This window comes from Ruditapes philippinarum, unplaced genomic scaffold, assembly GCF_026571515.1.
Source record: "Ruditapes philippinarum isolate M1 unplaced genomic scaffold, ASM2657151v2 ctg9998_1_1_1_1, whole genome shotgun sequence".
Classification (NCBI taxonomy): Eukaryota; Metazoa; Mollusca; class Bivalvia; order Venerida; family Veneridae; genus Ruditapes; species Ruditapes philippinarum.
Genome location: NW_026866464.1, coordinates 1 through 55,794, shown reverse-complemented (window position 1 = coordinate 55,794; position 55,794 = coordinate 1). Strand labels below are relative to the sequence as shown.

Below are 55,794 nucleotides of genomic sequence, written 5' to 3'. Positions count from 1 at the left end.
TTTAAAAAAAACCCATCTTCCTCTTTTTTTACTATTAAAAATGAGAAAGTCAACATGCTGTCCTACATACAGCACTTGTCAATTAAATTGTTAAATTATTTTATCACTATGCATTATGAAAAGGTTACTACATGTACCTGTAGGAATGAAGTTTTTATAATTTTTGTTTAGTAACTTTACTTACTTTTGTGTATGATATGATAAATGTTTGTATGAAGGCTGTATGCTAAATGTAAATTGCTTCGCTTATAGCATTTATTTATGGTTCAAGATTGACTTATTATACAAAGAAAGGTTTAAAAAAAAACATGAAAGAAGTTTGTTGTTACACCAAAATGACTACAGTCGACTCTCATTATCTCGAAGTCATCGGGACCGTCCAAAAAATATCGAGATAACGAAATGTCGAGATAAACATATAAGGGTTTGAATAAGGCAAAAACTTATTTTTACAAAAGACATGTACATACCTTATGTCAAATAAACTATGATATCCCCATGTCTTGTTTCGATAGGCCTAGTAAAATTTAACAAAGTAACAATAGCCGATGTTTACCAGCAGAAATGCGGGTGTCTGTGATAAAAACACATAGTGAGGTTTACTCAGTAAAACACCAATATAGTGAAAACTTTGTTTTCAGGGTGGTTGATCCGGATATCCTGCCGGGTTATTTATGGGGTCTCGAGATTGTTCGATCGCTGATTGATTGGTGGTGATGTTGTGAAACAATATTGCAATGATAGCGTTTCTATATTTTCACTATTTCATTTACATTTAAAGTCATAATGAATTGATACAGTGTTTGAATAATATAAGAACGTAAAATTCACTCATTTTGGACATAAGTCAATCAACACGCTAAAAAGATCAACTTTTATAAACCGCTAAACTTGTTACAAATATAATCATCATTATGACACGCGCTGTTGAGCAATTATCGTCTAGTTTATGTTTTTCACACGTCTGAAGGGAACAGACGAAAGAAAACTATTAGTCGAGATAAACAAAGGCTAATAGTGTGAAAATAACTGTTGGGGCTGAAATTTTACATCGAGATACTGAAAATATCGAAATAAAAATATATTGAGATAAACAAATATTTCCAATTCAGATAAAGAAGGAAGAAAATCGGGACTTTCAAAATTTCATCGAGATAACGAAATATCGAATAAAGCGATGTCGAGATAACGATAGTTGACTGTATAAAAAGAGGTCTCAATTATATAATAATGGATGTAAGAATTATATTGTTTGTTCTTATATATTTACAGTGTTTACATTATGTGAAGTTTTACTCTGCAGTAGAGGACTATATCAAAAATCTTTCCTCATCATAACATCGGCTATAGTGCTTTATGCTTTTCACAGGTAACCTATTATTTATTGTATTATAATATTGTGAACTTAAATAATCTTATTTATATTGATAAAAACGATTTGTTTTGTTGTATATGTTGTATATGATCTTTGAAGTGATCTTTTTTAGGTTATTCACATCAAAGAAGTTGTCTCCCTTGACAACAACTGTGAGTTCATCTGTACATGTAACAAAGGCTTTGGCTGTAATGATCTACTACATGATAGGAACAGAAGATGAGCTGACCATATATAGATGTGTAACTCTGTATGTACTGTCTGCTGTCATTGTCAGAATTATCTCCCTTGAGGGACAGTCTGACCACCAAGTGAAAGATGTAAGAAATTATATTAAATTACTGAGAACTACAAGTTTCAATACTGAAATCTCTTGAATTAACCATGGAAAATTCTATATTTAAAACACGGCAGATCCATAGTACAATTTTAATATGATATGAAATAATGAATATGATTTCTGTCAAGTTTACATGTGTATTAATTAATACATATTCATAACAAGCACTTTAACATTTCCTCTGTTTTTGTCATGTCAGTGTTTTTTAATACAATAAAAATGAATATAACTTTGAAATGCCATATTTTGTTGTGTCTTTTAAAGACACATAGAATGAAATAATTTGTCAATAAGGTAGCAAAATGTAAACAAAGTAGTATTTTGACTTTCATACAAAATACTAAATCACTATAAACTATACTCATTGCTAGATTGCAAAGGAAGCGAAAGATGTCTCAGCTATATGGAGACAATGAGTAACTTTTTTGAAACTATTACAGGACACCAAAAATGACAAGCTTATGAAAAATAGAAATTTATGCTTTAAGTAAATTGGAAATGTTTGTATTCATCTTTTACAGGTATTGTACAACATTATTGCTTTGTGTGTTGCCATAGTAATGAACAGCAATCCCATACTGCACTTGTTATGTGTATATGTATTGTGGGAGGAGCCAACCACAACTGATATATTAGGTATAGTATAACATCAGTTAGTTTTACATCAAGTAGGAGTTGTCAGATGAGGAGATGAAGTGGTTCAGTGATAAGTGCAAAACCAGGGCTGACTGTTAAAAACTTGAGGTCTCATGCAATGATGCTTCACACCTTGTAATTTAAAGAACAAGCTGTATTTTCTAGTAGAGAGTAATTACTGTATATATTCAGACATCCTCTTAAAAAAGGAATAAATTACTAGCAATCTGTTTGAAGGAGTGGCCCATTTGTGTTTCTGTTGGCAACTTTAAAGACAGGCATATCATATACACAGTGGTCAGATGATCCAGATTTAGATCATTGAGATTTCTGTAGATAGCTTATCAACATACAATTTGTTGCTTCATTATTGCATAATCATTCACTATCCCTCATAAACATAATATGACTGATGAATTATATTTTAAGGGCGTCTGTGGCCAAGTGGTTAAGGTCATTGACTTCAAACCACTTGCCTCTCGTCGCTGTTGGTTCGAGTTGCGCAAGTTTCAACGGATTCTACATGTGAGAAAGCTATACAGCTAGGTCACGGAATGTCAGTGGTTCTACTCAGGTGCCTGTGATAATGCACAGAGGTCCATCTGAGGTCTTCAGCCACCAGTGAAGCTTGAAAGTCTTCATTTGATTTCTACTGTGTTAGTGAGACCAAAAAATAACCAATTGTTTCAATATCATTGATTCCAACATGAAGTTAAATTTATCTCTGTTTTTTGAGTGTAGGCTTAAGTGTGATGGTCAGTGGTGTGAGTGTAGTAATAGTTGGATCTCTACAGCTACCTGAAAACTCTGTTCTGGCAGCTAGGCAGGTTGGTACTGTTTGTGCCAGCATGGGTGTCCTCATTCTTGTACTCCAGCCACAGGTAACCCCAGCTTGGTATGTAGCATTTAAATGTTTACTTATTACTCTCACCTCCACATTTCTAATCCAGTCATTGGTTAAACTTATATGTTTTATGCTTTTCTTTAAAGTAGACAAGTTGGAATTAGAGATTAGGTCATGTTTTTGATTTTACATGAAAATACTTATTTCATGTGTTTTTGGATTTTTTTATCCAGTATTGAAACATATACTGACAATAACATATACAATATCTTATATATTACATAAAGATATTTTACATTTTCAAGGGAAATAACTAATGGATTTGAAGAAGTAATTGCATTGTATAGTCTAAGTTTCATGCTTACGCACGTTCACCGACTTTACAGCTATTACCCCTGGTCATCGGGCTACTGGTATCTATCTATCAATCTCCCTGGGGAGTCTTTTAACTCCGCTTAGTGCAGCCGACACTTTGGCGCAACGGAATTATACCACCCTCACAGGTACCTATTTACACCTGGGTGAAGTGAAGCAATCGCAGGTAAATTTCTTGCTCAAAAAATTAGCAGTGCCCCTGGTGGGGTTCGAACCCGGGACCTCTCGATCCCTAAGCGCGCGTCCTACCACCAGACTACTGCTCCTGTGAAGCAATTTATTTAATTTATTATTTTGTTTTATTATAGGATGACCATACTGCAGTGGGGTGATTTAGCTAGTGTGGTTTTAGTGGCTTGGGTGTTGTTGTCTAAAAGACAGTTCTCCTTGCATGAGCTATACACACTGGCAGCTACAGCTGGGATATGTCCTGGTATCCGAATGTCCATGCTGGTACGTTATACATGATGTATATAAACTGATGTTTGACATTTTTAGATGAAAAATATTAGTGATCATAAGTGGAATTTAATGTAAGAGGTTCAATGTGATTGAATTTCTAAATAAAGCTTTTTTTATAATGTGAAGTTGTAGATTTCAAACTTTAAAACAACAAACAATGGCATTTCCTGTATTTAGAGAGCTGTAATTACAGCTGTAATTTGCATTTTAGCAGAAAGAGAATGATATGATACTCATCCCTGCGTCGCAGTTGCTGTCATACTTTGGTTATGTTTTTACTTGCAAGTTGGTATCCCCAAAACTACTGAGAGAGTGGGTTTAAACTTCACAGAATTATTCTGTTATTGATTATCAAACATGATAGGCACAGGTCCCATAACTCTGAGTTACCTTTTTACAGAGTTATGTCTCTTTTCTTACTGTCACACACTGAAAATAATCAGAGAGAACTCTTTACAGTTTTATACATGGTTCTACCTTGTCTTATTCGTATTTATATTGCTATAGTGATATATAAGTTACAAACTAAAAAGATTGCATCTCTTGATTGCAAGAATATTTTAATGAGCCACATTGTTGTTGTGACTGAGAAAACCAAACATTTTACTAGAAAAGTGTAAATAGTATGAGACTTTACAACAATGTGGTATATTCTCTTGTTCTGCTATTTTTATGACGGAAGTGAGTAGCTGTACAGGGTCATACTGCTAGCCAAAAGTATTACCCATTTTTAAGTCACATAGTAGTACTAGCCTGTATGGCTAACCACTTCCTGTTAAGAAAGCAAGGTGAATTTTTCATACAAAGTAATATTTTTTCTCCAAGTTATCGTATCTGAAATATATGAACTATTTTTGGTTTCAGCTGTATACATACACCGAGGAGAGCCATGTTTGGGCTGCGATTGGTCGAGGATTTCTCTTTATCCCAGCATGCATCTGTATAATATCCTTACTGTTCATTTTCCTAAAAATAGATACAGCGCAAAAGGAACTGGAGAAAAATTTGTTGACATTGTAAGTAGATTACACAAAATAGTTTAAATTTCATATTGATTTTGTCAAGTTAACCTAACACTTTGTAATATGAGAATTTGCTGTAAGTATTTATTTCTCTCCATTTGATTTTAATATGCATTTTGTGACTGCAATAAAATTAAGATGCAGCATCATGAAAAGGTTGTACATGTAATTCTAAATGATCTCATAATGCCATTGTAAAGCTCTTCAATCTCTCTCTGCTACCCACCATCCACTACAGGTTTTAAACCCATAACCAGCAAATGATAGAATCCAAAATGATAAGTCTTTACCATTTGTGCAGTCTGACCAGATTATACTATTGGTAGCTAAATTGTTGTACTTTGATATGAATATACCCTAAACATTGAATGAATTGTTTCAAATTCTAAGCAGCTAAAAATAACATACCTAACTCAAACAAGCTATGTGGATAATTTTCTGGAATAACTTTCTTTTTTGTTTGAAATTGAAAGTAGTTGAACCTTTAGTTTAAATATGAATAAAATTATTTTTATTCTACTTATCATTTGATTTTTTCCTCCCACAGATGCTGCAGCCTTGGGATACTTTCCATAATGTTGCTATTTTTAGACATGGGTCTCCGTGACAAGAATGAGGCTTTTATGTCACTTCCTGCTTGGAAACTTTCCTTAGTTACAACGGGACTAGTCAGTTTATCATTGAAAATCCTCTCTACTACACAGGTATTGTCTGTTGTTTACAAAGTAAGAGAATAATGTTAGAAATACTACAGTCTTTATTATAATTACCATCCATATAAGTAAATATTATAATTATTTGAAGAAAAAAAAATACAATGTGATGATGAATTTTCCTATGTGCTTGTGTAACATTTTATCGATAAATAAAGATCAGTCCTGAGTAAAATTTAAGAATGTGCATTTGAGATTTAAAGACATTCAGAATGTTTGTTTCTTTATTTGTTGCTTAGTTCCAAGTCCATGCATAGGTTTATTCAGGTGAATATGCAATAATGTTAACTAATTTATAAGGCCTACATGGCCAAGGTGGTTAGTGTTAAATAAAGACTGATGTGGAACCACTTTCCAGTCACAAATTTCATTCAAATTTGAATTTTTTTATGGGAGGAAGCTTTTCAGCAACTAGTAACCTATTAAAATTAGTTGCCTCGTACACAGATTCAATTTAAGCAGTGATTAATAGTTGGTTGGTTCATAGAATCTGTGTTTACCAGTTAAAGCCAAATATGTCTATATGGCCATATGAGTGTAAGTATTACCTAAAACCTATTCATGTGAAATATATATGATCATTATATAAACTATATTCCTTTTTATATCTGATCAGGATCTGTTGATACCACTTGTAGAAGAGAAAAAAGAGAAGGAAGTGCCTCGTCTTCCATTTATAGGAAATATATCCAGTATTCTAACATTCCTGCTAGCCTGTATACAGGCCCCTGTTCATGGTATTTTATATGACATTTGGGTATGTATGTCCTGTATTTTCTTTAAAATTTAAACAAATCATTTGTTGTAAATTGAAGTATCTGAATATATACATGTATATGTATATTATTACTTGTATGAATAATTACAGGTTATAGCGCCTAGTATAAATAGTTTAAAGCTTATATAATGCAGGCAACTTTTTCACAGCTGTATTTAAACTGTCAAAAATTCTTACAATGAAATAATGATACAGCACAATTCCTTTATTTGAGGTAAACTGAGCATTGCTTCATAAATTTTAAACAACAATGTAAATAGATAATATAGCCTCTTTGATTATCCAATGAAAATTGACGATGCAAATATGCAGTATTGTAAGATAAAATGATGTTGAATTCAATAACATTAATCCTTTTCCTGTTTGTGAATATTTATTTAATTTTTGTCAGAAACTTAACAAGTATTTATTAAAGTCTATGTTTTCTTTATGCTTGAAATACTAAATCAAGAATTTTTGTTGAAACATTAAATTGTATTATATCCATAATCTCATGGATAACTTAAATGGACTTGTTAGCACAACAGTAAAGTGGTATTAGGGGGAATAGGAGACTTTGTACTTTAATATTATCTCTCATGAACAGACCAAATCAAACCAAGATTATATTGTTGTTTTCATTGCTTTCAAGGAAGCACCCCTTTCAAGATTTTAATGCCCCCCACAGAGTGGGAGCATATAGCGTTGCACTTGTCCGTCCGAGTGTCCGTCCATCCGTACGTCTGTCTGTACGTCCCGAAATCTTGTGAACCCAACTCCTCTTAAACCGGATGGCAGATTTTGCTTAAACTTCCAGGGATGAACAACCTTAATGTGTAGATGGTAGTAAAGGAAGGAATTTTTGCTACGACCAAATTTAACAGAATTATGGCCCTTTGTTGATTTTTTCACTATATACTATGTAGAAATTTTGTGAACACAACTCCTCTTAAACCGGATGGCAGATTTTGCTTAAACTTCAAGGGATGAACAACCTTTATGTGTAGATGGTAGTAAAGGAAGGAATTTTTGCTGTGACCAAATTTAACAGAATTATGTCCCTTTTTTGATTTTTAGTTTTCAACTTGTGGCACATGTAGTCCAAAAAATATTTGACTTAGAGTCATAAGATTGACAGAACAGTGGAGTGTGGGGGCATCCGTGTCCTATGGACACATTTCTAGTTTTCAACAATTTCCATTTTGAATTTCCATTTTGAAGCAGTCTGGTAACAATTTAATGGGATATTTGGATAAAGATTAGGAAAACTGATAGCCAACAGTGTAAAGCCTGGTCATACTTAATGTATATTTAGACAGACCTGGCATTATCATGATTGCAAAGCATTGCAGTCTCAGTTCCAATATTGTATTGGTAAACAATTTCACAATGTTGTTGTTGTTGTTTAATTTCAGTGTTGCGGTGCATCATTGATCCTGTTGTGTTTACAGAAAGATAGAAGACTTTTATACAATATAAAACAAGAAAACCAAATAGTGCCAACTATATTCACATGCATTACAATTTTATATATTTCAAGTATAGTACACAGTGATTTATGGACTTTGGGAGGATTGTCTTTTGTGCGTTCAATTGTTGAAATATTGTCTCTACTGTCAGTTTTACCAATGTTTTATGTACTGTGGGGAATATTATGGCAAGCGAACCTTGTTTTATCAGAGCAAACTGTGGTGTTCTTGTTACCACTAAATGCTGTGTATCTGTTATACGGAAGTTCATATACAAGTCAGGCATTAGCTGTTGTAGGACTATATGCAGGAATTTGGATGATGATGATGAAATTGCCGCTTCGTCCATACAAGACGGATGAGTACTGATGATCTTGACACAAAATGAGAGAGAAAAATCTGTCAGAGATTACAGTGTTAAAGTGTGAAAAAAGTATTTTTTAAAGGTGATGGATGGTTAACAACAATGCTGTAGAATCAATGCTTTTGTTATATCATAATGTTAATAGAAGATTGATTCAGGAAATAGTTTAAAGTGTTAACAGTGTGATATAAAAAGAGATGAGAAAAAGTAATGATACGTTTGGCAGTGTTAGAGTGATTTATAATGTTAAAGATTTACTCGAAGAAAATTGACATTAAATGACTATATGGGTAAACAGTGAAGGAAATAGTGCTATCAAGAGAATAGATCTGCCATATGTTCTGCTTGAATCGACACAAAGTTTTTCTAAGCTGTCGTTGTCAACAATTATTTCAGTGCTTCGAAAATAAACTGTTTTAAAAGGAATGCCTCAACTTTCGCTAGATTTTTATATTATTATAATTATAACATACAGTAGGCATTTTCAGGAATCAAAACAGTCATGCAACTTACGCATGGAAAAGTAAAAAAACAATAAAAGAACTTGTGTATGAAAATTTATAATTGAAAATGATGTAAAATATTTTATTAATAAAGTTCCAATTTTACTATCATTGTACAATTCTTTATCATGTGACAAAAATGATTGAAATAAATTCTTTTATGAAAAAAATTTTTTAAAAATTTAAAATTTTGTTCATAGTAAAAAATTAAATACAAAAACCGACAAAAAACAAAAAATGTTTAGTTGTTAGCAAAAAAACCAATTTGGCCTTTTTTTTTTATGCCAAGCCTGAAAAATTTGGAATTTTTGACGAAATCCTCGGGGAATGTGGTCCCAAATATTTGCTTTTTCTGTATCCTTTTTAAAAATTGTTTTTTGTCATATCTACTGATAGTCAACTGCCACAATCGGCTTCAAAATCAAAATTTCTACAACAAATTTCCATAAAGTGAACAATTTATGACTAAATTTATTAGTTTTACAACAATGTGTAATATACATTTAGAATGCTATCCATTAACCATCAGTTCTAGATTTAGAATAAAAATGTTGCAAAAGTGCTACGCTTTTATATAACCTTTTAATTAAATTTCTATCTGATCAAACAATGAGTTAGCCATACATATAGCGTTGTTACCAGTATGTTATATTATATATTTAGTCATGCTAAGAAGTCTTTGTTACGAAAACAGCTTTAAACATCCGAAATTGTTGCATATTTGCTGTCCTAAAATCAGAGATTGATTAAGAAAATCGTTTTTCGATACTTTCTGTACATAGCTCTCGGGAATTCTGTACATAGCTCTGGTGAATTCACCTAATGGAGTGTAATAGCGAACTCGATGTTTTCGGCCTTTTTAAAATTAAAATGAAATAAAATAGTTATTTCTTTATAAGAAAATAATTAAATATCATTGTATGAATAATTCGATACAAATAAATAAAGTAAATACACAAGTTTACGCAGAAAATAACCTTATTTATTATGGAAGATTCGACTACGTCTGTATTAATTTTATTGATTTTCATTATAAACAATTTTTTTTTGAAAAATTTCCTATTGATATTTAAGAAATAATGATAATTTTCAAATACATAAATTTTTCTCACCTTAAACGGTAGAATAATGATAGAAAAATAGAAATATCATGTAGTTGTGTTGTGTACTTCATTCGGCGTAATTCCCCAGAGCTAAATCCGTAATGTACCAGTAAACAGTGTTTAGCTAGGTTTTCCGAGTGGTAACTTAAAACGCTTAGACCTAGGAACTTCAAACTTGGTATGATGATTGCTCATGACCAGTAAATGATCCCTATTGACTTTGTGGTCAAGTGATCAAAGGTCAAGGTCGCATTGACCTTGTAGGTAAAAAGGGTTTCAGAGTGATAACTAAAGAACGCTTATGCCTAGGAATTTGAAACTTAGTATGATGATTGTTCATGACCAGCAGATCACCCATTTTGATTTTAGGGTTAAGAGGTCAAAGGTCAAGGTCACATTTACCTTGTAGGTAAAAGCGGTTTCTGATCAATTATTAAAGAACGATTAGGCCTAGAAACTTCAAACTGGGTTTGATGATTGTTCATTAACATAAAATATTCCCTATTGATTTTAGATTCAAAGGTCAAGGTCACATTTACCTTGAAGGTAAAAACAGTTCCGATCAATTATTAAAGAACGCTTAGGCCTAGGAACTTCAAACTAAGTATGATGATTGTTCATGACCAGCAGATCACCCGTATTGATTTTAGGATTAAGAGGTCAAAGGTCAAGGTCACATTTACCTTGAAGGTAAAAATGGTTTCCTATCAATAACTAAAGAACGCTTAGGCCTAGGAACGATCTTCAAACTTGGTTTGATGATTGTCCATGACCAGCAGATGACCCCTATTGATATTGGGGTCAAAGGTCAAGGTCACATTAATGTTGTAGATAAAAAGGGTTTCCGATCAATTATTAAAGAACGCTTAGGCCTAGGAACTTCAAACTTGATATTATGATTTTTCATGACCAGCTGATGACCCCTATTGATATGTGATCAAGGGGTCAAAGATTAAGGTTGCATTGACCTTGTAGGTAAAATCGGTTTCCTATCAATAACTTGACAAGCTATGGGCTTTTGGTCCTCAAATTTTGAAAGTGCATTGGTCTTGGCCAGTAGATGACCCCTAATGGTTTTGGGGGTCAGGGAACGAAGGTCAAGGTTGCATTCACCTTGTATTTCAAAACAGTTTTCTATCATTAACTGGACAACCAGTGGACCCTTGACTGTCAAGCTTTACAAATGCATTGCTTTTGTTCAGAAGATGACCTACATGTTGTTGTTTTTTTGCGTTTAGGGGTCAGAGGTCAACATCACAATGACCTTATAGGTAACAACGCTTTCTGATCAATATCCCAACTCATAGACCCTTTACCTTCAAACTTCACAGGTGTATTGGTCTTGGCCAGGAGATAACCTCTATTGATTAATGGGTGTAAATAACTCAACAACTCAAGTTGCCTTGGTTGATATTCTTTATTAAACTAAATTTGGTATACACATTTCATGGTCTTATGTTATATAACAACTTGGCTGTCATTAATGAGGCCTACATGATTCATAAAATTTATGCATATATTATTTGGTAAGATTTGAAATAACTATATCAGAAAATTGCTGCACACAACCTTTGCGGTCACAATTACCAAGTGACTAGTCATAAAAAGTACTAGTAATTTACCCTTATTGATATTTTGGTCACTAGGTCAAAAGTCAGTCATAATAACCTGATCACATGACTAATTGGCTGTCGATAGGGGGCATACATGTTTTACAAACATATCTTGTTGCTAAAGATCCTTCACCAAAATAGCTTTTGTCATTAGATATACAACATTTGATGGTCGTTTTAATATTTTTAGATAGCGGATTATTAATTGTTCCAGAAAAAAAATCATTATCCATTATATTCTTGCTTACTAACAGATTTAATGCATTTGTTTTAAAGAAATATTTGGTAGGAATATCCAAATGATATATTTGTATTGATCTGATTAATATTTGAAATACTTCTGGAAGATGTTCTCATTATAGACCAAGATTACTGTAACCGACTTTTCACGTGTGTCTATTTCTACATTATGAATGTAAAGATATAAATTAGTCTGGATCAGAATGTTTTCTGTGTGGCATGATTCACATTCCACTATACCTTTTTAATGAGAACTTTATATAAATCAATTTGATGCTGACAAATGCATTTTGTGTATAAGTTAATAGAAATACCACAGTATCAGACAAGTATATATTTGATTTGATTTATCAAGTCATGTCAGTTCTTTAAACAATAACATCTTTGCCTAGCAATATTATTTTTTCAATCGAGAAAGACATGTTCTGTAAGTCAAGTAGGCATTCTTTGCATTAATATATACATGTTTACTCTAGTGGAATGTAAGAATGCAAAAAAATATATTCCCTGTTATATTTAAGACAATTACTGAATAGTGATCACTGATGTTCCAACTCAAGTATTTTTCTAATAGGAATGTGAAAATATCGAATATATAATACAGAATTACGTACGCATGTCTTTTTCTTTACAGCTGTACGCCAAAATATCATTTAAGTCATAGGAGTTCAGCGCATCTCATTCTTTTGTCTGGGTAATTTAAATATTGAAACTAAATTTCTCACATTTGTTGTTGTTGTTAATGATTTTTTTGTTTGTTTATTTGTTTTTTTTTATACATGTATAACGTAATGTCGCTCATTAAGAAGATACACATGGAATTATTTTAACGCAGATAAAATTTACATTGACAAATCTAGAAAAATCTAATAGACTTTGACCTCCAAAATGAAACAGAAATATCTAATACATTTTAGCTGCTAATAAGTACCAAATCTGCTTTTCAAGAGAAAACTATCATTGTCACTGAAATCATTCAGCTCCTTCAAACTCATTGGAAGGAAAAATGCAATTGTCTGCTAATTGTTTCACATGCATGTATAAAGCAGCTTGCACTATTACAAGATACCAATTGCAGGTACATATGTACATGTATGTGCAAAACAACAGTGTATCAGTCTGGGGTAAATATGCATGCATTAACTGCCTTACACTCGTCTGTTCTATTTATCTCGGTCATAAGTTTTGTATATGACATCTGCTCAGCTGTACTTTTCTCGCTGCATGAAATATAATTATGTTCTGACAGTACAAATTCTTCGAGTACAATAGTCACTTGAAATTTATTTTGTAAACATTATTTTATTCATACATATTCACTTGTTCAAATACAGTCTACTTCACTTATAACGAGATCGGTTTTAACGAGGTACCGCTTACAACGTACATTTTACTGTGTCCCGGCCTTTTCCTTCTATTTTCCTTTCATTATATATCGTTTATAACGAGATCGGTATGTTTTAAAGTTATATCCATCCGTCTGTTCAGGTAAAAGATACATTACATCTCGTTTATCAGAAGCAGTTTAATATTTACAAATATGAGAAAGTGACTTCATGTGCAGATTTTAATAATTTAATTATTCGTCAAAATGTTATGATTAGCCGTACAGAAGAAACATGCTTGGTATATTACTTACGTAATAGTTAAACACTTGTAAGAAAAGAATGAAACGATTTAAAGAGCTATAAAAGGAGCGAGTTGGGAGAGATTGTAGCAGGCAAAGCAATTTTGTAACAAAATGATCATTGAAAAAGTCTAATTACCGGTGGACCCAAGTTTAAGCGATCACTAAATTTAACCGACACATTTAAAACAAAATCGAAAATATGCACCCCTGCTTCTCTTACGACGACATTGAAAATTTCATTGCAATAGACCTTCACAAGAAATAACAAATATCTAACTAATTATTAAATAAGAAATAACAAGTAACGATAAATGTCTTTTCAGAGCTTCCGTAAAAATGTTATGAAATTGAATACCAACGAAAATATTATTTTATTTCGAATATTATATGGTCTAGTCTTAAAATATATCTGACTCTTCCTAAAAGAAAAATGTACTGCAACAAACAAACAAGACAAAAAAGGTTAATCGGGAAATTTTATTGTTTTAATCTAATCTCTTCAATAACATAAAAATTACAAATCTTTTTACGCGTACTATTGCTAATTATTCTATATACCAACACTTAATCCATTTAAGGTCACTTTACATTGGAAAAATAACTTTTTTTCAAATTGTTGGCTTTATTTGCAAATCATTTTTCTAAACGTTTGCATGTGTTACATGTATAAGAGGAAGGAGGTGGGGGTCGTTAAGTGTACCATTAAATATGTATAGCTCAATAAACTATCAAATAAGAATCTTTTAATTCAGAGAATATAATATTCTTATAAACTAGGACCACTCTCGTCAAAAGGCTAGAACCTACCCGTCGAAAAGAAAGGAAACTGTCGACGGAAAAAAAATCCGACGAAAGCAAATCATATTTCTAGCAAGAGATAAGAAAACGTCTTACAAAGATAAACCAGTTTTTACACCAATGTAGAATACTCCAAGATAACTGCAATGACATAATTTTGTTACATTAGGCAAACTTGTACGTTTCCAGGGTCAAAAAAAGGGTCTTTGATTAAAGCTAAGAACATATATGACAAAGTGCTAAATATCTGGAACAAGAGCGATCAGTAATCACTTGTGTCGCCTCATGATGGCCAATTTCATGTTGGGACAAAGTTTGTGACAGACGGACAGACAGATGGACAGTGCACAACTAGACTTGGTACTGATCATTCCTGTAAAGTTTGGATGAAATTGCACCAGTAGTTTATGAGGAGTAGTCCGGACAAGCTTTTGTGTATCTGGCAACACACAGAAAAAACACCTTTTTATCGGCCAAAAATCATCCAACTGGAAAACCCGTGCAATATGTGCAAGGACTTGAGCTACAGATCAATCCTGTAAAGTTTCATTGAAATTGCATGAGTGGTATAAGAGAAGTAGACCGGACAAACTTTAAAATTAAAAATTATTAAAGGGCCATAACTCTGACAAAAATCATTGAACCGAAAAATGCTGACAATATGCACAACTAGACTTGGTACTGATCATTCCTGTAAAGTTTGGATGAAATTGCACCAGTAGTTTATTAGGAGTAGTCCGGACAATTTTTGTGACGGACGGACGGACAGACGGACAGACAGACAGACGGACAGACAGACGACGGAGAAGTGATCCCTATATGTCGCCACTACTCCGTAGAGGCGACACAAAAATGTCAGATCCATAGCAAGCATTAAAAACAGCAAAATTACATGAAAATTGCAGTCTTGGTATGAATTAGTCTGTACTTGAGGAATGGAAATGCAACATCTCTCACACTACCTAGCACCGGCTTAAGCGGCACTCAATTCTCAACACTAAAAGGACTCGGTGATCCCGAAGGACCTGAGAAATATAACAACACTGATGTGAAGGACGGGGCAACTTACACAGCACTTGATACCTGCTGTTGTGATGTATAAATATCTGGAAAAATGATCCGTCGGAAGCATTAAAAGCAGTAAATTACATGAAAATTGCAGACTCGGTTTGATTGAGTCTGTACATATACACTTACAAGAGACAATATAATATGTCTGATGAATGTTGATTGAAACTCTCAATATTGTATTATTTGTACTCTTTTTCATTTAATTCATTTCACCAAACCTTTTCGAACAATAAAAGACGTATCTCAGTGGAATATCTCAGTGACGAATTACATAGATCATACTGTGGTTTGTATGTTGCGTATTGTGTTGACACATTCCCTGAGGAAGAATTATCTTGCATTTTCTTTGTATTTTGTATGAAAGTTATTTGAAGTTTGTTGGATATTGACAAAAGTTTGAATATCACAAAAGTACTAAATCTTTCATCTTTTATTTGAAATTTCATGGAATTTACCATAACGTTATATATTTAAGCTTTATTGCGCCGCCATTTATTGGAACACTAATGACTCTGCTAACGGCGGGTATTCCATGGTAGGACCATGTATTACTGTGCTGATGGCGGATATTCCATGGTAGGACCATGCATGACTGTGTTGACGGCGGGTATTCCATGGAAGGACCATGTATGACTGTGCTGATGGCGGGTATTCCATGGTTGGACCATGCATGACTGTGTTGACGGCAGGTTTTCCATAGTAAGACCATGGATGACTCTGCTGTCGACGGGTATTCCATGATAGGACCATCGATGCGTATTCTTTCTATTGACAAGCACTTATCACCATTACGAAACTGCGATAGAGTTTCTTTTGAACTAATGAAGCCTTAATTATTGTTATGTATATGTATTATTCATATATACTGTTTTGTTGACATACTATTCTATATTTCTATTTTTATGTGCTAGAAATATTTATGTCCCAATTATTTTGTCGTATTGTGAAACATCGAAAAAAGTTATTGTTACTGTTTATATTTGAAATCACGAATAATATAAATGTCTCCAGACTTTTATTAAGGGTTAATTTAATACATTGCAGAATGTTGAAGAATTTTCTTTATATGTACGAATACTTAAGCTTTTCTTCATGAGTATCTCTAAGTATTTTGTTTGTTTGGTGTAATTCATGTTAAAGCTTATATTATTTTGGAAGTTTGTTCAATATTCCCCCTTACCCCTTAACTCTCTTCGTGCCAATAGGCACATAAGGCATGGACATTTACCTTCCACATGTTGCGGTCTGAAAATCTAGAAACAAAATGATCCCTCGGAAGCATTACTCATAACAAAATTGCAAGAGAACTGCAGACTCGGTTTGATTGAGTCTGTACATGAGGGATAATGTACAGTGCAACATCCCTCACGCCCTCTAGCACCGGCTTGAGCGGTACTCCAAAGCGGTTCTCAATTCTCAATATTTTCTCAATATGTGGCCAATCCAGTTCTATCTCCTTCTCCTGATCTCTTCACTGTTATATGATTCTGCCATCTCCAGTACAAGTCAGGTTTGGTATGCGCCTGTTGCCATCCGATCTTAAAGATCCTCCTTAGACACTTTGTCTTCTTTTCCTCCGCTTTTGTGAGTTTCCATGGCTCACATCTATATAACAATACGGAGAGGACTAGGCTTTTGAAAAGAGAGACTTTAATCTAACTGCTGATATTATTAGCCTTTCAAATGATGTCTAGCCTCCTGAAGGATGCACCAACCATTGCTATCCTCTTCCTGATGTCGGCTGTGCCTCCGCCATCCTTGGTGACATTGTCGTCCAGGTATGTGAAGTTGTCCACCTCCTTAACTTCGCTGTTTCTGACATTCAGGCTGGCTTTACTGAAGTTTACTCTTACTGTTGACTTCATCACTTTGCATTTCTTGGCATTAAGCTTCAGACCAACCTTGGCTGAGTTGTCTTCCAGCTTAGTTGTCTTGTGTTTTGGAGATGGTTCATAGTGGATGATAGCAGAGCAATGTCATCTGCAAAGTCGAGGTCTTCGTGGTGGTAAAATCCCATCGAATTTTGGTTCGTTCTTCTTTGACTGTCTGCTGCATTACCTAGTCTATTATCAAAAAGAACCAAGAATCCTGACATTCAGCAGCCCTGCTTTACGCCGGTCATAACAGGGAAAGGGGCTGTAGTCTCATTGTCTTCAATCACTATGCATTGGAAGTCATCATATAGTGCTTTAACCATTTGGATCAGTTTATTTGGTATACCATACTTATTCATGATGTTCCAAAGACTGTCTCTTTGCACTGAGTCAAACGCCTTCTCGAAATCAACGCAGTGGATATACATAGTTCAATATTCAGTTACTATTAAACATTTGAAATTTTTAGTTTATAGAAATTAAATTGTATTATATTTTGCTCTTGAAAATAATGTACGTTATTTCTTTAAAATTTGTCAATGGTTATTCTTTCTGTCATACTTTGACAGTAACAAATAGAGATCTTTAGAGAGAGTACACTATCGTGTAAGCGTTGTTAATATAGAGTATGTCAACCAGGACATTATTAAAATATTTTTTATAGTTTGCATGAAATAATTAATGTTTTACTGACATTGGTAAAATTCTTAGTTATTTTACTCACACATTAATGTTTCATGTATACTTGTATAAATTTGTATTAGTATTTGAATTATAAAAAAAAATTCAAATCGTAACAATTTAGTATTATTATATGCATGTTTTTGTTGGTAACAAAGATGTGTTGACACATATCGGATTCATTTAATTATTAACTTCAAATATATAAGAAAAGAAGTTTAAGTGAACCAAACAAATGTTAAACTTTTTATTACATCCGTCTAGTAATTTTCTGAAGATGTCTTTATTACGTTTGTGATATAGCATTTGGTTCAGTTCATACATTTCTTGCAAAGACTTCGCATTATTAAATACGAATTAATACTTTATTGAAAACCCATGTACTCAAGGTCTAACTTTTCATCTGACATAGAGGATCGAACTATATGACATTAAAGCTTAACTAGGTAAAGAATATATGACAGACATGATAAGAGAAACTTTATTCATACAAAGGCAGTATGCCCATCAGTATACAGTAATAATACAATCGGCAGTCACATAACATCAAAGACATAATATAAATCATATAAGATATACACAGAATTGAAACCTGTTCGTTTTTCAATCATTTGATTCATTTATGTTCGTTATGTTTATATACACTTTTGAAAATTATTTTCTAATTGAAGTGTTATTTGTACAATTGTGTTATTAAGGATAGATGTACATGTATAACATTTCTAGTTAAACAACGCATTTATAAATGATCAGTGTATCAGAGTTTCTGAGTACAAAAGAACTTTTTCATAAAGCTATTGCATTTTGTCCAGGGCGTCATTACACAACATATATTGAATGTGTTACGCCTATAAAACAGTTGATCCCAAACAGGTATTTGTGTAAACACAAAACATGCTTCAATTTTATTGATGTAATTCATTGATTTGATTAATTTATAATGAGGCATTATTTTTGCAATTTTATGTACTAATGGCGTATAATGATATATATATTTCTTGTTTTTATTTATAACATTAATATACATGTATGATCATAATATTATCGCTTGTAATGTTAAGGCAATGGTGTTTCATGAATAGCCCAAGATTGAAACTTGTAGATCGTCACGCATCTTGGAAAACTATTGATAACCCATATTTTGAGACGCTAATTAAAAAATGTAATTATTCAAACTTTTGTGCACAAAAAACAATATAATGTTATTATTCAAACTGTGTGCACAAACAAACAACATGTTTATCTGATTTTAATACATAGTATGATCCATTTATAAAAATGATATTCACATTTTCTAAATATGTAACTTTCTCCGACAATTCATTTATATGTCACTGTTCATCATAATGCTATTTTTTATGTGTTGTCCGCAATGGCGGACACGTTGCTTCGTGGAAATTAAGAAATAAAAAACTTGAAAAACATATACTAGTAGTCAAGAGCTATTTAAGAAACTATTTTTTTTTGGCAAATGCTCCACAGAAAATAGCAAGTTTTACTTATTTAATAGGTTCATGGGGTTGCAGCTTGAAACATAAACAGTTTATTGTCCCAATATTTTTTATTAGTGTATACAAAAAGGTTTTTTACATTACGATATATCCTACACCAAAACGCAAACCATAAATCATCTTATAAGGAACAAAACAGTTTTTCTTTTATTTTCACGATTTCATCAGATTTTAAAGTATTTTGTACAAATAGTATTTACATGTATTTTGAAAACGCAATTATAGCATTATTATATTGAAATAGAGAAAATATTAATTAAAGTTCTCGATAATATTCGTGCTGACCGACTTTCGAAAATGTAGCGAACACTCTTGCTTGTGCTCCGCTTCCGTCTTTCAACTTTATAGGCGCCACATATATAGTGGAACCAGTCTCTGGAACTGAATCTAAATTGGCGACATTTTCCAGCCCCGGAACGTTTGCTTCGGCAAGACTCACGTGAACCGGATATGACGTTGAATCTCCGGGATCAGTCGAAGGAGTGTCTGTGCCGACAACACAGACATGTCTTGTTTTTATCAACCAATCCACAGTTTCTGTATGCCAGCCTGGATAATGGAAGGTCGACGGATCCTCTGGAGTCGCGGTGCCAAATGTTAGCGCTTTGTTTGGGTAATTTTTCCCCCATCCAGAGTTCATAATAACGATTGCACATTCAGGAATTTTCTTATGTTTCAACTCCCACGCCATAATGTCGCCAATACTGACTTTGTAATCCGGGTTCCCTTGTACTTTATCCTAAAATAGAAATGTTTTAATTCATAGAATAATGCAGATTCTATAACTGAGAAGTTGACCTTAGACTATGTCATTTTCTTTTTAACAGTGCGTGTGGAATAATGTTTATTATGTACAAGGTCTCAATGTGATAACTTAGCGGTTTTAGAGAAGAAAAGTCTTTGAAATAGAAACGACCTGAGAGTAGATATGAAACTGATTGGACGCACAGTGTCAATACTGTAAAAATATATTAATTTCGTAAATTATTATATTTTTTCTACTAAAGGTGTATCCTCCTAATGATTTTAGATGAAAACCAGTTTCAAAGTTTTCTTCATGAAGAATGAAAAATAGAAGCAGTTTATATACACAAAGGTATGTAACTGCACTTCAGTAATGGTAATCGGCTTATCCAAAGTTTCTTGTCAGTTAAAATTTTATTTTTATTATAATTATATGTTTACAAGATATAATAAAACTTACACAATTTTAACAAAAACAATTGTGTTTAAATTCACTTTTTTAAACAAAATATTATTGTCTTTTCTGAAAACATATAATGTGCTCAATATCATGAAATGTAAAATTGTATTGAGCTATAGGCGTTGTATCTCATGCTTTATGCAATAAACTGTTGAAATAAATTGAATATTAACAAGTGTTGGTTAGCAGTAATCAATTGTTAAACAACATATGGAGTGACAAACTTCAAAATAATCTATTCCGGAGTTCTTTAGCCAGTTAACTGTTCAACCATATTTCCAGGTAAAACACCAAGGAAAACAAAAAACCCTACCTTAACGTCAATTATGACACCGGGTCCTATTAATTTGTCCATTGGAATTTCATGCATTCTCAATTTACCCTCGGCAAAATGGGATGGTGCATCCAGATGGGTCCCACCGTGCTCTCCTGCTTCGAATTTGTTTAGCTCAAACCTTTATAAAAAATATTTAAACTGTCACGATGAACTTCGAAATGTTTAAAAAGGTTTTTCTATAAAGTAAAAAGCTTCGACGAAAATTATTTGTTTTACGAAAATGTGATATCTATACATGAAAATGGAAATAAAAACTGTATTAAGTAACTTTTTATTACAGGTATAAAAGATTCCCTTTTATGTGTTAATTTCGTTTTGGTGTTAATAGTTACGATAACCATTATCATTTTATCAAAAATAGAAATTTACCAATATGCCCCAGTGTTACCGCGACGTAGGATAGTTAAGACAAATGGTGGACTTCCTGGGAAGAACAATGTTTCTGGTCCAAGCTCGTAAGATAGTTCTACTACTTTGACATTTAAAGCTTCAACAAAACTACACACCAGGAAAATGCTGACGATTAAATTTAACTGCATTGTCACTTCAATCTGAAATATGAATTTAATTAGCTAGCAAAGTTTACTTGCCATCCAACATAATTCAACGACAAAGAAATATCTTCAATATTGAAAAAAATGACAAGCATATAAAGATGACCTCGGGTCGAAGTGCGAAGAAACTGAATGTGGTAGAAGTGCCAAGAAACTGAATGTGGCAAAAGCCGAACCTTAATGGGGTTTATGACAGAAACAAGGGAATACTGATTTTTTATTTTCTTTTTATATACATGGAGCAAAATAGATAGTTCAATACCTTTTAAGTACTTTTTGCACCTTGTCTATGAAATCCAATTACTTTGAATAGAATATGTATGATTCGCCATGCTCAGAAGTCGTAGTAGCGGAAGCAGATTCAAATGCCCAACATTTGTTGTATATTTACCGAAAATAGCTGAGTTGATGAAAGTTCCTCAGCCACAAAATAGTAGGTATAAATGCCAACGTCAAAATCACAAAGGTCATTAAATTATAGATACGAGGGTGCATCAATAAATTCGTAAACTAATTCAATAGCGTCAAAACTACTGTCCATTTAAAATGAAACTTTAAATGCTGTGAAAACAGATTATTTCAAATTGAATCGTACTTTTAACACAACTTTGACGTCAACACTTATGACGTCATAAACCGTAAATGACGTCACATTTCTGGCGTCCGTTCGAAAATGGCGTCACACAGCATCAATGAACAGCGCATCCATATAAAATAGAGAAAATAGGAATCCCGAAAGAAAGCCCAAAACAACAAAATTGAAAATGTTGCAGGCTCGGTTTGATTGAGCCTGTTCATGGACGGTACTGTAAAGTGCAAACTACCGTCCACGCCCCCTAGCACCGGCTTAAGCAGAATTCAACATTTAAAAATCAAATAGAAAAATTTTGAATTAAGAAACATACGCAGATGTATTCATACGGCGGTTATCATGGAACCTACAATGTGACACATTCGTGCCATTCCATGAAAAGCGGCGTATGGTCCCTAAGTAATAGAACGCGTGTGCCCTAAACGAGAAAACAAGGGACGGAACTCAATAAAATGGAATTTTGTAAGGGGATCAGAGGTTATGAAGCCTGTATATCACAGATAAGACGTCAAAAGACAAAGTTAAAAAGTAGGCAACATATCGTAAGGGTGATTCAACATTATTTAAGGAGGAATATTGGAACCACACAACTGAAAATGCCGAAAAGTTAAAACTAAAAATACAAGCACAACAATAATGCCGTGCTGAACGATCTTTAAGGATCGGAACTATAACATCTCTGATTGAATGTAAGGGGCGACTTTTTACAGCCTCCACACGGCACAAACAACGCTAAAGTGTGGCGATAAAAAAGAGAAAATTACAATCCCTTGGAAAGTCCAAAACGCAAAAAGTTTTACACAAAACTCGGAAAGTCTTTTTCCGATATTCCTGAAGATTTGCAAAAAGTTTACGGAGAGGCTGCTCTGTCAAAAGTTGCCATTCCAAAGTTGATGAAGCGGTTTAAAGACGGTAGAGAGGCAACTGAAGACGACAGTCGTACAGGTAGGCCAGTGACTGTGACAGATGAAGAGACAGTGGCTGCCATTCAGGAGTACATACTCCGAGATAGAAGAGTATGTGTGGAGCACGTAGCAGATAAGTTCGCTATTTCATATTATGGAACGCCATAGCTGCCTCATGTTTTTACATTTCTTTTTATCTTGCCCAGAAAGCGTCTTATTATGTCAAATATAAGCGTTGTAATGCCATTGTAATTTGTCGACTTGTCTAAACATTGCCTTATTATGCGTAACAGTAGTCTTATCTCTTTAAAATGTGATGTTGACTTGTGTTAACATTGTTTGATTTTTTCAAACAATAGTGTTATCATGTCTAAATGTCGTTTTGGCGTGTCTGAACTGTGTCATATTATGTCACCTTGTCGCGCTATTTGGTCAAATTGTGGAGCTGTTTTATCAAAAGACTGTCTGATCATTTGAAACAGTAGTGTTCTCTTGTCGTTATTTGGTGTTGACTTGTGAAAGCACAGCTTTATTTTATCAAACTGCCATGTTATTTTGTCTAAATACGGTGTTTAAATGCCTTAACATTGTCTTATTGTGTCAAACAACTGTGTTAATTTGCCAACGTACACTACTGAGTTGTCTTTTTATATCAAATATTCGAATTATCTTGCCGAAATGGAGAGTTGACTGGCTAAATCATGCCTTATTATGATAAACTGTATGCTATTTTATCAAAAAGCGGTTTTGAATGGTTAAAACTCAGTCTTATAAAGTCAAAAAAATGCGGTATCTTGTCGAAATGTGGTAAAGACGTGTCTAAACTCTTTCTTATATTGTAAAACAGAAGTGTTATATTGTCGAAATTTGATGTTTTCTTGTAAAACACAGAAATAGTCTTATTGTGTCTGAAAATTGTGTACATTTGTTCAAATTTAGTCCTGTCTTGAGAAAGCGCTGTCTGTTTTTGCGAAACTGTCCCATTATCTTTTTTTGCTCTATCTGTTCATGCTCCGCGCGGGCTCTGGTCACGTGATACTAAATTTTGACAACATCGCATCTGGACAGGATAACACGATTATCTGACATAATGAGACGATATTTAGACATTTTAACGTCATAAACTGGCAAGTTAACGCCACTGTACTACATAATGATACTGTGTTTCAACAAGTAAACACCAAATTTGAAAAGGAAAAGTGATATTTCGCCATAAAAGGACGATGTTTATTAAGATAAACACCGAACCTTGACAAAATAAAATCACACTGTGTCAAAAAGACAGTATTTTAGACAAGTCATCACCACGTTTCGACAAGATGACATGACTATTTGACATAATAAGACAAATATAGACAAGTTGAATCTGCATTTGGACACAATAGCATGAAAGTTTGACAAATTAAAATAGCCTTTTAACAGTTCATAACCATAATTTGTAAAGATACCACCATTATTTCACATAATAAGACGGTGTTTAGGCTGGTTAAAATAAAGGTTGGATAAAATGGCACGGCGATCTGAGAAAATAAGGCAGTGTTTAGACATGTCAATACCATCTTTCGACAAGTCAACAATACTGTTTGACATAATAAAATAACGTTTACACAAACAAACACAATTTATTGGCAAGTCAACATTAGTATTTCACATAATAAGTATATTTTTAGATAGGATAACAACAGTTTTAGACAAGAAAGCAAGATGTTTTGGCATAATAAGACAGAATAACACCACCTCATACTAAGCAACATAACAGTTTGACAAAACAGGACAGCGCTCAGCCAGGTCAATATAATGGTTGAACAAGATATCACTACTAGCCGACATAATAAGACATGAGTTTGACAAGTTGACACCAAGTTCCGACAAGATAACACTACTGTTTCACATAATAAGACAATTTCTAGACAAATTACCACCACAGTTGGACAAGACAGCATGCTATTTTGACATAAAAGACATTCTCTTAGCAAGATAACACCGAATTTGAACACAATGACATGGCAGTCTGACAAAATGTGACGGTGTTTAGACAAGTCAATACCACATTTGGACAAGACAAAACGACAGTATAACATAATACAACAGTGTCATAACATACCAGGATCACATTTGGACAAGATGACACCAACTTCCGACAAGATAACACTACTGTTTCACATGATAAGACAATTTCAAGACAATTCAACACCACATTTAAACAAGTCTGTGTTCAGACATATTGAAATCTTAATTCGAAAAGATGGCGTGCATGTTAGACATATTAAGACTTCCATTCGGCATGTTAACACCGGATTTGCACATGATAACATGAATTTTTGAAATAATAAGACAGTATTTAGACAAGTTAGCACTAAGTTTTGACAAGAGAAATGAATATTTGACCTAATAAGACTTCGTTAAGACAGGTTCTCATAAAACGTTGGCAAGCCAACACTTCTATTATACATAATAAGTCGCTTTTAGGGGAAAATAAAACGAAATATAACAACATGAGGCAGCTATGGCGTTCCATATCATATGGTACAGCTCAGGGCATTATGACTGATAGACTAGGAATGTGCCGCGTTTCAGCAAGATGGGTGCCTCGTTTGTTGACGTAGGAGCAGATGGGAATAAGGGTGAAAATGTTATGGCCATTATATTCTGTGATACATACGGTGTAGTGCTAAACCACTTTGTTCCTCCGAAAACGACAGTCACTGGGAATTAATATGCAACATAATTTAGAACGAAACTCATGGCGGCAATAAGGAGAAAGCGCCCGAATCTATTTAGGTCCGAAATCTTATTATATCACGCAACGTGCCGAGCCATTCAAGCCACGTTGTCATGGATACACTGAAAAAACTCGACGTCGAACTGTTACCACCCTACAGCTCGGACCTAGCAATTTGTGACTTCTGTTTTTTTCCAACTTTAAAAAACAGTCTTCGTGTTACGAAATTTGAGTCAAGAGAGGAACTGAGGTGTGCCGTGGTAGACAGCTGCGGGAGATGTCACGTGACGGGCTACAACACGTTTTCGAGTCATGGGTCCAGAGATGGGACAAGTGCAAAATTGTGCATGGGACGTTACTTTGAGAAGGAGTAATCATTTAAGGTACTTAAATTAAATCATTTCCCCGCTATTGAATTAGTTTACGAAATTATTGATGCACCCTCGTATACTAACTTAAAACTGAAGAAAATGACTCCTAAGGACACCTTAACCCCACAACCTACCAATTTAAAATGAAAATAAAAATATATGTTTAATAATAACAGGAGGTAGTGGCTAGGGAATGTATATTAATTCTTTAAATATGGTCAGTGAGGAAAGGTTCCGGAACAAAGATCCACATGGCTTTAATAGTGTTTATATATTTTTCGAGGGAGAACAATCAAATATACCCTAGGTCATTTTCTAGTTACCAGCCACCACGTAAAATCTTAGGACTATAGGTCAACGCATTTTTAAGTTATTGGTTTGACCTTCAGTTTGGCCTAATTATAAAGAAAAACCAATAGAGGCAAACTATAAGTCATGACCAACCTCCACACAGAATGTTAAGACTCTTGATCACAGTGACCTTAATTTATTGACCTCAAAATCAATTGGAGTCATCAACTAGTCATGATCAACCTACACACCATATCGTAGGACAGTTGACATAATAGTCTGGTCAGACATTCTTTCAATGGTTGACATGGTCGACAATGTCCCCAAAATTAATAGAGGATCATCTATTGGCCATGAGCAACATCCCATCCAAGTTACATTAAGAAAGGTTTATTCCTAGGCAAGCTATTGACAGAACAAGTAAGAGCTGACGTACATGCAGGTGGACAGATATGCAGTCAAATGCAATTACTGTATGCACGAATGTATAAAACTGGGACATAAAATGTATGCCTTTATAATAATTGTTCATTGATAAATTTCCCCAAAACACGTCAGTGTGCCGTTTTGTGTGATATGCATACACAGTTTTTAAGTGAAAGATCCATGAATGGTGCCATTTCCGTTGTTATTTACTGTATGTACTACGTTTTTTTTTTGCTAAGGACCCTTCACCAACACAGCTATTGTCAGTAAATATAAGACAAATGTTGGGCGTTTGAATCTGCTTCCACTACTAGGATTTCTCTGAATAGGAATATCCAAATGATAAACAATGTAACTCTATTGTTCTAATCAATATTTAAAATACTGATGGAAAATGTTCTCATTATAGACCAAGCCACATTAACCGACATCCCTGTTATTTACATTATAAATGATAAGATGCATATAAAACTGGACCAGAATGCTTTCCTATGTGGCATATTTCCAATGACAAATTCACAGTAACTAGATCAAATGCACTTTTATGTTGTAGCAAATAGATATACCACAATAATAGACATGTATAAATTAAGTTTGATTGAATAAGACATTTCAGTTCTTTAGACAATAGCATGTTTTGCTTAGTATTATTGTTTAGACAGATTTTTAACAGTTCTGTAAGATTGCAAAACGTTTTTGTTCAGTCTTACATACCAGAAGGTAGTGCAAAAAGCTAATCTCCTCGCATATTTTCAGCAATTATTATATTGTTCCCAAGTATGTTCAGGTATAAATACATGTACCATGTATGCCACACAGCATTACATGCACAGTTCCTTTTCTTACCAGCTATACGTCAATATACAATTAGAAATTGTTACAGCTCATCGCTACTTCCTAATTATTTTGTTCATGATATTCAAATTAAAAAATTAATTGTTTAATGTTATATAAAGAATGTAAAAACACAAAAACGTTGTTACATAACAATTTTTGCTCAACATTGAAACGTTTTATAAGGAATTTCCACTCTACAATAATAAACACGGTTATCTGCTCATGCAAGTGAACTATATATATCAAAGATATAAATTCATGAATAAAGACTGTTTCAAAAGATTGAAACTTTTATTTTAAGCCTCGATAGCTTTGACCTCAGTGACTACAAAACTCTTCTACAGAAGAAGTCAATGCAAGGTTAAGTTATATCAAATATTTAAAAACATCTGTCTCTTATTTAAATTTCTTATTTAAGCCTAGTGAGAGAAATATCTTATAATGGTGCCGATTCGATCTTAACACCACCATTTTTTGTGTGTTGTACACTTCTCTAATGATTGTTGACGGCTTCCATAAAGAAGAAACTCAGTCTATATGTTATTCATTTTCAACATGTTTCCGTTCATCCAATCATTTATGTCGACGGCAGAATTTTCGATGTCTTGAACTGCAGTCTGATAGTGGTCTGAAACATTTTTAAGTCGTGTGGACATCGGCAAATCCAAACACGAGAAAAGATAGAGACACAATACCGCCCAATTATAGATCAAGTAGCGCCAAGGATCCAAAACCTTACTTGGAGGGCACTGCGTCATCTTAAGTAAATGTCCGCTTATCTCAAGGCGGAGTCACAAATTGCATACTAGAATTTGAGAACATCAAGTAAAATGCCTTGGTCAACATTGTGAAATGCAGCACTCAAATAAAAAGCAAACATTGAATATCTTATATATCATGTAACTAAGGACACTTACAGGTCTTCATGGCGTTTTTATACATTTATATATTTCCGAGAAAATAAAATTTAAGATTACATAGAGGATATTTGTTTGTTTGTGTGTAAGATGAAATTTTATTACATCGAGTGGGCTTTAAAAACAGTATTCTCGAGATGAAATAAAATTACATCTTACACAACAAACAAACAAATTTTCTTTTTATTTTATGCTTAAAAACAAGTTAAAACAAAATTTCCATAATATTAACGTTAATATTAAAATCTGTTTTCCCCATTGAGAGCCCCATTTAGTCGGAATTTCTCATTAAAAACAAGAAGTATTGAGCTGAAAAATAAGTTCGGCAATCAACGTTAAATGACTGTGATATTATTCATTTTATTAAAAAAATATGAATGTTCGCTTGTTTTAATAATAAAAAAAAATTATTGTAGGAATTCTGTTACTTACTGCGAATTTATAATAGACCTGGCTTTGTTAAATGTAAGCGGCAGCCATTTTTTAACGTTGTGTATTTCACGGGAGGAAAATAATTGTGTTTGATTCAGAGGGATATCATTTGGATTTGTTAGTCATACACCTTTTTAAAAGAAATAAAACTTATTTGAGGATTGTAACAGACAAAAAATAAGTGTTGACGGATGTAAAAACATTCAAAAAACAGCTAGGAAAATGGAAAACTTGGAAGCTGGCTCAGGAACGCTGGGTTGTTTACTTATTCTTCGGCTGATGGCTGTCATTGCTTTTCAATTTTTCATGAAGCATACGGCAGTTGTTGCTCGTAGGATACGGGTACTTTAATCTGCCCAAATACATCAAGAGCAGTTTTGCATGTGGAAGGAATGTATTTTTCAGACTGTAAAAATGAAACAAAAAAAATAGAGACGAAATTTGGTGATTGGAATTTGAATGAATAGAAGTAAGTTTTCTTCTTTTTATTACTTTTGACATTTTAAGTTATTTATCAATTTAAGCTTTGCTTTTTCTTTAAACAGCCTGACATTGTCAGAATTGTCAGTAAAAATAAAATTGAGGTACCACATGGGGAAAATCTTAAAAAGTAGTTTCGTCATTGAAAAGTGTGAAATTATATTTAGATAATTTTCACTGTGAAATTATCAAATATAATTTTCACGAATAAATCAGTAATCCACTGAAAAGTATAAAATAAAAGGACGTAATTGCCTAGTATTTTTAACTGGATATCAAATGATGATGGTACGACCAACTCGAGTTTTTTAAAACAGGAAAAAGAAAATATCAAGTATGTCATACAGGATTACCTACTCAGTTATTTCTTACGAGCTGTACGTCAAAATATTTTAACTCCAGGAAGTTGAAGCAGCTCAGCACTATTTTTATTTGTCCGGGAAATTCCATTACTAGAACTCAAATGTTTAATTTTATATCACAATTTTGTTTTTCAACTTTAAAAGGTTCTTGTATAAGAAACTGATGTTCTGTCAAAAGAAACACACGTATCTGTTCATGAATCACACTAATTTTTTTTAACGCAGATCAGTTTAACATTGAAAAAAATAAACAAAAATATTTGATATATTTCAACTGCTGATTATTACCAAATCAGCTTTTGAAGACACAACACCTGTATTATTATCATTGTCACCTAAACATTCGAATTGTTGCTTTCAACTGATTGGAGGAAAGAAAGCAAATGGTTATCAGAAATTGTTTCTACGTGTGTTTATAAAAACGGCTGGCACATTTACTTGGTTGCAACGATCGCAGGTATTTATGTGCATAAAAGTGCAAACACGACATGCAGTCTTCAATCTGGGTAAAATATTGCACACCTACATTCTATATATATATATCTCATGTATATACTGTATTGTAGAGAAACGGCTTAACCTGTTTAACCATACGGTGAATTTTAAGTGTTTGGAACAAAATACTCACTTGAAATTTCTCATGTTATTAGATACAAAATATTTAATTCGACGGCCAATTCGTCAATGAAGTATGGCTGCTTTGGGTAGGATTAATTCCGTAAATGTATACATCTAAATTGATTACCTTAGCTTTAAAATAAACAGTTTTTGAAAGTTAGCACCAAATACCATCGAAAGAAAGGGAGTCATCTATGTGTCCATTCATATGAAATTTTGGTTCAATCCCGTTAATTTGTGCTTTGACGAAAAAAAATCTTTTTTTTTTCATGACTTAAAATATTTGGTATTGATTAAAATCATAAATACGAGGTGAATGTGTAATGTAATCGACATAATAAATTTAACAAAAAATCAAATATTTTACATTTTTTTTATTTCACCCTATGAAATAATCACTTTGTATTTATGAATGTTTTCGTCAGTATCAATAAATTAATGACTCGTGCTAATATCCTCCTCAAAACAGTTGCATAAGGTATTTCATTATTTCCATGAAAATTACGAATATCATCAATAAGAATTACGGGTCCTTATGGACACTGATAAGAATAAATTTTTCATAACATTTCATTTTACCTAGATAGTATCAGATATTTTTTTTTCAAATATTAGACAGTTTCATCATCCGATTTTTTATTATATTATTATTTTAAGTGTGTCACCCCATCTTTGAAGTTTTGATAAAATTTCAATCACCATATGGCATATTTAGATGAATTATTTTTGCATAAGAAACATGTTTTTGTGTGTATAAATTGTCTATGTCTTTGTTTTTATTTTGGACCTATACACTTTACAAAGTGACTGTAAGTAACATGTTCTAAAAATATAAAACAAATAGTTATTCCAAAAAAAAAAAATTGTAAATTTAACTTAATTAGGAAAAAAATGTTTAAAAAAGGAGTCACTCCAGCAAACTAGAAAAACGTTTGAAATTGAATACAGGCGAATATATTCTTAGTTAAGAAAAGTATGAAGTATGGTCTTAAAATAAATCTGACTCTGCCGAAAAAAGAACTTCAACAAACAAACGAAATGAAAAATATGGAGGAATGGGGGAACATTTGTAATGTTTTCGTGTTTACAATGTTTCCATGTTTTTCATCTGTGTACAATATTCTAAACGTAGTTGAGATAAAAAAAAAAGTACAATACATGGGTTTTTTTTGTATATTGCTGGCGTCATTCATTCTTCTAAACGTTTTGCATGCTTTTACATGTATTCATATTAATGCATTGCAGTTAATGAAGAGTGAGAGGAAAGTGACATTCAGACGATAGGCGTGATGATGTATCTTTCATCATATAGGTTAATACACAATCATTTATAAATTCTGTATTAACATGGAACACTCACGTGCAATGGCTGGAACCTAACCGTCGAAAAAAGTCACTGTAGAACAATCCGATGAATGGCAAAAACATTTCCTAGCAAGAGACAAGAAAGCGTCTTACAAAGATAAAACCTATTTCATTATTAAAGGGGCTACACTGAGGTCTGACGGGTAATTTGGTGTCCAAAAAAAATGTATACAAATTTCCCCACAAATCACAATATTATGACTAAAATAACAATAACTTACACTTTAACCAACCCTCTAACAACAATTATGCTAGAAAATGCATATTCACATTAGCTTTTGATGCAAAAATGAAAGTTGGTTTTCCCAGACATGTACAGAAGTTACCCACAATTCATCGGGTATAACTAAAATACGCAACGGACATTTTTGGAATAACAGAGTAAACGGGGGTAAAAAAGTCTATTGATTTTTTCTCAACTCTCTAACCTATCATGTTTATATAACTTGAGTATAACGAAGAAAAACTGTATAAAAGATAATCAAGGTAGCAATTTCGTAGTCTTGAAAAATCAAACGCCAGCGAAGCGGTCATTTTCTAGACAAAACGGAAAGATATTATATACATGTACAATTATTTTCATTGACATTTCAGTTTCAATTTTAATATTCTAAGGCAAACATAATGCATCGGTGATATTTATACTAAAACGAGCACAGTGTAATCACACTAATAAAAGTATTTAACGCTATCTATAACGTATTTAAATCAAATACAGTTAATGACATGTCTCATTTGATTTGATTGTTTGTATTTGGGATAGAGTGGGGGTTACGTCACACACAACTTTGTAGGTCATGTTGGCGACTCTTCAGTTTTACTGGTGGAGTAAGAACTCAGGTGCCCCATTTGCAAAATTGTTTCTGGCACAAACGGGCATCTGTGTATGTAATGAGTGACGTTTCGTAGGCTATCTTGATATGATCGTACATACACGTTCCACACACAATTACATCATATTCATACCATAGGCAAAATTAAATGCACGTTTCCTATTGTAACAATATGAAACCCCAGAAAAAAAACCTATGAACTAGCTTTTGAATGTGGCATTTCTATCGTTATTCCATAAAAGCACCCCCCCCCCAAAAAAAAAAAAGAATGAATACATCAATGGGCATGCTCTGGAGTGTTGGTATTTATTACCTGCACTCCACTCCAGTTACGCACTGTGCATGTATATGAATTCGATTTAACTCTGACACGTTTTCAACAAAAAAGTCTTCAAACTATGATACAATAAATGTTTATGATTCTATTAGAAACTTGTTTAGAATTTAATGATTTTTTGGTGAAAACGATATAGTTTACTTGTACTACAGATAAGATCAAAGTGCTGAAGGCACTGAAGAAAAAAACGGATAAACTATCACATTTTCACTCCAGTTTCACAGGTAAATTAATTTTATATGTCGCGGTTTACATCTAAATATCAGCTAACCTTTGCTTTTTGAGACTTCTGTTTTTGAAAATAATCTAAACGAGTAAAATAAATCCTCTTTTATAGGCAAATAATTTAATAAGTAGCATCCCCGATTTCTCTTTCATAAATTGGCTTTAGCAAATTCTTTTCTATTCAAATATTAAGAACATTCTGTCAGTGACGTGTCCTCTACTTGAAATCTTCCTGGTGTGTTTTTTTCGGTAACAGGAAGAAAATGACAGTCTGTTCGTATCATTCGGTAACAGGAAGAAAATGACAGTCTGTTCATTTGATCTTGACTGTGAAAAATCATGTTTTGTGAACCAATTTATCCTGCCGATAAAGATTTTGCAAGCAATCTGGTGGTTTATGTTCTAGTGCTTACACTTAATTTTTAATTCCAAAGAACATTTCTTAGGAGACCTTTAACGTTTGATTACAGTATAATCACTATAATCGAAATACTTAGGAATTAATTTTAATTCCTGTTACTGTGAAATTTTTCGTTCACGTGTTTAAAATACTTAAGTAGCTCTAAAATTTTCAAAACGATATCCAGTATTTCCGAAACAATTTACAAAGGCTTTTAATACACAATCTTATGAATCTTAAAGTATTACGAGAACCACCCATTTAATCTCCAGAAATACATACGAAAAAAACAAGATAAATCAAAAGGCTGCAAGCTCTGTGGTATTTTCTGATCTTTGCAATATAAATCGCACTGTACAACTGTATTATTTTCCTGTATAAGTTTATTTTTATGTACTATAATTCTTCTTGCTTGGTACCAGAGTTTGAAACATTTTGCATGACTAGAGTTGCATCAAAAATCATTTATGTTCATTTTTATGACAGCCACACTTTATCCTTGCATATCGTGGCTATTTCCTTAACAAAAAAACTTTATAAAAATAATTGCCTTGAATTGGATTTGAACCCCAGACACACTAAACGAGCGCGTTACCCTTGCACCACGGAGAAGATATACGAACAATGCCTGAATAAAATCAAGTAATACTAAATTTAGATTTTTCACTGCATTTCGGGTTAATTTCGAGGTTTTTTGTTCAAGATAAACCTGTTCTTTAACATTGATGTAAATAATTTAACAAAAATATTCTCGCCAAAACAGTCCGACATGTATATATTCCACTACTCGACAGTCAGATTTATTTGTGAAATAAGCTCTCGACATCGCTTAAAATAGCATTTTCATTGATTAAAATGATATTCATCCGCGTAATTTGTGAATGTGCATTCATTGACAATTCTATAAGCCAAAGCTACTTTTTAACTTTGAATGCGTTGTAATTTGTTGGATACTTATAACAAAATGAAAAAAATTCTTTCTTTTAAATCGGTAGTTTTCAGGTGTTTTAAGAACTGTTTGTTGTTAGATTTGTCGTGAAACCGCTGTGTCAGAGATTGAATGTTTGCTTTGTATTTCCTAATCTTCGATCAGAAATACAAAAAGGAATGGTAACATTCAATGAATACAACACCCACACGACCAAGCAAAACAGGACCACAGCTAAATTATCAATGAAAACATTAATTTCAGGCTTTCAAGTGGTAAATAAAAAGAATAAACAACAAAAATGAAAAACAGGAAGAAAGAAGAGACAAAAGTAGAGAAAAGTAAAGGTTTTCGTGCTATAAAGAAAGAAAAGCAGCGTTCTCTCCCTAACTTATTTATGCAATGAAATGCATCCGATCAATATTTAGCCATTGTAGTTTTTGAAACCAGTCACTCGTGTTTTCAAAATAGTCGGGAAATGAACCCGACTTTTTTTTATCAAAACATTTACAAAACTATTAACAATGAATATGCCATGATAAACAGGCTATAAGGAGTAAAAACAATGGTTTATATATGCATTGCCCTTTACCGTCTAGGAGTTGGAAGTATTATAAAACATAGTTTAAGCAATGGTTGTTGTATGAGGTGAGGTTAATAATATCTTACTGAATTCTTAAAGTTACTTTTACTTACCTGCCCTTCACATTTGTCTTGCTGTATCATGATTTTGTTTGTTTCGTTTAATTTGAAAGAAAGTTAGGGTTTAAAAAACAACAACTATATAATCAGTTTTTAGTTTATTTCACAAGTCATGGCAATAACCCTGCTGTGGAAGCTTGACTATGTCGGGGGCTGCGTCATGTGAACGTTGCCGTCGCCTTGATTGTCTTTATTCCAGTTTTCCTTTTTTACTCTTATGACGCTCTCAATTTCTTTTCCACCGGGAAGCTTTCAATATATTGGTAACATTAAAGCACAGCTCAATTGACCCATCACTAGTACGGAGGCCTTCCAATAAGAAAAAATTTATCAGGATATCTGCTAAATCAATAATGATAATAATAATATTAATAGAGCCAGATTGTAACTCTTTTCCGACCTTCTTGATAATGTTTACCATGTGCATGAAACAGGTATCAATTACCTATAGTTTTGAATGTCTAGATCAAAACATAGTAATCTTTTCATCAACAAAGTTTACATCCAATGCGGATAAATATGCAAGTATGTGTGTAAAATGATAAATATTAAATTTCAGATCTATCTAGCAAAGGAGATCGATTTTTTCTTAAAGAATTTTAATTATGTGCACTAGACATACATTAGAAATATTATCTAATAAAGTTGAAGCCTAAATGTCCTATAATGAGGCCGGATTCATTCTCTATTTAGCCAGTGCTTTCAGTGCTTTGATTAGAGTTAAAGAGAAAATTCGGGAATAACATTGTGTGTGCATGTGATTTTTTATGCTTACAATACTCAAATTCATGTTCGTTGTATAAAAGGTATTACGAAGTTTTTTTTTCCTGAACGGGTGTCAGATAAACCAAAGTGACCTTTGAAATAGGACCCATTACACTGATTGACAAAGTAAATTTTCTTAGCCTAGATATCATGATATTTTAACCATTACAAAGTTAATACATAATATTTAATAATTACATGAAAGCTCTCAAATTAACATAGAATATTTGTAAAATTTGTGTATGTCAGTTTCGAACTCCGTACGTTTAGCTAAATTCATCATTGTAATGGAGAAAAAAAACATGATTACAACAATGTAATGCTTTAAATATATTGAAATTGCTTTTGAAAGATTTTTCTCACAAGAACATATGTGAACAACAAGAAATTTAACAAACAAACCCATTATTTGCTTTTAAATTTATGGATTGTTGGTATATTCCGGTTTCGCACTTTCGTTGCTGCCGATACACAAAAAATTCTCCGTTTCGCTTTTTAGTCATCCCGAGAATTATCACGTGACCGTTGTTTTTATTCAGATTTGCAAACTGAAAGGTGTTTAAACGCTTTTCCCACAAAATTGGAGAAAATATGTATTTCAAACGACTTGCCAATCCAAAGAAAACATATCAATGTATCACTGATTCTGTTTGAATGTCCCTAACTCGCAGGTAACAAAAAAATATCGGTTCGTGAAATTTTACTTTTTTTTGTGACATTCGGCCGTACCTCAGTGGAGTACCTTTAAAAGTCGGGGAGGTGTGTAAAATTCGGTTATATGTGCGCCAGGTTTGAGGTCATTGGCAAATTAAAAACAAGTAAAATGGTTTTCTGCGGGGAACATTTTTCATGATATAAAGATATTTCATTTAACTATTTTCAACACCGTTTTGGCAGAGGGGAATAAATAAACGTTTATATCAGGAATATAGTTGACAATAATCGATCAATATAGAAGAAGGTCTTTCGAAACTGGTGACCGTGGATGACCGGAGAAGGTCGAACATAAAACAATTATTTCTTTTTAAGAAAATGATTAAATAGGCCTACCATATTATGAATAATTAAAAGCAAAAAAAATAAAGTAAACACACAAGTTTACGCAGAAAACATCTCTATTTATTATGGCAGATACCACTACGAATATTTCAATTTTGTAGATTTTCAGTACATGTATAAACAATTTATTGTTTGTAAAATTTGAGATACATATATTAAAGAAACAATGATAATTTTCAAATAAATCATTCAAGTTTTACCACCTTAAACGGTAAAATAATTATAGAAAAATTAGAAATATCATGTAATAGGTTTTTGTTCTTAATTAGGTTAAATTCTGACTAATTCCTTAGAGGTAATTCCGTAAAGTAACGACAAACGGTATTTAGCCAGGTTATCGAAAAGGTCAATTAACCAATCGTGTACGGTTTACAGATCACATGCTTCTCCATGTACCGAAAACTGGTCACGTGCTCCTCCATGCCTCAAAAGTTAAACGCGTACCAATACCCTGCGGTCTCCGGACCGCAGGGAATAAGGCGAACAATAAATATTGGAAGTATAACATTGAAATACTTTAAGGATTACAAACACTATTGTGGACCAGTAGGGATCAACTTTTCATTACCTTTATTCTTTTATAGATAGTTTGTTATTGTCATTTTTGTTGAGTTTGTGTGTGTGGGTTTTTTGTAGTTGTTTTTAAGTATAACAATATAAACACATACATACAAAAACATTCATACAAACACAAAAAAAAACAGAAACGAAAAAAAGGAACAAGCGAACTAGTTTAAATTAATTTTCTTACGTTTTATGGTTTTGAATTTATTATTAACTTTCCCTTACTGTTGGTTTGTTGGTTAGATGTTAAACAAGTTACTCCAGTGTTGTTTGTTTGATTCAACTTTATCATTTAGAAAGCAATTTCCTCCTCAATTTGTATTCTCAATAGCAAAAAGTTTTTGAAAATATCAAAAGTTGGCTCATGCTTTTGGTATTTCATTTTAAGGATAAAATATTTCATGAGTATGATGATATAATTTGCTAAAATATTGTTAATATTGTGTTTCAGCTCTTCAAAACACTGTTTCTAAATTACATGAGAAATCAATATTGATTGATTAGAGAAAAGAATGTAATTTTGACCATAAATTTTGTATAATAGTACATTCCCAAAAAAGATGGTAAAGCGTTTCTAAATTGCAACCACAAAAATCACATAGATTTGAGTAACAATTAAAGGCTAAATTTAAATAACATTGTATTAGTTGGAATTAGTCTTTAAAACAATTTGTATTGAACACTTTCTCAATGACACATATGTAGTACCTTTAAATGGAACCATATATATTTTATGCCAATGCAATTCAGTATCTATTTCTTTTTCCCATTTCTTTTCATTTGTTTTTTTTAACCTTTTATCATTTTCAAGTTGAATATTATATAAAAGATTATTTACACATTTTGATTTTTTAACTTTATTTACGAGTGTATCTTGTACTTCGTTATAATTTTTTGTAGGTTTCAGACCATCAAGATAATCTTTTGATATATTATTCACAAGCACGTAATATTATAAAAACACAGCATTTTCCATAATATAAATATTTTTAAGGTCTTCAAATTTGTAGAGTTCATTTTTCCTATAATCATTTAGATGTTCTAAATATAGAATACCTTTATTGTGCCATGCTTTATAATACACCAATTTATTATCAATTTTAATATTCGAATTATTCCATATAATATGTTAAAGGTTATCTTTTTTATTATTGTGTTCTTGTTCAATATGAAACCATGATGAAAACACATTGTTAATGAATGAATTATGAGGAAATAGCTTATTGATATCATTTTTCGAAAGATTACAGTCAAATATAAGGTCTTTACCATACTGTTTTATCTTTTTTTAAAAGTTTCCATAATCCTTTATTGTCCTCATTTATATATCGTTTGATCCAATTTGCCTTTACTTCTTTAAAAAGGTATTAATATCGATCATTTTTAAACCACCATTTTTAATATTTAGTTTTAATGTTTTACATTTGATTTTTTTCTGGCTTGCCATCCAACAGAAACAGTAACATTGTTTTAATTATTTTTTTTTATCTTATCATTTGATGGGTTTTCTAAAACTGAAAAACAGTTTAGGTAAGGCAAATGTTTTTATTACAATCACTTTACCAATAAGGGTCAGCTTTCTGTGTTGCCATTATTATAAGCAAATACAAAAGTTTCTTCGTTTTGGTGCTAAATTTATATCTGTATTTTTTTGTAAATCGACGAGAAAAGAATGCCTAGAATTTTTGCTGAATCAGATGTCCAATTGAATCTTAATGTTTAAAAAGTGCTACATCAATTTTTGTAAGCGATCCCACTCGTAGACCTGTGGACTTTTGTATTAAGTTTAAATACAGAGAAAACTCACAATTCTTATCACTATGGCATATTTAGAAGAATTGCGTTTTGCATATAAAAATGTATGTAAAAGTTATTGATGTTTCTATTTTGGACCTACATGTACACACTAAACAAAGTGATTTAACAAGACAAATAATCAGCTTTCAATATTTTTGTTTTATTTCAAATAAAAGCAAGTTTTAATGAAGAGTTATTTCATATTTAGTTAAACAACGTATAAAAATAAGATTATCTCAGTCACCACATAGATTAAATATTGAGGCTGGTTATAGAATACCAATTGATGGTATAAAGTTTGCTAAGTGCAATGCATTACATTATGAATAACACTGTAGTTGAATGTGTACGCTCTGGTGAGTGAATTACAATTTACATGAATTATTTATGCAATTATTCCAACATAACTTGTAACTCCGACAATTTACTTATATTTCCGTCATAATGTTATTTTGTAAGAATATGTTGCCTACTAAAGGAACTATTTTTGGTATAAACTTCACAAAAGTTAACAAACTTTACTTTTTAATCGGTTGATTGGGTTGAAACATTATAAGTTCATTGTTTCAATATTTATAGTAGAGTGCTAAGGGGTCGTTTTAATGGTCATTTCTTTAACAAAAGCAAATGGATTATGTAATGAACAACAAAAAGGCTGTACTTGTTTTCCTTTTTTTCTTCTTTCTTATTCATTTATTGTTTTTTATTATACTTTTTAAAAACTTTAATCAGATTTTAAATAATTTGGTAAAAACAATGTCTTAATAGCATAATTATATTAAAGTTCTTGATTATACCTTGTACGTATATCCGATTTCGGAAATGTAGCAAACATCCTCACTGGTGCTCCACTTCCGTCTTTCAGTTTTATAGGCGCCACATATATAATGGAACCACTCTCTGGAACTGAATCCAAATTGGCAACATTTTCCAGCCCCGGAACGTTTGCTGCACCAAGTGTCTGGTGAACCGGAAAGGAAGTTGAATCTCCGGGATCAGTCGAAGGGGTGTCAACACCAACAACACAGACCCGTCTAGTTTTTATTAACCAATCAACTGCTTCTTTATGCCAGCCTGGATAATGGAAGGTCGATTGGTCCTCTGGAGTCGTGGTGCCAAATGTAAGTGTTTTGTTTGGATAATTTGCACCCCATCCAGAGTTCATGATAACGATTGCACATTCAGGAACTTTCTTATGTTTCAACTCCCACGCCATAATGTCACCAATACTGACTTTGTAATCTGAATTCCCCGCTACCTTATCCTAGAATTGAAGTAGTTTTCAAACATAAATGCATTTAGATTCTACAAATTAGCACTAAAGTGAACAAGTTATTATATGACTTAAAACATTGACTATTGACTGTGACCTTTTTTCACATTGATAATCCATTAAACGGTAAAAGATACATAAGGATGGACATACGTATAGCGTAATGACTAACTAGGTATTCCTTTAAAAACGTTTCGTTGGTTTTATAATTAATGATGTTTTTCCTAAAAGTATTATAATGATACTTCTTAATAACTTAAGATGTCAATTTTATCATACATTCTAGTATATTTAAATAATGCTATCAATTGTAAGGTTGTAAGGAAGTGAATAAAAGTAACAGATGCCAGCTATATCACCTGGTAAACAAAATAAATAAGAAATAAACCAGTAAAACGTTCGACAACCAAAGCATGTATTCATGTCTTCTTAGATATAAACATTGACAAATGTTCAATTATTTCGAAATGTTCTATACCAGTTTTTTTTATCCAGTTACTTTTTCTTAAAACTTATAACCAGCTTAAACAAAAAAGAAAGAATAACCCCTACCTTAACGTCAATGATGACCCCGGGTCCTATTAATTTCTCCATTGGAATTTCATGTAATCTCAATTTACCCTCGGCAAAATGGGAGGGTGCGTCAATATGAGTCCCACCGTGTTCTGCTGTTTCAAACTTGTTTATCTCATACCTAATAAAGTCAACTGTCACAATCAAAGTGAATAACTTTTGTTGAATTTTATTGGGTTTACAACAAAGTAATATCTATACACCAAAAAAGGAAATTTTCTGATATTTTCGGATACTGTCTATTCAACATTTTTTTATTATGGATAGAATGTTGCAAAAGCGCTACCATTTAATATGTTACCTTTCTACTTATTTTATTGTTCGCTGCAATGTACGAGGGCTGTCCAAAAAAATCGTGCACTGCAGTTATTGTCGTGAGAGTTCTTGATAGAAAAACATTAATTATATATCACTTGAAGGGGAGATTTGTCTCAAATGAGAAAACAAAAGAAAAAGCCGGGTAGCCGGCGTGTCTTGAAAAGGAATCGTCATACAGTTACCTTGGTAACGTAATACCGGCGCACGACAAAAAATTGGGTTAGTTACTTACTTTGATGCATCACGGTTTTCTTTAAACACTACATATAAACGTTAAATTTCAGGGAAAAGTATGAGTACGTATTCCTAACGTCAATATAAAATATTACGTCATTTGCCATATTGTAACGGTCGTAAACAAACATTTTTGTGAGGTCGTCAATATTACGTGAAAATGTCAGTCTCTAAATGTCTGGAAATACGGACGATCATTACATTTTGTGCAAATATTGGTAAAACACAAACAGATACCTACAAAATAGATAAATACAGAATCCCTAAAGAAAGCCCAACACGGCAAAATTGAAAATGTTGCAGGCTCGGTTTGATTGAAGAACTTAAAAAGGCAAGCGGGGACAAGTTCAGTGTCACGAAGGCTGGTTTTTAAATGGCACAAACGCTCTGTAGAAGAGCGAGAGTCGGTAGACGATGACAACCGGTCAGGCAGACGTCCGTCCGTAATGCAGGACTATGTGACGAGGGTTGTCCAATATATTCGTTCACTGGTGGGATATGTTACATGTCCGTTGCATAAGAACAATAAAAACTACAAAATACTTTGCACCAATCATTCCTCTTTTGACAGTAAAACAAATTTAATATAAAAAGCAAATGCCACTTTACAAGCAACAAACAATTAATACAATTACAGTAATAAACTAACCCAATGTTTTGCCGTGCGCCGGTATTACGCTACTAAGGTAACTTAATGACCATTCTTTTACACGACACGCCGGTTACCCGGCTTTTTCTTTTGTTTTCTCATTTGAGACAGATTTCCCCTTCAAGTGATATATTATTCATTTGTTTTTATTTATAACTCTCACGACAATTACTGCAGTGCACGAATTTTTTGGACAACCCTCGTATTTACCATAAACATAACATTGAATATATAAAAGGTGTTACCAGTGTGCTCCAGTGTTACCGCGATGTAAAATAGTTGAGACAAATGGTGGATTTCCTGGGAAGAACAATGTTTCTGGTCCAAGCTCGTAAGATAGGTCTACTACTTTGACATCTAAAGCTTCAACAAAATTACACACCAGAGAAATGCTGGCGATTAAACTTAACTGCATTGTCACTCCAATCTGAAATATGAATTTAATTAGTTATGTACGTATTTATAATTTCACTTAGTGTGGTTTACCACTTTGATCACAACATACAAGATCTTACGGTACGTCATTGAGCAACGTCTGCCGTTGCGCTGCTTGCCGCCTGCTCCATTATTTCTTATTGTTTCAATAGTATGGCCGATGTGTTCATATCTTATTTTCCACAGATTTTCGATTGCTTGTCTGTATTAGTGAGTCCCTTTTTACTTTTCATGCCATATAATCGAACAGTTACTGGTAATGTGGCCGTTTTTTGTTTAAACTGTGACGCTACGGATCGTTGTACTTGGTCCGTGTTAATGCATTTATATACAATTACAAAAATATCATTAACCATGATAACGTGTTGACTAAAAAAGGAGCTTAAGAAGACAGGGCTGAACATCCCTGCAGTGAAAAAAAAAACGTACGCACATTCTTGCATTCTTATTAGTATTATCTGAATAATTATTTCAAATAATTAAAATAAATACGAGATGAAGAAATGATGTGGTTTATTGCCAAACCGAGTATTTGATTAACATTTATAAATTACTAATCACTTAAAAAGCTGTATTGTGAATGTCAATCTTTCTTTATTAAGAGATAGATACGTACAAATATTCTACTATAATAAATATATATCGTAAACGAACGCATGATAGATTCTTAATAAGCCACTGCTAAGACGAGAGCGGACAGGCATAACGTGTCGGTTCGTAAATTTAAGTGGAGCTACCTTTGATTTAAACATTATGTAATGTAAAGGTTTGATGAAAACGTTTTATTTATACATATATTTCTGGAGTTTATGTCCTGCGTCGAAAATATATCACCATAGATATACTGAGCGAGACGACGCGCACTCACAGTGGTAAGTAGGAATTGTGTACGCGGTAAATTGGTAAAAAGCGTGCATATTTTGTCGTCAGAGTCAAGAAACGTTTTTTCAGTGACGTCATTTTTTGCACTATGTTGGTTTTCTTATGGGGCGGCCCATATCTTATTTAAACAACTCAGTGAGAGAAAGACGTCCTTGCACAATAACTACAAGCAAATATCTCTACCATTCGATAAAACACCTATTTCTACGTACAAAACATATTCAATGCCGATGTACATATTTAAAAGACATTCACATTAGTGAATAAAATTCTCACCAATACACACAAATATAAATTTACTTCATGCAATAAAAGTGTAAAATAAAAGATTACAGTAAAGTACATTTTTTGCAATTATATATGACAGTTTTGTAACCACAGTTTTAAGTTCAAAGTATATATCTTACCGTTAAAGTCAGTGCTTAGAAGAAGGAAAAGAAGCACTTACAGAAATAAGTTTTCAAGTGTGTCATGAAAATTTCTACAGATTTGCTTTGTCTAAGGTCTCTAGGAAGTTAATTCCACAATTTTAAGTATATTACACTTAAACTTCTATCTGACAAAAGTCTTATGTCTATTAAATGCCATTACATAACACCCACTAGCTGATTGAAGGATCTTTAAGAGCGTTTTGAGATTTGAGTATTCAACAGATTGATTGATTGATTGATTGATTAAGTAAGTTAATGCATTCAATAAAATAATTGTACATGCATTAAATTATATACTATCATTTAGACATTTATACAAGCTTTAATTGGAAGCCAGTATAAATGTTTGCTTCGAGCTATCGAATTTTGATCGATACAAGTTAAGGACACATGTTTTGGATATGTCAAGTTTAGTGAACTCAGTTTGCATTTGCGAAATTACTATGAAATATTGCAAGAGATATAACAAGTGTTTCAGTGGCACCAGAACACAAAATATTAGCGGATGCTCTTCATCATAAAATATTTAAGCATGGTAGTTTTACATTTTTGTTTAATACGTTCTTTACAATTTATAGGTTTATCTTAGAAAGCACCAATATATATTGTATAATGTTGCACATCTGAAATTCTGAAGTGTTTGTCTGTTGGATAAAGATTTAAAGGTCTGCTTGAAGCAGAATAGATTGAATAGCAATTGAAATGAAATGATTGGTATATTTAAAATACATTTCAAGACAAAGACAGAGGTACAGAAAAATAATGTCTCCGTTGCGCCGAGAATATGTCCATTTTGCCGGCATATATAATCCTTCAAAACATTAAAAATTTGAAAAATATATATTCCTTTTAAATTTTAAAAAAAAACTTCCATTATGATATTATATTCAAAACGTAGAATAAATCTAGTTTGAAAATTGTAATTTTTAAACATCCATGGTGGTATTTATACAAAATTATCTCCGTTGCACTGAGATCCCAAAATATGTCCATTTCGCAGGCAAGTATGACCTACTAAAACTTAAAAATAAAAAAAAATTCCTATTGAATTTTACAACAAACTTTTATGTTGATACTAAATGTTATATATATAGATTCAATTTTTAATTTGATAATGTGGCTTATATCCAATGTTCCTTTTATAGGAAATTATCTCCGTTACCCCAAGAATATGTCGATTTCATGGCCATTTTGTGATACATTTTAAAACAAACTTAAATCTTTCACTCATTTTTTTAACTTAAATGTTAATTATTTTCACGAATAAGCTTGTGCTTGTTTTGCAAATAAGAAATTATGTCTGTTGCACCCCTTGCGCCAAAAAAATCCGTTGCGTATATTAGTCATACCCCTGGTCCTGCACAAATTTGGTTCCCGTGGTTAGAATATAGACTTGCTCATTGACACGTTATTTACTAAGATAAAAATGAAAAGAATATGATATTCAAACATGGCACTATCACTTAAGTGAAACATTTATCTTAATAAGCTCGGAGACATGTTGTACATCAGAAAAGTTATTTTTATTACAGAATCTGAAAACAGTGTAATTTTGTTTAAATAAAAAATAAACAAAAGCAAGAATAAACTTCCCCAAAGCTGAATGAACGAATGCACGCGGCGTCTAATTAGTCAGTCTTAATGTTATTCATTTTCAGCTTGTTTTCGTTCATGTCTACGGACTCGTTTCCTCGGATGGTGGTTTAATGCGTTTGATAGCCGTGTGGCCATCGGCAAATCCAGTTACGGGATTAGATGGAGACACAATATCAAATATCGTCCCAGCATAGATCAAATAGATCCAAGGACCCTAAACCTTTCTTGGAGGACACTTTATACAAGCTCAAAATGCTATGATCAACATTGTCAAATGCAGCACTCAAATCAAGGGAAATATTTGAATATTTTACATATCATGTAACATGTAACAAAGGACTAATGCCCATTTTCTATGTATTAAAATAAAATACTTAGATTCCCTCTCCGTTCAGCGGAACCAATATTTACCCCAGCGTCTTTACTTAATATTAATAGAGCTCTCCTAAAATTGACTTAAACAAACATAAACAAATGCACAGTTAGCTTCGCCATAGTTATCATAAGCCAGTAATTTGATTTGATCAAATTATTCATTTCAGTAATTTAGACAGTGGCATTATTGCTAAGTATTATTGTTCATTCAACTGATCAAGACAGGGATTTTAATAGGTCTGCAAGGCGTTTTTATACATTCATTTATATATACCCGTAAGAATAAAGTATAAATAGCTATAGATGGAAGATATTCACTAGCATTTTAAACTGAATATTAAATGATGATGGTACAACCAACTCGAGTATTTTCTAACAAAAAAAGAAAATAACAAGTATGCCATAAAGAATTACCTACTCTATATACGTCAAAATACAGTTTAATCTCCAGGAGGTTGAAGCAGGTCAGCACTGCTTTTTTCTTTGTCCGGGAAATTCCAATACTACAACTCAAATGTTTATTCTTATATCACAATTTTGTTTTTTCAACATTTAAATGTTCTTTTATAAGGAATTTCCGCTCTGTCAAAAGAAACACACGCATCTGTTAATGAATCACACGGAATTATTTTAACGCAGTTTAGTTTTTCATTGAAAAAATAAACATAAGTATTACATATATATTTAACTGCTGACTATTACTAAATCTCACGTGCAGTGAATTTAAAGTGTCTGGGATAAAATATTCACTTGAAATTTATCATGTTATTAGATATAAAATATGTTATTCGACGGCAAATTCGTCAATGAAATATGACTACTTTGGGTAGGATTAATGCTGTAAATGTATACATGTCCATTGAATTTTTTTTTTTTGGCTTTAAAATTAACAATTTTTGAATGTAGCATTAATTACAATAGTTAGTATTTATGTAAACGAGTATATGGAAATTATAGTCGTCTGTGCGTCCGTTCATATGTAGTTTTGGTTCATTTTGGTACAATCTTTTTCCAAGACTTAAAATATTTGGTATTGATTAAAATCATAATACGATGTGAATGTAATGCATTAAGAAAAAGAGCAAATATTTTACAATTTATTACTTCACCCCTTCGAAAATAACCTTCTCCTACAGAAATACAAACGTTCAGGCGATATTTTTCATTTTTACATTTTTAAATGCTTCCTTCGTAGTCCTCTTTAGGTATACTTTTTATCTTTCAATTACTGAAAAATGGCTGACCCAAATAGGCGTTTAATCAAATTTAAAGACATATTTCCTTGTCATTGACGTGTTATAAATAGCTCACGGAACGCTGTTTTGAAGAAATGATACAATTAACCAAGGTAAAATTACTCCTACAGAAAATAAAAGATGAAGGGCGCTCCAACACCGATTATGCATGTGTACCCAATACGCTTAGCTCAATGAGTAGAGCGTCGGATTGTATTCCATAAGGTCGTTTCTGAAATTATTGGACCAGGCTAGATTTCTCCGTGACAAGTTGTCTTGAATACTGAATAAGATTATAAATTTTCATTCAACACTGATTCAGAAATTCAGAGAGAAAATTTGTTTAAACCATGAATTAAGAAATAAGAAAGTAACAAAAGGAGTCACTCCAGCAAACTAGAAACCCGTTTGAAATTTAATACAAGCGAAATTATTCTGCCGGAAAAAGTTCTTCAACAAACAAACGAAATGATAAACATGGAGGAATGGGGAACATTTGTATTGTTTTCATGTTTACAAGTTTTTCATCTGTTTACAATATACAAAACATAGTTGAGATAAAGAAAACTACACAACATGTTTTGTATTATGTAAGCGTCATTCGTTCTTCTAAACATTTTTAGGCATTTTGCATGCTTTAACATGTATACATATCAGTGTAGCAATACTTGGTCTTGTTATATCCAAAAGTAAGGCATTTGGTGGTTTTCAGTACTCTACATTTACAAAACTTTATGATTCAATGGTATGGCCCATAATTAATTACAGTGCCCCGATTTGGGGTGATAGATCTTACTCAGTTCATCATAGGGCAATGCGTTACTACTTGGGTGTTGGAAGATACACTCCGAATGTGGCTGTAAGTGGAGAGATGGGTTGGAAACCACCAATTGTTAGACAGTGGGTGTCTGTATTTAGACAGTATTGTAGAGTTATGAATATGGATGATAATAGAATCAATAAGTCTGTATATATGTGGTCTAAAGCAAGTAATGTCAAGAATGGTTTTTACCGACTTAAGAAACTTTTAAAAGATATTAATAGTAATCACATACTAGAGGCTAATATCGGAAATGCCAAACCTACCATATCAATGCTAGAATCTAAACTTATGGAAATAGAAACAAATAAATGGAAGTTATTACTTGAGAGAGAAAATGCCATTAGAGGAAATGGCGGGAATAAATTAAGGACTTACAGGAAGTTTAAATCTCAGTTCTGCACTGAAAAGTACCTTACGTCTAAGTTGCCATTTATGTATAGATCAGCCTTTACAAAATTCAGATGTGGTGTAGCACCACTAAGAATAGAAACAGGTCGTTATGAAAATATTGATGTAATGAATAGAAAATGCTTTAACTGTCCGGACACTATAGAAGATGAGAAACATGTATTACTTTACTGTCCATTATATAATGATATAAGGAAAGAGTTGGTCTCTGCGTTAGATGATGTATTAAGAAATAGAGATATTATATCTGATGATGACAAAATGGTTACAATTTTTAGTAGTGAAAACCTAGTATATTTATCTGCCAAAGCCTGCCACCATATTCTGTTTGAGAGAAAAAGAAAATTGTACTGTAAATCATGATTCTTTTATATGTTTTTATGGAGTATCGTTTTAACCAATATGTAAATAATGGTTAGTAACATTTTAGATTGTTTTTATGGTTTTTACAAATATATTCAAGAAGTAGGTTCCAATAAGTAGACGTGATAAAAATTCCTAATTTAAGATTTTTGTATTTTTTATATTGATATAGGATATCGCTCTAATGCGCAATATTGAGCTTTGCCTTGATTTTAGTCATGAGTATTTGGTTGGAGGCTGCTTCTTGAATTGAACCATTGTAACAGATACAGTTGTATTAACATACAAATAGGTCTTATGATACTATAGGACTGCAATGTCTAGTCATGAATAAATCACACTTTCTTGTTTATTGCTTTACACCCAATCTTATTACTATTTAGGTAAAACACACATACATATTATATCAAGGGTATAGTGTTTGGATGAACATTCGGATGTGTGTAGGATCTGCATATATCTGGGCGTTTCTCGGAACACTGTAAACTTGTACACTGCTGTAACATTCAAATCTTACAACCAGCAATAACAACACAAACTACACAGAATTTCAACTAAATTAAATACAGTCTGGTTGTCTCAACTCTTCACATTATTTTAAAAAAGAAAAGAAAAAATACTTGGTTTTATTTTTAAGTAACTTTGTAGATATGTACAGTATGTTAGATTTGTTGTAAAGTTATGTATAGTCTCTTATAACTCATCTATGAGTGGCATTTATGTACAATGTCTTAGGTTTTATATTTGTATTATTTTAATATTGTACATGATGATGAGACTTTAATAAACTATCTAATCTTATCTTATCTTACTACGCCACCTTGATGTCATTTTCGGGCATCAATTCAAAGACAAATATTGCTCGATTCGAAAAAGAAAATACGGCTGAGAATGAGACATTCATTGTTAAATTAGATTTTTGTCCCTAAATAAACAAATGTAAAAGGCATCATAGACGCCATTAAGTCCATAAAGATATCAATCAACGTCTCGCATTTTATTCTTATCTGAAGCCCTAAATTTCAAAACAAGTTATCATTTTTAATGTCAGCCAAAACAAAGACCGTTTAAAACTGCACACCAGCTAAAATGTGTTTTTTTTATGTCGAATATCTGTAGTATTGTCTAAAACAATCAGGCATTGTCGAAAAGAAAAAAGAAGTGACACGACACAAACAAATAAATAACAAAATTTGGAAACATTTGCAATGTTTTATTTTAATTTCTTTTATAATATATACACATTAAAAGCTTAAAAATAAGTTATGTAAAATTCGTTAAATATTGTTTATACATACGTATGCTGACAGTCCCTTTTACTAATTCTACATACCAACACTAAATCCATCACATTGTTATATGATTTATTTGATATAAAATATTCAGCAGTAACTCCCATAAAAGGCACGAAAATGAAAATCCCGTACATGTCTCCTATGTTTGAGTTCAATATATGTGTATTAAACGTAGCTGAGACACTTCACTTGCAAATCATTATTCTAAACGTCAAACGTGCATATACATGTGATGCTTGTATATTCAATAAACTTACTAGCTACTAGAGCCAGGTGCATTTCTGTATTTAAGGAAGAAAGGAAAGAAAAATAATGGGAAAGAGAATTTTATCCCCGGCCACAAAAATAAAGAAGACTAATGAAGAAAGGTGGGATCATTTATGCCTTACCTTTGGAGAGCATTGTGCACAACATTGGCAATTGCATCAACTAATGACGAAAGAGAATGACATCTCTAGGAAGAAGAATGAAAGAGTCTTACAGATAAAACAAATTCCTATCGACAGTACGTAATACTACTGGAGAACGGCAAGCAAATAATAACGCAGGAACGTTTCCAGGCAGGGTCAATAAACACTTTGCGAAATGTAAGAAGACAGAAGGTAACATACAGCAATACTTTGAACTTGTGACAATAATATGTCTGAAAAAGTCGATCTATCCTCTAACATTTTGTATTATATGTATTTAATTCATTAAATTCATCTTTCTCAAAGCTGATAAGGACAATATCTCCGTTTCTAGGTTTTTTTTGGTTTTTTTGCTTTGTTTTTTAAATACCACACCTAGTTTAGTGTATGAAAGAGATACTATTTAATATTTTCCTATAAAAATATATGTGATGTTATACTATGTTACTGGTTATTAACTTTACTCTCTTATTTGAAATGTCACTATATCTTTCGCAGCGTTTTGATATTTCCCGCCAAATGAACTTATTGTCATGGTTGCAACTGGCGAAATAGATAAAACACATACACGATCATGTCCATCATTGAGTTTTCCACTTTGTCAGTCAGATGAAATCGAAAGAGGAACACGGCGTGGGAAGGACAATGGCGTTTCTACGACCTAGGGCCCTTGAAGTGTATTCCATCTGCTGACTAGCACTTATTACCAACAAAGAAATGAGATTAAAAAGTCTACCATTTCTTTTGAACGTTTGAACTTGTGAAGCCATATTGCTATATGTATTATTCAAGTATATCTAATGATATTTTATTTAAAAATGATTTTTGCCTTTTTATTTGTAAAAAAAGTAAATAAACGTGTGTAGGTATTGTATTGAGTTATTAATTTCATATTCTACTTGACATTTGAATTCAGTTGTTCTTCTGTCCCATCGTGAACGGACCTTTGTACTTTGTACTCAACCCAGTGACAAACAATTGTCAACAAAAATGTTCCGGCGAAAGGCAAGAAGATTTCTGATATAACCAAAGTACATTTCAAGAGATATACAATAAACGCTCTTACGAAAGAAAGGAACTCAATTGAATATCATTTCTGATGAGAACTGATAAATCCTTTGATCAATATGCAACAATACCCTTTAATGTACACTTTTAAACAAATCCGATTAAATGTCAACAGGTTGGCATTTTGTACTTTTGGTTTCTACAACCATTATAATAAATATATAAATAATGTATCATGATTTCACTTATTTTAGGTGGACTTTTACTTGAAATATTGGAAATAAACTTCTCCAAAAAAATTCCAAGAATTAAAATTACCTATTTGTTTTAAATGTTTATTTTCTTAACCCTAGGTAAAGACCCGAAATACCGTATCATTCGTGTATTTTATCTATTGTGTTCAGGTCCTTTATCCCCGAAGACTTACAATGGTAAGAAAAGTTTTGCATTTAACCCATAAGGGCCGGGGTAATTGGCAAACACCCAAAATTCAGGCACAAAAAACAAAAAATAAGACAAGACAACAACACTTGGAATAGAAAAGAATTTTAAAATTTACTAAAAGTTCCAAACATTTATAATGTGCCTTTTGTAATGAGTAATTTTACTTTTAAAAGCACCTTTTTTTTAACTACATTCATGTTATTCAAATATTTCAAAATATACTTAAATGAAATTGTTCTAGCTCATTACACATAATAGGCAATTGAACAACAACAAATATAAATGTTACAATTTTAATGTTGAGTGCATTGAAAAAACAACACAGGTATTTAACATACATGTATATATATTTTGTTACGGGAGGGCTTTTGTCTGCCTTGTCAATTCACGGGAGGGCTTTTGTCCGCCCAGTAATTTTCACGGGAAGGCTTCTGTCCGCCCAGTCATTTTCAAGGGATGGCTTTTGTCCGCTCAGTCATTTTTGGACAAGAAGGTTTTTGTCCCCCTTGTCCCGGAAGGCTTTTGTCCGTTTCCCATACAAAACTATTAATTCAGTATACAAATTAATGTTTATAACACCAAAAATAAACAAGAATTTAGTTGAAATAATTGACACAGTCACTAAATATTAATAACTGATGATATATTTAAAACGTTTTTACAGGTGATATTGCAAAATATTAACTTAAATATAAATTTCCCCTAGATTTGTTATAAAGGTCAGAATTATAACATTGATTCTCCCATTTGTACACTAGAAAAAGTAGAATATATTGTCATGTATTGAAAAAAACCTTTACCTTTAAAACACTGCATTTTTATTAACCATTACAAAATTAATTCTAACATAATTAATTCTATAAATTTGCTTTTTAAGGGGTATAATTTCTTTACATATAGTTAAATACGGGTAAAATAAAATATAATTACAATAAATAAAAAATAATCTTAAGCTATAAAATAATGTCACATAAAATGTTAAAACTGGGAATTTAAAATTAACTAATATTATATATTTATATTCATATATATTCCAAAGATTTTTTTCTTACAACAGCTAAACAATGTTTGCACCCTGTCACTTTTTATGCAATTATCCAATAAACCATTTAAGTGTCACCCTCCCTGTCTGTCTGGTCATATGGTCTAGTGCACAAGAAGTGCACATGGTGCATATTGCACTGTTTTGCACTCCTAGTTCAATCTGCTCTAGTGCACGAGAACTGCACAAGTTTAGTGTGAACTCAACTGTAACAATAGAAATGACATTCAAGTGCAGGTTGTAAAATAAAATATAATAGATATAATGAAATTCAGAACAGCTCAATGAAATGAGCCGCGTCACGACAAAACCAACATAATGGGTTTGCGACCAGCATGGATCCAGACCAGCCTGCGCATCCGCGCAGTCTGATCAGGATCCATGCTGTTCGCTTACCAACCATATAACAAGTAGAGAAACTGATAGCGAACAGCATGAATCCTGATCAGACTGCGCGGATGCGCAGGCTGGTCCGGATCCATGCTGGTCGCAAACCCATTATGTTGGTTTTGTCATGACGCGGCTCATATCAGAAATGCTCTGAAATGTACATGATGTTTTACATCAAAACCATCACAACGTTTATTTACATCAAAGTGCATTACAACTGATACTTAATTTAAATAACATCTGGTGTTGTTTATACTTGTTTACTTGTATACATGTATTTGATATGTTTTATGCTGTAAACTAAATGATAAATATTCGTTATGCTCCTTGAAGGGTGAGCATATTTTCGCCGCTTTGTCCGTCCGTCTGTCTGTCCGGGCGAACATCAAATGGTCTATGAGCTTCCTTCCGTCAATAATTTTAGTTAAAAAAGGTGGAAATCCCATAAACCAACATGTTTATGTGGTAAATTCTACTGGTTTATGGGGAAAAGTGTCACATAAAGATCAAAGAAAAAGCACATAAAGGCCAATTAATGGCACGGCCGTCCGTCCTCTGTTCTTGTCCGAAACAACAAGAGGTATCAACATGATACTTTGTAAGTAGATAGATCTCATTGAGAAAAATTGCAGTGCAAAAGAACCATAACTGTGTCTTGCATAATTTTGGAGTTATTGCCATTTGTTTATTTTTACATTTTGAACTTTGTCCGGGACATATCTCTGAAACCATAAGAGGCATCAACATGAAACTTTGTAGGTAGATAGATCTCATTAAATTAAATTGCAGTACAATAGAACAATAACTCTGCCCTACCTTATTTTGAAGTTATTGCCCTTTTGTTGTTTATTTTACACTTTGAATTTTGTCTGTGACATAACTCTGACACTACAAGAGGTATACTTTCCTGTGTCAAAAACCTTTTCGGGAAAGCTTCACCCGGTTTAACCGGTTCTTGTTGTGATACTATATATAAAACTTATCTACACTCAATAGAGTACATTTGTAATTTTCGTTACAATAGCCGATTTGCATAGTTCCTCATCTGTCTTACTATAATTAGCAAATTAGTGGATTACTATAAGAATAATACTTCATTATTACATAAATTTTAATAAAATAGCGCATGTCAATGTTTGTGGTCTTCAAATAGATCTAGAATGTTAGTGTAGGAATCTATAAATTCTTAATCCCCATCGGGGAAAAGGGAGATCCCTCGGAAGAAATGACGACTACAGTAAAACAGATAAAAAAGATTCCAAAAAGAACACAAGAGACGTCAAAAATGAATTATTACAGACCGGGATTTACTGAGCCTGTTCATGGTCGGAAGCGATAATTACAAGCTATTGTCTACATACGTTCCCAGATTTTCTGAATGTGGAATGCCTAAATAGGATTAGGCCTAAACTTAATTTGAAAAATATATGTTCGTACTAATAAGATTTGATGTAGTAAAAAATGCACGAAAGTTGATTTAATCATATACATGTACATAGACAAATTATATTGAAATTTGTCATGCTAGAACAAAACAACGACTTTGAATTGTTATTTTACAACACAATATTCGGTGGTGTAATAACAAGTCTGTGTACTTGTCGTGCGTATTTAAATGCATATATATTAATTGTACTTTGTAACAAAAAACAGAAGATTTTATATTGAATTTGCTTTTAATTACGCAATACATTTCGATGGCAACAAATTCAACTTTATTTTGTGATTGCCTGATTGCTGTGACCAGTATTCCTTATACGAAATAGTGATAGTTATGTTGACAGGGGAAATGACTACAGCATCAATTTTGGTTTATAGCCAAGAGATTTCCATCTGTTTTATATTTTCTTTAAAATGGATATAAACATAAAAATCATATGCTTTATACAACATGCCGCATATATTAATATTATAATTCGATTGTAAACCTTCTGATACTTGTGTCATTATTTGTTATATTTGTGAAATCAATTACAGTATTGGTTTTCTAGTGTCAAAGATTTCTCCAATTTTCAGCATTTTTTATAGTTTGTCTTCTTTTTCTTTTCAGTGGGTTTAGCCATGAACAGAAGAGGAACTTATATTTTGACGACCTGTGTAAGCAGCGGGGTTTCTTACTATAAAATGATATTGTTGCAAATATTGTTCCTTCTCTTTTAATTCATGTATGTTTAATTATTTCAAAGCTTCCTTACACATCAAAATG

General features: G+C 32.5%; 3 protein-coding genes across 5 annotated transcripts; 1 reads left to right on the top strand and 2 right to left on the bottom strand.

Moving 5' to 3' along the window:
• Positions 1-1,272: 1,272 nt before the first annotated feature.
• On the top strand, positions 1,273-9,012 carry LOC132732568 (uncharacterized; the record flags this gene model as incomplete). The annotated part of the gene is made up of 9 exons (XM_060719045.1): positions 1,273-1,369; positions 1,488-1,695; positions 2,237-2,351; positions 3,093-3,246; positions 3,879-4,023; positions 4,897-5,048; positions 5,602-5,758; positions 6,384-6,524; positions 7,940-9,012. Coding segments are annotated over 9 exons (1,592 nt in total), but the record flags the coding sequence as incomplete, so codon positions are not given.
• A 10,490-nt stretch (positions 9,013-19,502) lies between these two features.
• LOC132732569 (isatin hydrolase-like) lies at positions 19,503-50,362 on the bottom strand. 3 transcript variants are annotated; one of them, XM_060719046.1, is made up of 4 exons: positions 50,333-50,362; positions 21,292-21,473; positions 20,899-21,040; positions 19,503-20,120 (listed from the first exon to the last, which is right to left on the bottom strand). In XM_060719046.1, exons 1-4 carry the CDS (start codon positions 50,345-50,347, stop codon positions 19,638-19,640), a joined length of 822 nt encoding a protein of 273 aa, XP_060575029.1. In that variant the 5' UTR covers positions 50,348-50,362; the 3' UTR covers positions 19,503-19,637. The 3 variants fall into 3 exon arrangements, with proteins under 3 accessions (XP_060575029.1, XP_060575031.1, XP_060575030.1); XM_060719048.1 differs by lacking the exon at positions 50,333-50,362 and adding an exon at positions 29,803-30,055; XM_060719047.1 differs by lacking the exon at positions 50,333-50,362 and adding an exon at positions 29,807-30,055.
• Positions 40,158-42,875, bottom strand: LOC132732570 (isatin hydrolase-like). Its single transcript, XM_060719049.1, has 3 exons — positions 42,697-42,875; positions 41,230-41,371; positions 40,158-40,668 (listed from the first exon to the last, which is right to left on the bottom strand). Exons 1-3 carry the CDS (start codon positions 42,864-42,866, stop codon positions 40,183-40,185), a joined length of 798 nt encoding a protein of 265 aa, XP_060575032.1. The 5' UTR covers positions 42,867-42,875; the 3' UTR covers positions 40,158-40,182.
• Positions 50,363-55,794: the final 5,432 nt, after the last annotated feature.

Excerpts from the sequence above, each read along its gene's own strand:
- LOC132732570 (XM_060719049.1), bottom strand. The coding sequence starts at position 42,866 with ATGCAGTTAAGTTTAATCGCCAGCATTTCTCTGGTGTGTAATTTTGTT. Across the intron at positions 41,372-42,696 it reads GGTAACACTGGAGCACACTG|GTATGAGATAAACAAGTTTG; the intron begins GTAACACCTTTT and ends TGACTTTATTAG. Across the intron at positions 40,669-41,229 it reads GGGTCATCATTGACGTTAAG|GATAAGGTAGCGGGGAATTC; the intron begins GTAGGGGTTATT and ends CTTCAATTCTAG.
- LOC132732569 (XM_060719046.1), bottom strand. Across the intron at positions 21,041-21,291 it reads GGTAACACTGGGGCATATTG|GTTTGAGCTAAACAAATTCG; the intron begins GTAAATTTCTAT and ends TTTTTTATAAAG. Across the intron at positions 20,121-20,898 it reads GTGTCATAATTGACGTTAAG|GATAAAGTACAAGGGAACCC; the intron begins GTAGGGTTTTTT and ends TTTCTATTTTAG.